Source organism: Pistacia vera, unplaced genomic scaffold (assembly GCF_008641045.1).
Source record: "Pistacia vera cultivar Batoury unplaced genomic scaffold, PisVer_v2 Contig206, whole genome shotgun sequence".
Lineage (NCBI taxonomy): Eukaryota > Viridiplantae > Streptophyta > Magnoliopsida > Sapindales > Anacardiaceae > Pistacia > Pistacia vera.
Window position 1 is genome coordinate 856493 of NW_022196009.1, and position 71046 is coordinate 927538.

A 71046-nucleotide genomic window follows, 5' to 3' on the forward strand; every position below is an offset into this window, starting at 1 on the left:
GTGGGTGTCTTGATGACAATCTTGGTTTTAATTTAAAGTTAGTGTTTATAATTGATTATATATTTCTTGTCTTTTTAAACTTCATGATAGTAAGATTTTGGAAGAAAGGATTTCTTGTATATTTATGTCTGATTTGATGAGCAGGCTCTATTTTCCTCTGGGCGGCATGAAGAGAGAGAATTAAGTCGGCTTCGTGCTGATCTTTTAGAGGTGAGTTGCTTTCTTTATTCTTTCAGGAACATAATGGGTTGATGATTCTCTGTCTGTTCTCCCACACTGCTCCATTTGTTCTTTTCATTGGAATGGGAATCTTTTAATCATCTGCGTGTAGATATGTAAAATGATTATAGGTTTATTCTTGTTTGTTTGTTGTGTGAATGAGTGAAACAAATAATTGCCATGTATTTTTTACTGCAATGAAACTATTTTCCTGATATTGATTACCCATGGGACAAGGCAGTGAATTTATATGCTCATATTACTTAACAATTTTGTAAGCAAGATGTGCATTACTTCTAATTATGAACTATTGTCCTTGTTCAGGTGATGGACTTTATAAATGATGCAATTGTATCCATGGATGCTTTTGTTACTGCATACAGTCCAGCAGCTCTGATCTTCTCGAGCCCTGTTGAGATGAGGTTCCTTTCTGACTACTGAATATCTTCTAAAATTAAAGGCTTCATTTTTCTTTGTTGTTTTCTCAGTAGAACCTCTTGGTATGTCTTACGTGTAGTTTGGGGTTTTAATTAATTTGATGTGTTGGACTTACCATTGAGTCAATAACCCCATCTGTTGGAGGGATTTTGTTTCTGACTGAAACTTGATCCTGTGTACCACTACCATCAGCATGTGCTCTTTTAATTCTTATTTGGTTATAGGGAAAGGGTATGTTTGAAATGGCTGATCTGTCAATCTGTCTTCTGTTCCCTGCAGATTCTCTAAGGAAGTTTTGTTTCCATTCTAATATCAGAATTACTGTCTATGCAGTTTTGGGAATGAGGAATTGCTCAGCACCCTCGCTCGGTTGCATGATTCATTGCTACCATCTTTTCAGCGCGGATTTCGAATCATTTTTACTGCTGGAGAAGATGAAATGATTGCCAACATTGCTATTAGCTTGAAGATGTTATCAATGAGAATAGTGAAACTTGGTTGGAAATTATTAGATGTTTGCTATCTAGGCAGTGAAGTGTTTGAAGATGGTCTTTCGATTCCAGCTGTCACAAAAATGTTTCCTGCTAAAGTGGAGGATCCCTTCATTAGGGCAGATATTGTAGTTCAAACTTTAAGGGAGATCAGTGGAGTTTCACTACAAGTTCAGGACCAAAACAGGGAAACTTTTCTTAAAAAAGTTGAAAGGAATTACAATTTACTTAGAAGACTTGAGAATCTACAGAATACTGGTGAGTTCCATTCACAAACTACATTTTTCTGCAGCACTCTTGTTGTTAATTGTTGTTCTGCTTTGTAGGCATGTCTGTTATATATCAAAAGACTATAATAAAGCTATTAGAATATTGTTATTTTGACTTTTTTATAGTATCTTTGGTGGTTATGTTGCTACTCTGGTATAATTATGTTTATTATGCGGGGGCATGCTTTGCCACTTTTATGTTACTTTTTGACCACATACCCCAGCCCACCTGTTCCCAAACACAGACTTTATATATAGTGAAATTCTTCACCAAGGTTACTTTGAGGTTGATTCATCCCTAGAGCACATGCTCAGCGCAAGAGATCTAATCATATTGGCTATTTTCTTGGAGACATCTATTAGGTCTTGTATTAAAAAATCTATGTTCAGTTTTTAGTTCTTAACTTCTTTTTAGTTAATTTAAAGTAAGTTTTGTATAGAAACCCTGAATCAACTTGTGCTTAATCTTATTAACCTCAGTGTTTATTCATTTCGGTCCTTATCTATTATGTTTAAAACAACTTTTAATCATTTCTTTCATGCAGGATGGATATTCATGGAGGATGAACAATTGCAATATTTATCTGGGATCATGTGTTCTTCAAAAGACCTTGCTAAGAAGCAGGCCCTTGTACCTCCTTCTGTGATGAGCAGCAATATGCATATGGATGAAGATGCTCTGATCAAGGAGTCTAAAATCAGTCAAGTAAAGGACCTATTTCCTGATTATGGTAAAGGGTTTCTTGCTGCATGTCTTGAAGTTTACAACCACAATCCAGAAGAGGTTATCCAGAGGATCCTTGAGAATACTCTCCATGAAGATCTGCAGTTGTTGGATACTTCTTTAGAAACAATGACAGTTCCCAAGTCTACTTCGACTGTAAGCACGAATGATAAAGGGAAAGGAAAACTAGTTGAACCTACAATGCCAAACTCTGCTACTCCTGTGGCACTTGTTAGGGAGCCACAAACTGAGAGACCCTCATTTTCATCCTCATCTACAGTTGGGAGGTACATTAGGAAGTCTAAAGCTCACTTGCCTGATGATGTTACCCTTGATACCAGAGATGAGACTGATAATGCAAGAACTAGTGCTTTGATTTCACAGTATGAGTATGAAGATGAGTATGATGATTCTTTTGATGACCTGGGACTGAGTGTTGTGGAGTCAGGATTTGAGGAACATGAGATCTTGGGTGACAGAATCAGTTCCAGTTCGGGCAACTCTTGGGGTACACAGACCGGTAACTCTGCTCAGGCAGCTCCTAGTTCAAAATGGGGATCCAAGAAAAAGCCCCAATATTATGTTAAAGATGGTAAGAATTACAGTTACAAGGTTGCAGGCTCAGTTGCTGTTGCAAATGCTAATGAAGCATCATTAGTCACTCAATCTCAGAAAGAATTAATATATGGTCTTGGCCGTGGTGGCAATCTTCCTTTAGGTGCTGTTAAGAAGCTAATGGAGCATGAGGAAGAGGATAAACAGTCTGATGTTTTTGAGGTGGAAGGTAGAGAGAACATGAGAAATTCTTGGGGCCAGGGTAGGAGGGGAGGAAGATCGAGAGATGCCAATGAGGAACAAGATAACAAGTCTGATGGCACTGATATGGGAGGGAGAGGGAATGTGGGAAATCATAGGGGCAGGGGAAGGAGGGGAGGAGGATCGAGAGATGCCAATGAGGAACAAGATAACAAGTCTGATGGTACTGATATGGGAGGGAGAGGGAATATGGGAAATCATCGGGGCGGCGGAAGGAGGGGAGGAGGAAGAAATCATTACAGAAAAGACCGGGCCATGAATAAGCACTTTGCTGGATTGAGTGGTTGATAGACACCATTTAAATATAAAGAAAATGGAGACACTTTTTTTTCATAGATTTCAGAACAATAGAGAAGTTTTGTAGAGGGCAACAAAAATCGTATATTGAGTTTGTTTCGTTTGAAGTCATCCAGAGTGTTATAGTCGGCTGACAGGTTGTTTATACGTTTTTGGAGAGGCACATATGTAACTCATTGCATATCATATGGTAGATTTTACATGTTTTCTGTATATTTTGTTCAAAGAATCAAATGTTTTAAGTGATAACTAGTAAGCATTACATCCTGAAGGGTTCGGGTACAATCTACAATGAATAATACTTTGGGTATTAATGGGTGGGTACTAATCTGTGTACTAACTAAAGTATAGTACCCGTATTATGCGCATAGTACAGGTATTATGCTTTAGTTAGTACACAGATTAGTACTCATCCGTTAGTACCCATAGCATCACTCATCTACAATCCCTTGAAAAGTCAAAGATGAAGTGACGAAATGATCGGCTTGAAATGATGTATTTTTGGTCATTTCTATTAGTTTGGAAGTTTGGATGAATTTTTGTTACATAAACAGTCATATGCGGGAATGCGGCAAGAAAAATGAATACGGAAAAAAATAATACTTTGGGTAGTAATGGATGGGTACTAATCTGTGTACTATGCTTTAGTTAGTACACAGATTAGTACCTATCCATTAGTACCCATAGCATCACTCTACGGAAAAACATATACCCACCGGTTTAAGAAAAGAGGATCGTGCCCGGGGGCGGACCCAGCCCCTTACCTCACATTTAACAAAAAAATTGTTTATATAGGCCATAAATTTTTTTTATTAACATATATATCAGGTCTATCTTCGAATTAAAAAAAAGGAGAAATATTATAAATATATCCAAACAACTTGCTATGTATTTTACATTTACGTCGTATTAAAAATTTAAAACTCTCTCTACTATTTTCTATATCCACCTGTTTTTTATAGATAAAATCATTTATTCTCTCGTTCACTTTCTCTATCTTATTTATTCTTAAAACTTTTAAAACTGAAATTGTTAAAATTTTCACTAATCAAGGTATCACAATTAGATTCGTTTTTTGTTTTATCAGTTTTATGTATGTATATTGCTCATTTCATTTTAGTTTATTTTAGGGTTGAATCATGCTTATTTTTTGGAAGTTTTTTATTCTAATTTGATAGAAAAAAGGCATGGATCTTGTAAGTTTGTTTTATGTTTAAGAATGTTCCTGCTTTCCCAAATTAAACCTTAACTATATTTTACTGAACGTTATGCTTCACTCTTCACCCTTCACCCATCACTTTCCTACATTTTAAACTTCACCGGTTAACTGCTTAAAATTATTAAAGAAATTTGAGTTATTATCTATGTTTATACTTTATACTAAGAAAATTTCCCTTTTTTTATTCATTCATATTAAAAGTTAAGACAACGTTGACTTAATTTAAGTTTTGGTTTACTTTAACTTAGGTTAGACCTGATCAAAGTCATGCAAATTTATATTATAATCTTTGAAAGCCAAAAATAAAAAATAAAAATTAAAAGAAAAAAAAGGAGGAGAAATAAGAAATTTGTGTAAAACATTTTTGGTGGATTGTGATTGTTGTAAACTTTTTTAATTATATTGAATTTAAGTAGATCGTTAGATTTCCATGGTCTTTTACTCTCTTTGATTAAAAAGTTTTTTTCACAAATTTTCTTGTATTTCCTTATGAATTGGATGTTATTTTCAACATAATTTATTCAAAGTTTTGCTTCTCATAGATTTATTCAAGTGGTAAAGTTATTGCATTATTTTTTTTTAGATTATTGATATTGTATTATTTTCTTTGCTTAAAATTTGGTAATTTTTTTAAGTTTTTACTAGTTGTTTGAAAAACAATGACAGAGCCACGGAGCCCGGGCCAAAATTCTGGGTCCGTCGCTGATCGTGCCACGTCTGTGTGTGAATTTGGAATATGTTTTCGTAACTGTAGCATTGCTCTATGGGGCAACCAGTTTCCCTGCAAAAGGCGAGTGGCCCATCCAATGACCAGTACGGCCCATGTTTTACATCATATCGCCATTCCTGCAGATGAAGATGACTGAAAGTCTGAGACCAATATTAACATAATCCATGCCTCTTATGTCAGCAATGCCAAACATATTTTTGGACTAGTTTTCTTAACTTTAACTCTAGCATGTCTCTTGTATTGTGCTCCTTCATCTTCCTTGGTAAATTACAAATTACAGAGGAAAAAGTCATGGCAGTAACATGAGATAATTATGCTTGGTCACAGCCAATCAGTACACAACTCCTCTTTCCAAAAGGAAGCAAGAGCAGATTTTTTTAGTTTTCGGTCTTAGCAGATGAAAATCAATTCTCTTTATGCCGGAAGCATCTTTTATGGACGAATTTTTTTTTTTATACAAGTCCAAAGAGTCTAGTACATGTCAAACTTGCAACTTAGTAATATACATTCAAACAAATGGAGAAGAATCATCAGTCTAACGCCGATCCGAGGCAGTTCTTCTATCTTATATCTTGTGCTGTTGTCGAATTGAAAGAGACCAAGGGTGATGATGATAAAAACGATAATGAGAAAATGACACCAAATTTATCTCATGTGGGAAGTGTTAAAGATTTTTCCATTATATAAACCCACGTTTTCCCCTGTAATGAACATGCGATCCCAAATAATACTGACCGCGCCATGGATGCTTTGCACTATCTCCTTGTGTTAGTCTCCCTCCTTCTCATTCTCTACCAACTCACTGTTCCTAAAAGAATTGAACGTAAAAACGTATTGCCTAGGCCTCCTAGTCTTCCTATAATAGGTCATTTCCTCTTCATAAAAATGCTATTAAAATTGCCCCTGCATGAAGTTCTTAATAAACTCTGCAACAAGTATGGTCCTTTATTTCTTCTTCACTTAGGTAAACGCCGGACACTGGTACTCTCCGCTCGTTCAGACATTGAAGAATGCTTCTCAAAAAATGATATCATCTTTAGCAACCGTCCACTCTTGCCCTCAAGAAAGGTTGTAGAGTACAACTTCACTACCCTTGGAGCTCCATATGGCAATCATTGGCGCAATCTCAGACGTTTCTTTGCCGTTGAAGTACTCTCACCAAAGCGTCTCCAACTGTCTTCAACCATTCGCACTGAAGAAATAAGATTTATGATCAAATATTTGTTCCAAACATCTTTTCAAGGATTTGTGAAAGTAGAATTGAATTCGTTTCTTTACATGTTGGATTTTAATATAATAATGAAGATGGTTGCAGGTACTAGGTGCTTCGAAGAAAATGAAATAGACACGGACAGAGGCAAAGACAAATTAGATGATCTTAAGCAGTCGTTTAGTCCTGTTGAGCCATTGGCCTTGGGTGACTACTTTCCGTTTCTGAGGTGGTTGACTTGCTATGGAGCGGAGAAGAAAATCCTAAACAAGTTTAAAAAGAGAGATGCTTTTTTGCAGGCTATGCTTGATGCACGTCAAAATCTTGATAAAACTCCTTCAGTTAGTGGTGGCGGTAGCGAGATTGATCAAACCATCATTGATGTTATGCTGAAGCTAAAGGAATTTGAACCTGAATTCTACAACGATGATGTGATGAAAGGAAATATGATGGTTATGCCCAAAACTATTATAAATAAACACAATTAGTATCTGAAAATATGGAAAGTAAGAAAGATCCTTATTAGCTTTAATTTGCTACAATATAGAAATTCCTTGAACTATTTAATGGTGGTAGTTACTGGTGCTTTAGGCAATGCTAATGGCGGGCACACACACCACGGTGATTACAATGCAAGCAGCTATTTCACGGCTTATATCACATCCAGAGATCTTGAAAAAAGCAAGGGACGAGATTGACAACGTGGTTGGACAATCCAGATTATTAAATGATGAGGATCTTCCTAATCTTACGTACCTTCATTGCATTATTAATGAAACACTCAGACTTGATGTATCAGTTTTACCTCCACGTGAATCGTCGGAGGATTGCACAATTGGAGGTTACCACATCCCGCGTGGCACACAGTTAATGGTAAATGTATTGACCTTACACAGGGACCCCGAATTGTGGACAGAGCCCAATAGCTTCATGCCCGAGCGTTTCCTACAGAATGAAAAAGGAGGAGGGTTTAAATTCGTCCCATTTGGTATTGGTAGAAGGATATGCCCTGGCTCAACATTAGCCATAAGACTAATGACTTTATCACTGGGGACCTTGATACAGTGCTTTGAGTGGGAAGAGGCTGAGACCGAGGACAAGAGCCAAGGTGTGGCAAAACACAAGTTGAACAAGCGAAAAAAGTGTGTGAAGATGATATTTCGACCTCGTGAAGCACTTACTCAAGTACTTGCTCAGCTTTGAATTGACCTGTAACTTGTCCTTTGGATTTCTTTTTTAACGTTTAATTCAAGGTAGTTGTAAACAGAAGCAAATGCATTAACACCACCACGCTTCATTTTACCCAATGCCCCATATCACAATACATATTCAAACTCGGTAGGTGTTCACATTATGCTCAATGTCATACTCATCCGTTTCCTTTTTCTAGTTTGATAAACATGTCGATTTTGAGGTAGCAATCATTTGCATCAAAGTATTATGAGTCACAGAATTTGGCTCACATTTCAACTCCCTTCATCTTAAGCATATATCGGATTCATATCCCGTACCTTTGCAATTCATCTGAATATGGTATTGAAAGTAGATGGATTGGGGCTACACCCTTTCTAACCATCATATTAAGAACCTTAATAGCATCGTAAAGATTATCATCCTTAAGTTAAGCAAACATATTAAGACTAATCCCAGACATTTTCATTTCTCCAAATACACATTAAGCAAACACGTTAAGCAACCTGTACGAATGTTTTTCCAATGCATTCGAATTTACAGCTAAATTGAGGCAGACGATCGGTACTGCAATGACATGCAGAAGATCGTTACTTGATTAGTGAAGGTTTAGAAAGATTGAAAAAGGTCTGAATGGAGTGCTTGCCAAGCAGGTTCACCCTTAGAAACTGAATTTGAAATGTCGAAAGGACACGAAACTAACGGGATATGGAGATAAATGAGAATAAGCTACAAAGGATTATGAATGTGTTTATTGTTGTGATGTATAAATATAAAATTGTATGCACTCTGCTAATTAACTCTCCTGATACTTGGTTCTGTTATGATGGCTTTCGTAACTGCAGATATTTGATCGGAAATATCCTTGCTACTCTTCATTAAGTTATGGATGAATGAGTTCAAATTCCATAAGATATCTAAGAGAATAAAATTAAACTGGCCTGAACTTTCAAAATTTGGGATAGGAAAAGGACCAGCTTAAAGTATTAACCTTCCCTTTAAACTCTTCTGGAGGGCGGTAACCTATACAAGTGGCTGCCTATATGACCAAGATAATGGACGGTTTTGTGACGTGTTATAGCATGCTAAAGAATCTTGTGTGAGAATTGTGAGTATAATGTAAATAATTGTATAGAATTTTTATGCTGGCACAAGTGAAAAAGGTCAACAGAAAGATTTAAGCTGCCACAGAATTTAAATGCCAGAATCAAGTTGTATTACTGATGGCTTCAATTAACACAATGAAGAGAAATGTAAATGTAACGAATTACAAGTATTATCAATCACTGTATGTAATGCTACCAGCCACTTAACCAAAAAGATTGTATCCATGTACTTAATCCGCGATGAGAATAAACTTTCATGTAATATCTAATAACCTAAGCCCACAATGTGATCTATGATTGCAAGAGGTCGAGACTCTACATCTCTTCGTTTCCCATATTGATGGCATAGTGTCCTATATTCCTACCCTGAAAAAAGAGCAGAAAAGGGTCATTAAACTTAGCAAAATTTGAAATAGTATATAAAATTGTTGATGCCATAAAAGCGACCAGCAGATAACACCACATAATGTCCACCAGTCCACTAAAGTCACAACCCATCTGTAGGGCATAATTAACTCTCAGCTTCCACAAATCCAGAATAAGAAAATCTCTGTTTACATTGACCAGATTACCTAGACGGTGAAGTAGACTGTGTATCACCTACGCAAGTAGCAAGTTAAGGGTGGCTTAAGTACCACCCACCAGATTACCTAGACGGTGAAGTAGACTGTGTATCACCCATGCAAGTAGCAAGTTAAGGGTGGCTTAAGTACCACCCAAACTCTCTAATCAATTAATATCCTAAATGATACAGTTTAGAACACACAATAACACAGCTAGCGTTATCTTTCATACCAAGACAATAAAAGAACCCAGTAGAGAATATTCTTGCAAGCATGGTTAAACACCACCATGACAAACGACCATATACAATGCATGCATAGTAAGAGAGGAAGCAAAATAATTAATTGGGAATAAATCTACCTCAGAAAGCATTCGCTGCTTGTTCAGTAACTGTGTCCTTGCTTTGTTGACTACTGAATTTGGTGACCTAAACATCCTCTGCAAGTAAGAGGCAAATCAATAATCCTCATTGGAAGCAGTGTATCATCAATAATAAAAATGGTTCCTGCATTTATCTGATCAGGTTTCTAAACTACTCATCACAGTTAACTATCTGAAGAGGCCAACTATTTTACTAATAAATTGATTTGAAGTATCAAGTTAAAATAAAAATAAAAAAGTGAGATTTTGAAATTTAGACATGGTTCAGGAAAGCGAGCATCAGATAAATAAAAAACGAATTACCCAAGAGACTGCATAGCTACAACATAATTCACACAGAAACAAGTAAAGGACAACAAAACAAATGAGAAAAGAAGAATAAACACACCTTTTCACTACTAGATATATGGTGCTCAGTGCTCGGAAGATACTTCTGCTTAGGAGTGAATCCAAGGACTTCATGAAGAAATTCATTTTCCTGTTTGTTCAATATATTTTTTTATCAAAAATCTACTATAGCCAAAAGAATCAGAGACATCAACAACACACAGAAATTGAATAAGCCAATACTTGGTTAAGAAAACCAACCTGCATGTGCTTAACAAAGCCACCCCCAAGAAAGTGCTTTAAAAAGTTTAACTGTTAAAAAACTGAAATCAGAGAGACTGCAAAATTTGCTAGCATCCATGACAAGATCACTTAAAAAATAAAGGTACCGACAAAGGGAAAAGAAAGAAGAAAAACCTGTATCAGTTGAGACCAGGTTGATGTCTTAAGTGATTCACCACCAATCTTCGTTGAGGTTTCAGGACAATATCCATCCTAAAATTATGAAAGTAAGATCACGAAGGAAGCCCAGCAAAAATCGCACTTACATAGTCCATACTAGTTAAATAATTGAAAAGGAATCAATATGGGAAGGAAAAAAGGTGTACCATAAGAAACTCTAAAATATCCTTGAACAAGTTCCGCTGGTTGTTAAGATCTTTCTTTGCAGAACCTTTACCGCCTGCTTCCATAGAAAGGTTTCTGACCTGATTGAGGATTTTTCCTTTCAATCCTTGTAAAGGAGTATATCCTTCCCCAGAACCATCACTAGAGCCATTAGCTTCAGCAGAGAACTTCTCCAGACTCCCAATCTCAAAAATTAATGCCAGTGCTTCACCAGCAGCAATGCGGACAGATCGGTCATTTTTGTCAAGCAGGCTAGAAAAATATGAAATGAACCTGCATGATTTACAAAAAAACCATAAGAAAACTTTTTTTTTTTTAAAACAAACTTTCAGCCACAAAGATTCAACTTTTGAGGCTATGGTTTCTATGCATTCATTCATGTTCCACATCCTGAAAAGTCAATCTACCCATTTTTGTGACACTTATACACCAATGAGAGAGAAGAATAACTTAGAACAAGGGTTTACTCACTGCTGCCAGTGTTTAGGATCAAGTCTCCAGCCATCCAATGTTGCAAGAAGAAATGACCAAGCAGACACCATTGCTGTTATAACAGTTGCCGAAGGTTTGACTGCAACAACCTATGAATGGAATAGCAGAGTTAATAAGTACATGAAATTAACAAAATAATAAATCATAATTTTAAATATACTAGCTCAAAACAACAATAGTTAAAGGAGATCTCTAATACATGACTGACATTAGAAATTCATATGTAAATTATGCCATCAAACTACACACAGCAAGCACAGATAAGTACATTAGAACCCAGCTTTGGATGAACAAGTTGCCACATAATTTCCATTGATCTTTCTGTTTCCTCTGGATCATTTCCACCAACAAACGTTATGATAGCCAAACACTCCAGCAGCTACAATCACAGACCACATTATGCATAAGAAGTGCTGCTGATAATCATCATGAATAAAACACGTGAAAGTAATGACAACTAAAAGTTGGCAAGCAACTGAATTCCAAACCTACTGAAATGTTAAATATCACACATACCGCTGCTGTCTTCGAGGATTCAGACCCTGCCTTTAGAGCCTGTGAAATAGGAGTGACTGATTCGTCCAATATTTCCCGAGCATTGTCCCCAAAGCCAACAGTTAAAGCTAACAAGCCTGCAAAATAAACAATCATTCCATCAAACATTGAATTAATACAGGGAAAACATGGGAAAAAAGGTCAACAAGAGGGATCAAAGGCTAACCAATGGCATGAGATGCCAAAGCTATCTCCCTGCTAGAGCCCCGTTTCATGGAACCCAGGCACTGATGCAGTAAGGTAGCAAATCTAAACAAACCACAACAAAATATGAGAACGGAAACGAATGTCTATATCAACATAAATTGTCTGATAAATCATAATTTATTAAACTAATACACTCGGAAAAGAAATAGAGACGTATTAAATGCTTAAACCACATTACTCACTTTTTAATAAACAAGGTTTATAAGAAATTTGAGTTTTTCTACTTCTAATAAATGGCACTGACTACTTACTTCTTTTCAACAAACTGATGCTGCAAGTTGCTATTGAAAGCCTCAATAATGGAGGCCAAAGCTTTCTCTCTTGTGGAGCCCCTTCATCCATAAAAAATAAAAACGACGAAACAACTTTAAATTCGGCAAAATACAAGATCACTCTTCAACCACTTACAAATCAAAAGATGCAATAACTGTAATCATAGGCTAACTAAAACCATGATAATTATTTTGATTTAGGGAAGAAATTGCTCGCAAGAACAACATACAAAAACCAAAAGAGTGAATTGATTCAACATACCTTTTTTCGTATAAAGCATCCAAAGCTTCATCCAACAAACTATCCTTCTCAAGCTGAACTTCTTCAGTGCCGGACACCGACATAAGATCAGACCTCATCGTTGACGTCGAACTCACACTACTATTATCATCGTCGCTATCTAACATCGCTGCATTTTTACGTTGTGAATTACCTGCAAAATTATCACAATTAACATAATTCACCTCAAAAAAACCCAAAAACATTTCTCCAGTTTTGAGAAAATCAATTAATTAATTATAAACAAGATTTAATCATGTAATTAGAAAACATCGATCGAAAAGAAACCCTAATTTCACCTAAAAGTTATCGAAATAATTTCAAATTAAAAAAAAAAAATACAGAATAAAAAGACTTACGCTTTCCCATGGTGGCGGCTGCTTAGTCCTTCGTTAGTTTTATTGTCAAAAAAAGTTACAACGTTGACTGATGAACTGAGAATTACAAAAATTCGAAAACAATACAGAACCAAGACTAATCGTAATCGAAGAACACAACAAAAGTGAGACGAAGGACGATGCAGCCATTAAAATGTTGAAGGATTTACTGAACCAAAGAAAGGAAGGCGTTATGAAAAAATAGGCAGGCTTAAAAATATAAGATCACAGCCTTCAGAGGAGAGGTTGAGGGATAAAAGAATTTCATATTGAGCGGTATGGAATATTCGGGGGAGGTGTGGAAACGTACAGAAAAGTAATTGTGTGGTTCTTACGTGGAGGCTTTGAGTCCGTGGTTACTGGGTAAGATTTGGCAACGTAAGATTTAATGGAGTGTGATAGGCGCCACGAGGCGTGGAAATAAAGGAGCACGTGGACAAGTGTAACTTCGCTGGAATTTTTGGAGAGATGTAGAAATGGAGAGGCGTGAAGCAGATTAAATTTAAGACTGGCCGTTGAATGATAAATTGAAAAGAACACGTTTGACAAAACTTTTGATATGACCTGGAAAGTTTCAGTAAATTCGAGTTTATTCGCCTACTAACAGAATTCATATCCTAGTTAATTTATTCTAAATTATTGCGTAATCATCTTTAATTTCTTGCTCAATAATATAAGTAAAAACAATTCTCTCTTTTTAAGCCAACTCGATGAGTTTTAAATGACACACGGATTTTTTTGCAAATAATACGGGCTAAGTCAGTCGAAACATATCAATATCCTTTTATTTTATGAGTTATTAAATGAACAATTGAAAACCATATATGATTGGTCGTAGAAAAAGTAATTCAGGCACAAAACTGCCTTAAATTGTGGAATTGACTTGTGACTAGGGAGTGAGTGGATACCCAGAGTTTATTGGACTGCCAATACGTGACAAAACCCGAACAAGTATTTCAATTTTAGATATGTGTTAAATTTTTAGCCAACACATTGATACCAATTGAAAGCTGCGGGTTTCGGGGCTTATTGGCTGCCTCTAGTTTTCTGCCTTTGTCGTTTTAGTGGGCTGGTTTATCACCGACATTACGGCCCCAGCTTGTAATAGCCCAGCCTCTAGGAAGTAGGCCATTGCCATTGAAACCCGTAGACATTACATTAGAATTCAGAAATGAGTGTTATTACTAAATGACCCCTATCTACACCAACTTTTATGAAAGTAGATGGAGTGCTTTAGCAACAGTCAAGTAAAAATGGGTTGAACTACGCTTGCAGGTTCTCAATTCTAACCAAATACTTACGTTCTTCCTGCAATTGTATAGTAGACTATCTAAGTTGAGAGTTCAGAAACTCGTCTACTCACACTCCAATGAAGTATATCTTGTATGCTTAGTACAAAAAGAAAAGGCAAATGTTAATTAGATACACTGTTCAGATGTCCATTAGAACATTGAATCAACCATGATATCATAGAGGTTTGGCACCATCCAACTACATCTGTTCAAACAAATTGCTCATCTTACAATTAATTTTAGGTTAGTTGAGATATCAGGCATCCTAATTCCGACTCTTGAACCTAGTTATATATTCTCGGGGTAAAGTGTATTTCAGTCGTTTCTAGCTTGGTCCTAAACATATTTTTCTTCATTGCCATCCAATTTATAATACATAGTGACATTGTTAAAATTGATTCTAAACTCAGTTCTGCTAGACCCTCTGCGTCTGTCCATGTTATATACATATATATAGTTTCATCTCTTGCTGCTTTACCTTCAAAATTCCTTTCTGCAAATCATATCAAGACCAATGTTCTTGGGCAGTCCATTTGTCATGAACAAAACGAGGCAGCTTATTATCTTTATTTTGTTTTTGGATTAGTTCCTAGATATCACAAAAGCCTACTTCTGTCTTGCGGATTAAATATGACAAACTTCTTTGTGTGAGGTCATAAACTTATAAATCTAACTTTGTAGATGACTTAACATCCATATCATTTTCTTATAAACAATTGGTGGGACAAATAGCCATTGAATGGTATATAATTAGATTCAATAACATAGGCCCGTGTGTTGGCAATGGACTTAAAAACGCCCACCAAACCTAAGACTTTGTTAAGTTTTAAAGCGTTGAGGTTGCCATCTGCTCTTAACAAAAGATGCAATGAAGGGAGAGGAAGACCCATGTGAACACACTGCCCAGTGGGAGTTTTGGGAGTAGGAAGTTTGAATTGCAGTCAAAACATTGGAAATCCCAATTCATATACACAAACCTGACTCCCTGTGAAATACAAGCTAAGATTGGCAGGCANTGCAAGCTGCGGGTTTCGGGGCTTATTGGCTGCCTCTAGTTTTAGAGTAATGCTATCTTTATACAAGACCGTCTTAAGAATATTTATGATCTTAAATAAGAGTTACTTTAGAGTCTTTTAAAAATATAAGCATATATTTTAAAAAAATTATTTCAAAATTATTTTTCTTACCTTTTGAGATACAAAATCACTAGGAAATGTGGATGACAGGCTAACGGGATCAAGTTGGTGGGGGGTTTTAGAGAGCAGATATTGGAGAAGCGATGGGTGGTAAAATGAGTGATTTCCAATGCCAGGATTGGCCGAAAAAGGCTTGAGAAGTCACAGCCTAAAAGGTATCGGTGCTCGGCAATTGACGGTGTAAATAAATGAGGTATGATAGGGATTTTGGTGAAAGGGTTGAGGGGAGGAAGATGGTGGTGTCGAGGAAGGCCAACAACGCCGGGTACATGCCGAAAAGGCCAAAAATGGTTGTCACGCGCTATAAAGTTGGGTTGCCAGATTCGTAAAAAATTGGCCAAATCGAGGGCTATCAAAGTTAGGAAAACACTTGGGAAATGATAAAGTGATGATTTCGGTCGATTTTAGTGAGAAAATTGACCGGAATCAACTCCAAATGATCGGCGACGGAAGAGGGGTGAAGATAATTTACGTGAATGTCAAATTTTGGGATGGAATTGGGGGTTGGTAATTTGAGACACGTAAATGACTATTCTAGCCTTTCATTGTTAAAAGAACTTCAATGTGTTAATTTAGGGGTGTAAATTAGAATATATGAAACTAGAGATACAAACTTGTTATTTCGTAGTAGAAATATATGTAAAAGATTTATAACAAATTTGGTCTTTTTGGCTTTTTTTTTTTTGGCCCCCTTAAGCCTTTTCATTTTTGCAATATATTAAAAAAAGGAAAAAAATTATAAAAAATTTGGACCCTTATTTTTGGGGGGCCCTAGGCCTGTCTCACCTGCCTACCCCTTGAGCTGACCCTGTCTTTACACTATCTTTTATATCATTTTTATTATACTATGACCATTTTACTAATAATAATTCTATTATAATATTAAAAATTAAAAATTTGTGTGAATATGAGATATGTAATGAAAATGGTGTAATGATAGGTATGCCTTTTTCGTTTTAGTGGGATGGTTTATCACCGACATTACGGCCCCAGCTTGTAATAGCCCAGCCTCTAGGAAGTAGGCCATTGCCATTGAAACCCGTAGACATTACATTAGAATTCAGAAATGAGTGTTATTACTAAATGACCCCTATCTACACCAACTTTTATGAAAGTAGATGGAGTGCTTTAGCAACAGTCAAGTAAAAATGGGTTGAACTACGTTCTTCCTGCAATTGTATAGTAGACTATCTAAGTTGAGAGTGCAGAAACTCGTCTGCTCACACTCCAATGAAGTATATCCTGTATGCTTAGTACAAAAAGAAAAGGCAAATGTTGATTAGATACACTGTTCAGATGTCCATTAGAACATTGAATCAACCATGATATCATAGGGGTTTGGCACCATCCAACTACATCTGTTCAAAAAATTGCTCATCTTACAATTAATTTTAGGTTAGTTTAGATATCAGGCATCCTAATTCCGACTCTTGAACCTAATTATATATTCTCAGGGTAAAGTGTATTTCAGTCGTTTCTAGCTTGGTCCTAAACATATTCTTCTTCATTGCCATCCAATTTATAATACACAGTGACATTGTTAAAATTGATTCTAAACTCAGTTCTGCTAGACCCTCTGCGTCTGTCCATGTTATATACATAGATATAGTTTCATCTCTTGCTGCTTTACCTTCAAAATTCCTTTCTGCAAATCATATCAAGACCAATGTTCTTGGGCAGTCCATTTGTCATGAACAAAATGAGGCAGCTTCTTATCTTTATTTTGTTTTTGGATTAGTTCCTAGATATCAAAAAAGCCTACTGCTGTCTTGCGGATTAAATATGACAAACTTCTTTGTGTGAGGTCATAAACTTATAAATCTAACTTTGTAGATGACTTAACATCCATATTATTTTCTTATAAACAATTGGTGGGATAAATAGCCATTGAATGGCATATAATTAGATTAATAACATAGGCCCGTGTGCTGGCAATGGACTTAAAAAGGCCCACCAAACCTAGGACTTTGTTAAGTTTTAAAGCGTTGAGGTTGCCATGCAATGAAGGGAGAGGAAGACCCATGTGAACACACTGCCCAGTGGGAGTTTTGGGAGTAGGAAGTTTGAATTGCAGTCAAAACATTGGAAATCCCAATTCATATGCACAAACCTGACTCCCTGTGAAATACAAGCTAAGATTGGCAGGCAATTTTGTTGAAAGAGATGGCATGAGAGTTAGTGTGTTTGTGTATGTGCGTGGGCATGGGGGTATAAAGCCTTATGTGTCAGAAATTTATGTGACACCAACCACAACCACAATCATGCAAAGGAACCCTTCCCCATTCTTCATTTTGTTATCTTCCATTAATATTTATCCTAATTCTTCTCCCTGATATCACTTTCAGTTTCACTACCAGGCGGTCAGCCGTGTGGAAAAAAGTGCAGCATGAAAAAAAGTATGGTATGAAAAATAACACGACAGGCACAAAAATATGTAGGCCGTGTCATGATCTTGAAAAAGACACGTGGATTGACACCACCCGGCATGAAAAAAACAATATTTAAATATTTAAAAAAATAAAAATATAAGAATTTAAAAATTAATGAAAATAAAGTTGTATAATAATTCTTAATCTTAATTTCTAAGTTTGTATTTGTAATTTATATTTATAACTTATAAGTAATAAAAAATATTGAAATTCAATTAATATTTCAATGTCTCATTATTTTATTATATTTTATAGTGATTATATTTTTTTAATTAATATAAATACAAAATGTCACTAAATATAATATATAAAATATTTTTATAATAATTATTAATAATAAATAAAAATTACTATAATTTATAAATATTAAAATTAAATATTTTTATAAATCATGTGGGTCGACCCAAAGCATGGACGACATATAAGGAGTTGTACCATGGGCCTTCAAATTTGATGGGCTGACACGACACACGGCTATTCGTCACCTCTAGTTTCCACAATTCCATATTATTTTCTTCACCAAACCTCTAATGTGTATTAACTGTCTTTTCATTTTTTTTGTTTCTTCTGGGGCCTAGTGGATGCATTATCCGAAAAAAAATCACTCAATTTCATGAACAACGGTTTAAAGACACAAGATAAACAAAACGTGTGGCATGGGAAAGCTTTGTAATGAAAATTTCATTGGCTTAGAAAGATATGGTCAAGATCTTATATTATTCAAGGCGTGGGACATGAATTAAGTTCCAAAATATTCCTAGTTTTTCAAACAATCTACTTTTTAATCAAATTCAATAGTTTACTGACAACCATTTGCTTGCAGATTCCTATTTTAATTAAATTCTAATCCACAGTGTGAAAATTTCTAGCTATATCGAAGAATTGATCGACATGGATGTAATTGGATCTCTATACATAATACATAGATCCAATTATAATTTCTTATTCGCTATCCCTTTGACCAATTTGAGATGTATAGAAGAAGGTGTCCCTATATGAATTAATTACAATTAATATCTGCCGATAAGAGTTTTCATTACAACTTCATGTAGGGTTAAGTAGGAGACATACGATACTGTCTGATGCCAACGTTCTCCTGTTTCTCCATTACTCTGATATTTACATTGGTTAATAGAGCTACTATTGTAGTAGATGAACTTTTATGGTTTGCATGGGTCCTTTCTCTCTCTATGGGCTCCACAGTTTGAAGTACAAGTCTTGCGCCGGGGGGGTTTGTTTCTGTTTTGGCAAACTGTCGATCACAGCACAGGTGGCCATGCACCCACCTCTCATTTCACCTGCTTTTTGCTTTTGATTTTTGATGATTATGGAGCCCCTTGGGCTCTTTAGGATTAAAAATTATCTTTACCTCAATTATCGCTTTTTCAACACACACACACATATATATGGGGGCTTGCCAATTGATGTGCGGGAGACTTTAAAGGAGAAATTGGCCCCTTGCATTGCATCAGTTTGTATGGGGGCTTGCCACAGTTGAACCAAAGGCAGTAGCACATATGTAACATGTCTCTTTAAAGAGACACAACATCTCTGTAAATTAAGTATGCCCTAAAATTATATCCCCGCAGTACCCAATTTCCCCTGACATATGACCTTATTGTCATATATACCAACCTTTCCAACTAATCTACATATCTATATCCATCAATGGCGACATGATAGAATGGATAGGATTGATGATGTGGTGTAAAATTCACCTCAGCATATATTTTTCTGTTAGTTTGATCGTATTAATTATATCCATCGTTGATGACTCGTGATATGTGATGATTTTAATTTGGAGCGCACTGGAAGTCTATATATATAGTAAAGTAAAGATACTGTCTTCAGTCCAGGTTAATTTGTAATCACTCAAACTACTTAAGAAGAAGAGTATAGAAGAAAATTTAGCCATGAACAAGGTTCTGACGATGGCGAACCATGCATATATGAATACGCTGGTTCCCTGAAAAGATTGACTGATAGATATTAGGAATTAGGTCAGGATCAGCCCTTATTATTACTTTTTCTTGTAGCGTGAGTGCTTGACATAACTGCAATTCTCTGCTTCAAGATTCTCTTTTTCACAATACAACAAGAAATAAGTTAATAGAAGTGACAGATTAATATCGTTATAGCCAGATAATAATGGCAAAACTAGATTAGATCGATTATTCCATTATTACGCACTTTCACTCTTCATTAATCATCACTTAAGGTATTTTTCTGAGATGATAATTAAAGATTAACTGAACATCCGCGTCCCTCTTTAAGATGCGATGAGAGTTACAGAGAAAGAATTGAATATTGGAGGCCTCTGCCTAAGATTCTTCATATCAACGTCACGTATATTTGCTACATCTACGTATTCAACCGTATAATGCTTACACAATTAATAATTAATTATAAACCTACAAATCATAAGTGTAATTGAAGAGCCCTACGCCCTAGTCAAATGATATACTTCCCAAAAAAAAAATTATTAAATTTGTTGATTAAAACGTAATTACTTCATTGGTGAATATGTTTAACAAGAAGAAGAATTAAAATACAATGGAAAAAAGAATAGACACGTGAGTAATTAGTGCAAGTTTTTATTGTATGATCAGCTTAAAGCGTGGATCTAATTTTGATTGAACCCGATTAAATGGGAAAAAAAAAAGAAAAAAAAGAAAAAAAAAAAAAAAAAGACTTGATTGAATCATTAATTGCTGAAAAATGGTTTATGACTTGAGGTCTAATATATAATTGAACTGCATCGAGCGAACAGAATTTCAAAGCTAATTAGTCATTAAAATGACCCAAAATGGCTAACAATTTTTCTTTTTATACATATGCTTAATTAAGTTTCCATGGCACTGTTGCCAAAACAAAATGAAAAACAATTGACTAAAAAGATTCCATAACCAAATGAAGGAGAAGAAAACTAATATAAAATGAGACTTAATAATGTTTTTTTTTATGCTCCAGAAATCGAATCTAAGAATAAAAGAGGTATGTGGGCACAGTTAAGCATAAACCGGATTCAGAAGAATATTAATTAAAGGCTATCTAATGCTTGATAAATGGGTTAAGATTAACCTAAACAAGACTATTTATAAGAAAAATGGAGTAATATTATAATAAGGTTAGAATTAAATTGTGAGATGTGTCCAAGGAGTCATTAAATTTGACAGTTAAGTGGCTTTTGGATTTGTGTCATCTTTCAATATAATATGAATTAAGGGTTTCCTGTATTTGACATAATTCATTAATCACTTTGTTAATCAATGACTTCATATAAATATTATATGCTCAGGGTCAGGGTCAGGGGTTTTATAAAATAAGAGGTGGATGAACAGTTTTGCAAATAGGCCTTCAACATTAAATATTTGACAAAAATGATCTACATATACAAACGTATAAAAAAAATTTCTTATTTTTTATGAGCAGAATTAGGAGTGTTCAAAAGAATCGATTGGAACCGAAACTGACAGGTATTCGGGGTTTGGTTCTGGTTCTTACCCGGAATCGACCGTTAACGGGTATGTTCTGGTTCTAAATTTTTGGAACCGTTACTGTGTGGTTTCGGTTTCTATAGTTAGGAACCAGAACCGGGAACCGAAACTAATATAAAATAAAATTAAAGAGTAGAGGGGATTAATAAAAACTTTTGTAGAAAAAGTAATGTGAATACATTTATATTTATATTTATATTTCATATCATTTAAAGTAGGTTCGTTTGACTTTTGTGAATCTACCTTTATAAAGTAATGAAGTTTGTAATTTTAAATTTATAATTTGTAATTTTATTTTTGTTAACAAGTGTCAGGTGGGGGGGTATTTGTAAGTTTTTTAGGTTTTTTTTTTGTCATTTTGAAAACTTTTTGGGTGTCACGAATTTTATAGGATACTCAGAACCGTTATTACAGGTTCGATTCTAAGTATCTAGGAATCGAAACCGTCAGTTTTAGTTCCGATTCAAAATTTCAAAGAATCGTTGATTCTGTTTCTGATTCTGATTCCTTCAAAAAATACAAGGTATCTAGAATCGAACACCCTCAAACAGAATAATTTATATTACATTTTAATTAATTTTTCGAGACGCTGAAAATAGATAGAGTAAAACTCCCATAATCATCCTTTATCAACGTCTAAAAAGACTAAAGCTGATGACTGATGAGCTTAAATAAGCTTCTTTTTTATCTTTTTAGATCGAAGACCCAACGGCAGTTTAAAAGATGTTATTTCTTCCTAAATTATCAAAAACTTCCAAAGCCATCAAATCGTAAATGATGAATTTTCTGTTGGAATGACATGGCCATGTTTGACTGATCAGGAGTACACAACAAAAAGGTGCGTTTTTCACGTACGACCCCATGTACGGTACCCACTTCACAATGCTTCATTCACTTCTTATTCGACAGTGTATTACACGCTCTACACTCTCCCGTCCAGCAAACATCGATTCTGTTCTTGCCCTGAAACCACTCACACTCTTTCAGTCAAAACTCGGTCATCCCAAAGTGACAACACAAGCCCCACCCAACCCAAATATACATTTAAATAAATAAATAAATTGCTTTTTACTGCAATATGAATATCGCAATCTGAGGTTAAAGACAATTGCAGATGCATATAACTCAACCAGACTCTTTTGTTTTTTTTGGTTCAATCTATAACCGTTTAATCAGTAACCCATTTGGGCTAGATTTTTTACCTCTCCATCTTCATCTCCATATCTTTCTGTCTCTCTGTTCAATCTTTCAATTCATCACATGGTGGTCAACCTCATTTTCTCTTTCCAAACTATGCTTAATAATGTATCATTTGATACTGTTTGTTAGATTATATATATATTTTTCTATCTGTTTGGATACATAGAAAAATAAAAATGGATGATGGTTCTTTCTCTGAGCTTCTTTGTCAAGAAAGTGAAACTTTTCTGAATGAAGAATTAGTACAAAGCAGCTTTTATAACTTAAAGGATTACAGTGTCTTAGATGATCAGTATATGAAAGTGTTGGGTGATAAAGAGATGAGCTTTGGGTACAAAAAAGATAAATCTTTGGTGCATAATGAAGAAATTAGATGTGCCAGATTGGAAGCTGTTGAATGGATTCTTAAAGTTAGTTTCAACAGCCCATTTCTTTTGCTTTGATTGAGCTAAGTTCATTTTTTGTGATTTTTTTACTTATGATTGTTTTTGTATTAGCGCAGACTAGAGCAGTGTTTGGCTTTCACTTCCAAACAGCTTGTTTATCAGTTACATACTTCGATCGATTCCTTTCCAAACTCTTCATTGATGTAAGTTTAATTATTTGATAATGCCAAAGACTTTTGAACTTTGATTGAAAGTTAATGCTCTTTATTGGTCATTCTTGTTTTTGAGTTGAGTTGATGATGTTGGTACAGGGTGAAAAATCATGGGCAATCAAGTTATTATCAGTAGCATGCCTTTCTCTGGCTGCTAAGATGGAGGAGATAAAGGTTCCAGCACTATCAGAGTTTCAATTGGAAGAATACAATTTCGAGAGCAGAGTGATTCTGAAAATGGAGCTTTTGGTATTGACAACACTGGATTGGAGAATGGGATCAATCACCCCCTTTACTTTTCTTCATTACTTCATCACGAAATTGTGCAAGGATCCACCAAATGATGTCATATCCAGGACTGCGACACTAATATTTGCTATAATGAGAGGTTTCTTCTTGAATATATGAGTTTAGCTTCATCTTGATTTTGTATTCATTTGGTTTATATTTCTCTATGCTTTTTGGCAATTACAGAAATCAATTTAATGGATTATCGACCGTCTACTATAGCCGCAGCTGCCACCTTGGTGGCATTGGATCAAAGACTCACAAGAAAAGCATTGGAGTGGAAGATTAATTCCATATCATATTGTGGATTTCTTGAAATTGTGAGTCCCTTACTAATTTATTTCTGTCATTTTCTAGCGACTAGATGAATCAGTCTGCTATAATAATATGATCCAGGGGTGTTAAACATCTTGTTGGGATATTTCTGTCACAGGAAGATGTGTTGGCGTGCTACAGTACAATGCAGAAATTGGAGATGCAAAATTCTGTAAAGTCGCCGGATCTATCGCCAAACCCTTTGAGCATAACCACTGGTTTAGATAGTTCCTCAGTTTCTTCGGCTGTTCGCACTAAGAGGAAAAGGTTTGCTTTCGATGATAGTGATCAAAGTTGTGATATACCAAATGAGAAGCGATTCTGCTAGAGACAATGGATTTTGGGCGTTAAATCAAATGGCTCCTTAATGATAATTAAATGAGTGTTTTCAATTATTACTACATGGACTTTGTTTTACTGTTCGAGTGTTAGTCTTTACAAGGAACAACCAGAGAAAGAAGAAAGAGAGATTACAGAGAAAATAAAAGCAAGTCTACATATAATATAAAAGCTTCTGGTTATTACACCAATTTTACAAGGTAAAAAAGACGCCAGAAGAAAGGTCTTCAATGGCTACTGGTAAAGCAATCAGTTCTTGGTTACTTATTGTTCAATTTATTATATATATATTTTTTCTTTTTTCTCCTTGTTTTTTCATTCTTTGTATTTAATTGTCTTCCCTTTCTTGGTTTCTTTATTTATGGGTTTAAGATGTCTCTTAGAATCCTACATTTTGATTGGATGCTTGGGATGCTTTCTTGTGTCTTTGAAAGGCTGGTAACAAAGAACGTTGAGTAAGTGGGGAAAGAAAGAACTCTGTTTGTGTGATTTGATGCATCTGTGTTGCATGTTGGCCATCAGAAAAGTATTATAAAAGATGACTGTGATTGGATTTGTTTGAATGTTTGGGGATGCCTTTAAGGGCGGGCCCTGCTCTTTCTTCCCTGTCAAAGTATTTAGGTTTGAGGGGTCATGAAACCCAAGACATTGTTTCTGGAATCAAAAGGAATTTCTATGTTGATTATACCGTGTACTGTGTACTGCAGCTACATTTTTCCAGGTCCATTTCTATTCCTAACTTGACAATGCAACACATAATGACATCTTTTTACTCATAATACATTATGTTAGCTCTATAACCACTAACCACACACACATTCAGTATCCAGAGTGTCTTTCAAGATCACTGAATAAATAAAATATGTTGCTAACTTTTTCGCTACTTTTGCTACTGTTAGCATCGCCTTTTCCAACATAATATAAATAATAAATAAGAAAAATGGAAGCAAAAAAGCAAGTATTATTTCCCTCGATTTCTTGGGTAAAACCGAATATCTGGCAGATAGAACTCCAGCTCTGCAGTCAGACTAGCAACGAATACTTTTCTGCCTCTGGTACACTTACTAGCTGGGTCCAGAAATGCCTAACTTGACTATAGCTAATGTCAGAACTTATTGCTTTCATCTCAAGTCTCTTAGCTCACTCTCCCTCTCCCTCTCTGTGTGTGTCCAGTCTTTTCAGCAATGATGGGAAGTTACTATGGAAACACCAAACATGTCATGTGATTCCGTCCATAGTACATGTACAATTGTTCGTTGAAAGGAAAGTTCCCAATGCCAACAAATTGGCACACAGTGAGGAACCCCATTAAGAATGTTTTAAATATAAGCATGACAGATTGTTTTGCTGCATATTATGCTTCAATCAATTACAATGCTTAGGGAAATACAAATACCAGGGATGGGTTTCGCGAGTTTTATACAGTACTATACGCTTGAGAGTTGCATTATAATGGTGATCTGGCTATTTCGAGAAACACTTCATTTGCTCAGTTGTTGCCCGACTTTCAGATATTTTTGTAATCGATATTTTATTTTTGGGCAACCTTACAATTTTCATAGCGTAGTCTTCGTGTTCAGTTTCAGGGTTAATATCTTTCTGTAAATACTCTTACTAGATTCGCATCAACCATTCAAGTTTGTCTGTCAACAGGCAGCAACTATACACTCCAAGTAGTTGGACTATGCAGTCGTTGGATATAGCCAGGTTGTGGTAGTTTACAGTTATTAAAATGATGTTTCAATATTTAGATAATAGCCATCATACCATTACCCTTTCTGCGATATCCAGTCAATATTAAACAGTACAGTAATAATGAATTCTTCCACTTAACAGTAGTTAAGCCAATTCTTAAATTCATTATTCCCAATTTGAGTTGAGACTTGAGAGTCTCTCGATTTAATGACCAGTCATATTAGGTTAACAGTTTAACAGCCTTCTTGATTCTGTAAATATCCAAAATTCAATTGCCCAGAGAGGTACACAGACAAATAGGATGGATGGTGAAAGACTGAAAGGCAAAATTTATTGAACACAGCAGAATGTCACTAAGCTGCGTTTGATCATCTTCTCATACTGCTAGTGAAGATATCAGATTGAATTCAACCGGCTATCAATCATCGGATCAAAATAACCATTTGAAAATGAACCATTAAACATTTTGGCTAATTTATTTCCATTGTTAAGCAAGATAAGTCATTCTCAATCCTAATGACAAAACGATACCTAAAAACAGGTTAGGGAACTAAACTAACCTCTTGTTTCATTTGTGCAACACACAGCAATATGAAAATACGAGATTAGCGAAGACTAGGAATTCAGACAAAAGAAAATCCGACGAGCATATTGAGTACAAATTATATGATCAAACAGAAGGCTCGAATGCTAAACTGAAATAATTTTACAAATTCTATGATTTTGAGTACAAATTCTATGATCAAACAGAAGGGTCGAAAGCCTAACTGAAATAATTTTACTAATCTATGTCATCTAACCTCTTGTTTCATTTGTTAAACACATAGCAATATGAAAAGACGAGACTAGTCAAGACTAGGAATTCAGACAAAAGAAAATCCGATGCGCATATTGAGTACAAATTCTATGATCAAACAGAAGGCTCGAAAGCCAAACTGAAATAATTTTACAAAGCTCATTGGTCAGAAGTTTCAGAGCAAGTTTAACCTTTGACTTGTAAAAAACCTGTGTCAGCCCCAGCAATAATACTAGTGTATAATCTGGGGAAGGAAGATAAAAAAAAATCATTTGCTTTTCTTTTCTTTTAGGGGGAATGAAAGAAACTTAATTCACAAATAAGATTGTTGACAAATTGGTTAGAATAATACCCCTGTTGGTTTGTATTATCTCAGTTTGATCCCACAGGGATCAACTTCAAAATAGCTGCAATTGGCATTCCAAGAAATCCAAGAAGCACACTAACAAACCACTGCTGCAAATTGAGAGGATATGTATTGGCAAATGTACCCAGAAACTCGATGATTACTATTTGAAAGAACACAGTGCAAGTGAGAACAGCCACAAATACATAGTTCTTCAGTATGCCCTTGAAGACGTTTATCTTTTCCATCTCTCTGGAGCTGATCTCATTGAAAACCTGAAGATATAGGTTTTGTGTGAGTCTCATATGCGAAGTATAAATTTTGAAAAAGCATGCTATCCTTTCGTTTATAGCAAAAGAAACAGTGCAATATATAAAAGAATGAAGAATTAAAAAAGAATAATATAATAAATGAATGTATGCACAGCTGAATAAATGAAATTGAAAATTTTGGAAATAATTCTCTGGATTTACTTTCGTAAGGTACTGAATATGGCTATTGGTCCCAATTTAACTCAAACCAGAACTTGCCTGACAAAACACAAAAGTGTTGAAAATAAGCGTGTTTAATATCAACTTTGAATCTGGGCCATCAAGATGAAAAACTGCTTCTCCTCTTGTCTGAAGATACCATACCACCAAAAATTGGTATAAAGACTGCCCCAAAATATTTCTCCACATTATATTACTGATGAAGTTCCCTTTCCTACCAACCGGTGATCTCTTCATCAGGTCATCATTAGGAGGCTCTGTAGCCAAAGCCAGTGCTCCTAGAGTATCCATGATCATGTTGACCCATAGAAGCTGAACAGCAGTAAGGGGAGCATTTCCTGAAAATATATCCAACACAAAAACATAAGAGAAAAAGCAATTTTGATTCATGAAAAGCAGTATGAAAAAGTTATAAATCTGCTGGAAAGTTACAAGATCAAGGTCTACTTACCTGTCAAACATGCAGAAGAAAAGTTAACAATTAGGGCAACCACATTGACAGTCAACTGAAACTGAACAAACTTCTGAATATTAATATAAACTGAACGTCCCCATTTGGCCACAGTCACAATTGTAGAGAAGTTATCATCCAATATTATAACATCAGCACTCTCTTTTGCCACCTGCAGATTGAACAAAAATGTTTTAACCATTAATTAGGAAATTTTCATAGTAGAAAAAATGAATTTCTCAAATATCACAACTTCAGTATAAACGCCTTTCAGATAAAAAAATAGCAAAGTAGCATTCAAGATATACCTCTGTTCCAGCAATGCCCATTGCTAGCCCAATATCTGCTTCATGAAGTGCTGGAGCATCATTTGTACCATCACCAGTTGCCGCAACAACTTCTTTTAAAGTGGTTTTTAGGTGTTTCACAAGGGTATGCTTGTCCATTGGTGAAGATCGAGCCATGACCTGAAAACGTAGAAACAAATATTAGTTGCTAAACATATCTCTACAGGTCAGACCCTAGTTAGATGGGTTGGTTTTGTAGCAGTTAATACCTGATCCACTATATAAGTTTCTTTCACAGTAATACATAACACAAAGTTTCCTATAAAAAAAAAAAAAAAAATAAAACACAGTAATACATAACACAAAGTTTCCTATAAAAAAAAAAAAAAAAGTGTACTAAAATGATGGCAATGAAAAAACTATTCATGTTCCTTCCAGTTTCAGATAAAAATAAAATGCCGCTAAAATAACATAACTGAAATTATAAATGCACCTGGATTTTTGGAATAAGTGCACTCAATTCCTCATCATTTTTCTCCCGGAATTCTGAGCCTTCAATTGCAATTCCGTCATCAGTTAAAATTCCACATTCCCTAGCAATAGCCTTTGCAGTATTTATGTTGTCTCCTGTGACCATCCGAACAGTAATGCCAGCTGACCTACAGATTGCAACAGATTCCTTAACACCAGGTCGCACAGGATCTTTGATACCCACAACGCCAATACAAGTGTAACAATTAGTGGGAATAGGATCTTCAGCAGAGAATTCATCTCCAATTTCCACGAAAGCAAGGCATAGAGTTCGCAGAGCTTCATTAGCAAATTGGTCAATAGTATTCTTTAGATAATTGACGGCTGCTTCATCCAGCGGTACAATCTCACCATTACAGTTTAAAAACTTGTCACATGCAGCTAATATTATTTCAGAAGCACCCTTACAATGTGCCCTGTATCCTCTTTCAGGGAGCTCTATAACTACTCCCATTTGCTTCTTCACAGAGTTGAAAGGTTCAACTTTCACAATTTTTGATGCTTGTCGTTCTGCTTGGGAATCTCCCCCAAGCAACAAGCCAAATTCCAAAATAGCAGTTTCAGTGGGCGTCCCCAGTATCTCAGTTTTGTTGCCTTCTCCTTTAACAACTTCTCCACCAGTGTTGTTAAATATTGATTGAAGTAGAATTTTCAAAGCCGAAGCAGGAATAGAAGAGCCAAGAGTCTCCTTAGAGTTGCTTACCTCCTTGATCTCCTCACAAATGCATGCTTTCACAACAGCCATGTGATTAGTAGTTAGCGTACCAGTCTTGTCGCTACAGATACTTGTAGCTGATCCCATTGTCTCACAAGCAGCCAGATTGCGGACAAGAGCCTTCTCATTCATCATCTTTTTCATGGCAAAAGCAAGGCTCAATGTGACAGCCAATGGGAGTCCCTCGGGAACAGCAACCACAACTATCGTAACAGCAACAGCAAAATATTCCAATATTTCCATTGCATCATCTCCAGACCAGGTCCAGTGTGTTCCTTCTTGCAGCTTGTGGCTAAATAATCCTTGCACCAGAACAGCAAAAGTCACAACAGCGAAAAAGAGGCCAATTTTCCCAATGATGGTTGCCACCCCATTAAGTTTAACCTGCAATGGGGTCTCATCATCTCCTCCTTCACTAAGAGTAGCGATCAGTTTCCCCCATTGGGTTCTCATCCCAACCGTAGTAACAAGCATCTTGCACGAACCATCCTGAACTTTGGTTCCAGAGAGAAGAAAAGGATTTAATGCATTCACACTAATTGGTTCACTCTCACCTGTTAAACTGGATTCATTAATCAGCACAGAAAACCCTGAAATAAAAAGCCCATCAGCAGGGACCTGGTCTCCAATGGAAAGATGAACAATGTCTCCAGGAAGCAAATCATATATTGAGATCTTCTGCCTGAACCCATTTCTGGTGACCTGCACAGTTATTTTTTGCTTCTCCTTGTCCAAATCTTTGAACTGCAGAGATTGCTTATAATCACTTGTGGCAGTAACAAACACGACAAGCAGAATGCTTGCAACAATCCCAAGCCCATCATGGGCACCCTTAGGCCATCCCTCCATTATTATGCCAACAACCAGTGAGACAACCGCACAAACAGCAAGTATCATGAGGGTCATATCCTGGAGGGCTTCCCAGACAAAAAGCCAAAATCCTCGAGCTGGCCTTTCGGTGAATTTATTAACTCCATAAATTTCTTTCCTCTTATTCAACAATTGCTCAGCCGTAGAAATACCATCAGAGATTGATGTGGAGAGCTTCTCTGCAATACCCTCGGCTCCACCATGAATTGTGAACTTCTTGATGTCATGGCCTTCTACAATGGATCCCAACTCATCAGGACATATTTGAAAGCCTGCTGCCTCTACTTCCTCAGGCACAGTGTATTCACTGGACAAACTTAGACCTGTAGGCATTCAGGGGTATTACACGAAATAAAGAGGAGAAAAAACTCAGAACATCTCAACCTTTAAGTTTGACCAGTTTTGAAGATTCATACCATTGATTAACTGAAGTGCAGCTTGTGAAACCAAAACTGCAACTCTAAACTTCTCCTAAAATGTTAAAGGTTGGGAAAGAACATTAAAAAGCGAGAACATGAAAAAATTCAAGTTTCACATATTCTGTTTTCTTATTCTTTATAGAAGCTATATTTCTAATTAAAATATTTCATGCTAACCATTTCATTATCATTATCTAGTAATTTAAGAGGCTACAACAGAATCCAGAAACCACAATATACCCCACCTGATTTTGTTATTCACCAAGTAGCATCGATTTTGCTCAAATACATGCAATTATAAGTTCTAATAAAACAACTGCCTTGGAAAAAAATATTCATGGCAAAGCATCCTGACCGTTACCAGAACAGGCTATCCAAGCCTCACTTTGAAATGGTCAACTGACTGCTTCTGAATAACACAACTCTTTTATATCAATTCTCCTGATAGAACTGCACAATAACATGACCGCATTTCCACTCGACCAACTTCTGTTTCACAGGCTGATAACAGTGACCAAGCTATTTTGTTGCTGGCATTTTACTTTCTCCATATATTCAAAGGCCATCAGCTTTGGTTAAGATGTATAATTGCCAAGTCACTTAGGTCACTGTATCTAACATTACACCAAATCATGTACCAAGAGTAGAATAATGGTCAATCCAGCACCAGCTATCTACTACAACACGCAATTGAAACATTGAAAGTTGGAAACTTCATTAATAAATTCACAACTTAAGTTATACACAACTTTCATCCATTAGCTAACATTTCATCCACATGCTGCAAAGGATTTAGCTTACATCTTGCGATTGAACTAGCTTATTTCTAGTGTCACCCTGTGAACTAATGCACGGAAGGACAGAGTCTGCAACCACTGACACATTTTCTAACTCGAATCATACATAGATAAACTTAATAACATGTAATCAAGGAGATCTATTTAAAAATATGCTGAAGATAAGCTCAACTTTCCATCCCCAAGGATATCAAAGGAAGCAGAAATATTTGAGTCGGCCAGTTTCATAAGAATAGAAACAGGATTAGAGATACGATCCAAGGATATATTAACTTATTACTGTCATTGCATCTACAATTCCTCACAAACAAAATATTTTACCAAAACGGGAAAAACTTAGTGTTCAAAATCAATAAACAAAAATAGTAAGAGAACTGAAACCTGATTTGAGCGACGAATAGCTTCAGCCTCAAATCTCTTAGAAAGATTAGCAGTGAAACGGAACCTTCGTTTCCGATTTTTCACAAATCCACAGAGCTTCCTCCATCTCTGTAGCGCCTCTTCTGATGAGTTCTTCGCCTTCACATCTCCAAAGTTCTCGTTCAAGTAGCTCTCCATCCCTGTTCTCTATCTACACACGCAAATCAAAATTGTCTTAAAACAAAATAAAGAGAAAGAGAGAGAAAAAAAAAAAAAAATAAAGAGAAAGAGAGAGAAAAAAAAAAAAGGGAAAGCTCAAGTATCACATAGTACCAAAAGTGAAAAGGAAATAAGCAAGAACGTGTAAAACATTAAAGTGAATAATTCGAATTGGAATATATATTTTCTACTTTAGAAGATTTTAGATTACTAAGACATGCTCTTTATTCTTCTGTTCCAAACAGCTCTAGAAAGGTACTTGTGAATTGACTTCACAACAACATTAGGTAGACCTTGCCACAGTAACTGCTTTGGTTTAGTCTCTAATTCATTCAATCTTTATTTCCGCCTGAAAATTAAAGTCAATGTTATTGACTAACACAACCACAGACTTGGGTCAAGAAGACGTACTGTTAGTTGAGTCTCTGATTAGATCGGAAACGTGTTAGCGAGTTCAGCCGTGTGGGTTAGTGGCCAACGATATACGGCAGATGGTATTCTGGTTTGCGTGCGTTCTATTTTTAATTTATTGTTGTCGATTGGGTTGGGGGCCATGAGTAGACGTGTCAGAGAACAATTGGATGCTGTACCACCTTATAATTTTGAATTTTAAATTGATGAATAAACTCACTTTTAATTTAAATGGAGCACCTTTGAAAATGGGCTTCAGATTCGTGTAATTTTCCTATCAGGAATAAAGTATTTTATCTCATTCTACTGTACACTGTTTCTAGGCTAAATAAAGTTTTAATATAATATTGACTAAAGTAATATCTTTTGTTTTTTCTAAGTGGGGCTATTTTTTTCCCTGAAGTAGAAGAATATTTTTTAAATTAAGAAACCTTAAGTATATTTATGAATTTTTTTGGTAATAATAACAAGTGTTCATGAATTTGTCTTTTTAAATCCAGGCGGTGGGAGGTAGACCTCGTTTATCGGGTACTTTCTAAAAGTAATCAAATAGAGCAGTGTATTTTATTTGTTTTTAAAATATCTCACTCTTCGAAGTGGATGCCATGTTTTCGAGCAATTATTGTGAGACAACAGACAGTTGTGTTTTCCATGGACATGGAAATGGTTTTGGTCGGTGCATGTGATCCTCTATGATTAACCTTGTCGCATTACGATAGTCACTAAGGGCCATCTCGAATGAGATACCATTTTGGTGTCAAAATTTTGCTCTAATCACACATTAAAAGTCACACGGGTGTAGATAAATAATATCATACTAAATTTGGTGTAATACTATTCATCTATATATACTAATTAGTGTGATATTATTTATCCATCACAAAACATATTTTATTTTCTATTTTTGTTATTTGTATTTATGTTAATTTAATTATTATTTATAATAAATTCATAATTATATAATTAAAAAATGATGAAAATTAAAAACAAAATTTCATTCAATGCAAATATTAAACTTCAATAACTTAAACTAAATTAATACTAATTTAAAAACACTCAAATTAAAAAAAAAATACAACATAAACTAGAATAATAATTTAGTATTATGGTAGATTAGTTTCAGATCTATAATGTTTATTTCATTTAATAAATATTTAATTTTATTAAATTAGTATAATTTTCAAAATTATTATTAATTAATTAAAAATATTATTTATAATATTTAATTAATATATACAAAAATAATTAGTAAAATTAATTAATTATTAAGAATTAATAAAAAAATTCTAAGAAATATTCTTATTAGCACAATATTTGATGCAATAGTAAAAGAATGCGCTAATTTAATATAAAAATTACACCAATTTAATATTTGTTGTTAGAGTTGGTCTAACAAATTAGCCCAATATAATGAAACTTAACCAACTAAAGTTTCTCCAAACCAAGCCCACAAGGAAACTTATCCCCTGTCAATGTGTTCACGGTCAACCACACCACTCTATTGAAGTGGTACTTGAAATGTCTTGAATGTAGCTGGACCATAGGAATTGAGAACCTATTTTCGGGCCATCTGGATCAATGAAAGGAATTTCGGCTTCACCCCATTCTCCATAGAGCGCAAAACATACCATGGCCCATGGGCAATTAGCAATTGTTAATAGCACGGCTTTCCATTACAGAACGCAAAACAACTTGCATATTAAAGCTTCAATTATTCGAGGATACATCCTCTTGATCTCCAAGGACAAGGAGAGGCAATATATATGGTGAATCTAAATCAAGTCAAATTTATTAAAGTTAAATTTGTCTCATGTCGTCAAGTTAATGGGTTGTTATGATATATTTAAGTGGTCAGACTCTCTCCTTCCTTAAGCGAGCTTTTGAGAATGAAATTCTACTCAAGTTCACTTTATCATGTTCTAAAAAACCAAATTGGTTTCTTTGTTTGAGGCAATGGTGAGTTTGGACCCAACCTTGCACTCCTCCGTGAGTAGGGGGGTTCAAAAGCAGTTAACGGAACCGGTTAACCGCTTTTCTGAACCGAACTAGTTGGGGGGGGGGGGGGGGGGGGGGGGGGGGGGGGGGGAAACCGATTTTTTTGTTTACCCAAAAATAGGTTAACCGCTTTAAAAAAGACTTGTCCTGCTGCTAGAAGAAGACGACGAAGTTGCCAGAAGAAGACGACGAAGCTGCCAAAAGAAGACGATGAAGTTGCTGGAGCTTGGAAGAAGATGACGAAGCTGCTGGAAGAAGACAACGAAGCTGTTGGAACCTGGAAGAAGACGACGAAGCTACTAGAGCCTGGAAGAAGACAACAAAGTTGTCGAAAAAGAGCGACAGTGTAATGTGGAGTGTGGACGCCTAGAGACAGGAGAAGTGGAGTATATGTGACGTGGTGACGGACTGACGGTGGAGAGTTTTGAGAATTGAGAGTGAAAAGGGATATTGGGAATTTGGGATTTAGTTTAGATTTTTTTTTTCATTTAATATCTAATATATATTTTTATTTTTATTTTTATTATATATATATATATATATTATATATATTTTTTTTAAACCGGTTAAGTTAATCGGTTTTGATTTTTTCTCAAATCGGTAACTAAACTGAAAATCCGATTTTTTGAACTCTAATCGAACCATTTTTTTTGTTAACCGGTTTTTCAATGCGGTTGGTTTTTTAATTTGTCCCACAAACCAAATTGGTTTGTTTGTTTGAGGCGATGGTGGTTTGGACTCAACCTTGCACACCACTGCCATCGTGAGGGATGGTATTAAAGTTGAATTGGTCCCACATTATCAACCTTAAGTTAGCTTTTGAAAATGAGTTATACCCAAGTCCACTTTATCAAAATCAACATAAAGAATAATTATTTCTAAAACAAAAACATATTTCAACGAGCTTTCTAGGCACATGAATAAGACTATTAGAAGATAGCATCAGACAGGGGATAGAACAGTGAAACAAGAATTCGATTGTGAAGCACACTGAACAGTACACCAAAATGCTAGGAATCCATTAATCTGGTGGACTTAATCCAAGAACAAACTGTGCCTCAAACTTTATGATTTCACTCCTCCTATTCTTATCCTTTAATTCTTGCGCACTTTGCTGTTTTTGGAGTCAAGTCATATTCAACCGAGCTCAGGTGTATAATTTAAATTATTAAATTATTTCAGTTGATGCGAGATTTTGACATCAACTAAATGCAAATGGGAAATGTTTAACTGACTCGGAAGACACACGTGTATGGGGGTATTGAACTGAATAAAAGATGAAGAACGATATTTAAAACGGTTCAGATGTTTAAGTAAGTGAATCCTACGTCCACTAGTATTATATTAATAGATGAGATCAGGTTGCGTTCAATGAGCTAACTTACAAGAGATTACAAGAGAGAGAGAGAGTATATATGTGCTATTCGAGGGAGAATTTAGCTAATCTCACAAACGGGAGATTAACCCTCTATTTATAGTGGGATGAGTTAAGGTAATGATTACTAAATCTGTAAATAGGTCAAATTGTCATGCAAATCCTTTCTTGCGTCCCATTGTTCAACTGCTCGAGTGATTTACTCGACGTGTGCAGGGATTGAACACGCGGATCGTCTCCAGTCTTTCATCAATCTGACGCACAACCACTGTACTGGCAAGAGCATGCCACTTGTGTCAGCGTGCGACGTGACTACGTCTAAATGACTACAGGACTTACCTAAATTCTGATCGCTTACGTTGACAGGGCTCTACATTAGCCCTACTTTTTCAAGCATAACTTTCGTTAGGACATCTCTTGTTCATCAGAACGTCCAAGACTTTTCAATTTTCTTCATATCTGTTGCATGTATATAGCTTTGACAGAACGACTGCTACAAATTTTCTACAAACCTGGCTTGGGGGCTGGGGCCCGGGGTGTTATTGCCTCGTTTCTGACATTTAGTTACTTTCAAGAGGTTCGCAGCAAGGGTCCTCGGATTGATATTAAGAACATATATGCCTTAAAATCATATAATCAAGACAAAAGACAAACTCAGATTGAAGGATAGCGTTGTAATATAATGTAAATCCTGCAGGAAAGTTCAGTCCAAGCTTCAGGGAAAGTCATGTTTCACAAAAGAAAAGGCTCCAGATTTCCTACAAGAAATGATAAAATTGTTAAATAGAATGATTAATAGTTTACCACCTTTAATCAAATCATACTGGTGGAACGAAACAGAGGTCTCCCACTTGAGGCTGAGAAGAAGCTGGTCACACTCACAAATCTGCCTTATGGTTATCCCGGGTACACGAATCTGGATCCATCATATATATGGCAATGTCAGTGTCACATTCAAATCTGGGAATGGGAACCACGTTGAAGTGGAAAAAAGTTGCTTTGGCGCATGCCTTAAAAGGCAGAACTAATATTTAGAATAATTAATACATCATAGAAATGGAAAACAAAATTAAATGATTTATAGTGGATATAATAATGTCGAAATTCTCTTGTAATAATCTCCTACGTAATGATGCCCCTTTTTACAATGACTTGGATTCCAATAACAATTTATATAAATGTTTTAGATTTCTTTTTATGTGCCAAAGGCAAACTTTTTCTTTTACCCAATTATTCTTCTTTATAATTGCACGTAACGAAATTTTATATTGAAAACGAATAAGCGCCTACTTTTACTTGTCCAATAATACTGCAACACGATGATGGTAACAATTTCACATATCTATCCCTTCCAACTCCAAAGTCAAACGCTGCAGAGGGGATCCCATTGGTCTCTAATGCCAATGTTTTTTCCCTTCAATTTTTGTCTTACTATAAGGACAATTCATTATTTATAAAAGAGTGAACCAATTTTTTCGGTCCAGATTTTTAAAATATCATTTTACTATTCAAATTTATATTTTATATTCAATTTTGACATCCCATATCATCATCATTATCTTTTTTAATCATCACTTACTAAAACCCCTTAAACTCTATTCTCATCGACTTAATTAATTAGGATTTATATAGCCGCCTTTCTCAAATCAAATTTTAATCAAACCCAACCACTAAAATCTAATCTTTCACCACCAAAGACTCATTGGTCTCGCCTCTTCAAAAGCCTCAATAACCTAGACTGAGTTTGCTCTCTATTCATCGTCGGAATATAAATTAGGGTAATAAAATTATATTTTAAAAGTCTGTAAGTGAGAAAATATCATTAAACCATTATTTGGGTGAGAAAAAATAGCCAACTCTTTGGATATATATAATCGATTGGTCAACTAAAATATTATTGGAAGCTTCATTTTTGCATAGAATTTCCCAATTTACGCACAGTATCAAGTCAAACCAAATTGTTAAGAATAAGCTAAGGAAATGATCAGATACTTGAACCTCATTACAAAAAAGCTCAAGGTCTTTGCTCAACCTATTTGATTGTTTTGGTGTACCACCACTAGTCTTTGTGGAAATGTACATATGTTGCATAACTTTAAGAAATTGAACTTACAAATCTTTCGTCTTCTTCATCCTTTTGCTTCTCATTCTTCTTTATCCTACTCACCATTCTCATTCTAACTAGACAAAATCGAATAAATGTAGATGCTAAATAACAAAAGTAAGGAAAGAGGAAAAGAAAAGTGTAGATAAGATAAGCCCAATGACTCGTCAAATCAATGAAGACTTTTCTCCGAAACTTGCCGTAGGAAACTGTACTGTAGAGCCAGTGCACAACTGCCCATTATTAATGTCAATTGTTGGGGTTCATTGGTGGACCCAAACTCCACGACTAATATGCAACTTTCTAAACTCATGTGAGTGAGTCATGTCCTCACCTGTTTTATTTCCTTAATGGAAAGCCTGCACGGAGATATAGCTATCTTCCTTAGAATTCCTTCGCCTACCTAAGCTAACACTCAAACCAAATGAAGTAATTGGGTTGATGTGGTTTTTGTTTGATGCTTACCTTGTCTTCCCCATCTCCTCGTAGTCGTTGCAGCAGAATCCCATGGTCCCATCTAAAGGCTCCGTTCTTAAATTTTCTCATCAACTAAATCATATATTATATACAGGTGAAAACATATTTAAAGCAGTGGAGATTACAGTACAGATAAACAAAGGGCAAACACTAATTAATACGTTTTGCATGCTCGTGTCATTTGATTTATAGAGAAAGTTTTGACTTTAGAGAAGATAAGATTTACAAACAAAGGTTCCATCATTAATTATATGACGCAATGAAGCTACTGTTATGAGTTAGTGATTGTTTGAGCCACGCGTAACTTTAAGACTTATACGCTTGATTTTATTTCTCATAATCGATTGCTTGTTGGTTGTAATAATAAACTAAACTTTTTGTGGAAAGAGGTAACACAGTTGGAAAAAATATTGAAATGTAAAGTATTAATTAATGACGGCACTTTATTAGATACTGATTAGTCACAGTAAAGGTAACTGGATAAGATCACAGAGTAATGTAAGATGAGTATGCTTCTGGTAGCTTTTGCTTTATCTTTGGAAAAGTAGTTGCAGAAGAAATTTGTGAGAGAGAGGAGAAGAGTGGAGAAGTCAATTATCTGGCCAATAAGCTGGATGCGGCAACGAGAAGAAGATGGACCATATCCAATGTAACCAGTATAATTTTTTTAAGTGAAGGCTACCTCCATTGAATCAGATTCCAATATTGTGATGACCCAGTGACCCTACTGTTCTTCTATATCTGATATAACTCGTGAAGGTGATTCTGAGAGAAACATACACTCACACCAGCGTATAGCTATAGCCTTCACTACAATGCTTATCCAAGTGGGACACTAATCACTCACTTCAATCTGTATGCATACCTAGACTAGATACTCAAAATCTCAGATGCTTGGCCAAATGCGGCTGTGCATGTTGTCTCTTATCCTACTTGACTTTTAATAGCTGCCTTGCATGCTCCAATGTTTCATCATCAGTAACGTCACCGCTCCACTGTTGCATGTGCTGTATAATCTTACATCAGTTTAACAGCAAATAAACTTTGTGTTACGTTTAAATAAAAAACTAGTGAATAGACACCAAAACTATACCTTTTTTAGAACTACTGAAGGAGAAAATTATTTCTCATCCTCTTGAGTTAGACTACCGGAGAGGGAAAAGCTTCCATTTTTTTTTTCTTTTTTCCCACCACTTTAGTTTGTTTCAGGCATTTTCTGCTATCAAAATTTATAACGGTAGCTATCACCGATCTGTGGTACTGGCAGCACTGACTGACATCTCATCAAATTTTAGTTAAAATCGCAGTGTCACTATTCAAAGTTTTTGAAAGAATATTGAGAAGATAAGGAACAAAATTGGCAAATTCAATGGGATGTCACTAGTGTAATACTATATATATACACAGTATCTTTCTCTTTCATACAAACTGATGTGTTTTAATGTGATTGGATAATTTTAAATGAGGAATAAACTTAACAAATTCAAGGAGATGATATATCAAATATGTAGGGTTTCCACATTAGTTTGTAGAGAACAATTTGTACATGTGGCATTACTCTACACTTTATTACTTTTAAGGCTGTGAACTTTAAATTAGTCGGAAAGTTTAGAAAAAAATTTATACTTTTCTGTCGGTATATGGGGGTGGACAACATAAGTGGTGATCATTTTTTCCTTTTATCTTTTATTTGTTTAGTGAGAAGGAAAGTGGGAATACAAGAGGAGTGCATGCTATCCTATCATTTCTTATTTTCGGACTTAATTAGAGAGAAAAAGTGTGGCTGAAATTTGGAATTTGCTGAGAACAAGCCAAAGTTAAGTAGGAAATTACAAATTTTTTGCACTTCCGATTTGAGATCGTATACAAATTAAACTAAAGAGCACCGAGGAATGTTGACACATGGGAATAGTGTGCAACAATAAATCTGAGTTTCCACAAGCACGAGCCCACTGCAAGAGCTACTGCGGTTCAGTTCAAACTTCAAAGTATGGGCAGATATGAGTAGTTCTGTTGATTAGGGTTATTAAACCTCAGAGATAGTTTCAGAAGATTTATTATGGAGTTTATATATGTGAGAAAGTATGATAACCGATCTATGTGATACCAGTCGGTCGAAATTATGGTTAAGGTCATAAATTCCCACCTTCGATTATTTGGTCTTATTTTCATAACGCAAACTAGAAAGAAAATTAGCCGACAGGCTAAAGAAGAGTGTGGCTAGAGTAAGCAGATAATACATTGTGGCATTTACACTGTCCAATCAGAATGTAGGTGTCGTAAGATACGCTGGTATCTAAAATGGTATAAATAGCAGTGCCAAACATACTACGACTTATATAACCAAGCCACAAACCTCCACGGCTCCACGCCTTTCCTCTCCTACCTATATTAGTTATTACAATTATAAACAGTACCTTATCTAACAAACCATTCTCAGCAACCTTTCTAATCAAGCTTTCCCAATCGCCAAAATTCATGGGCAACATCCTCTTAGAAGCTCTCCATGTTCGTGTTATAGGTTCCGGAGAAAAATTTCTGGTACTTGCCCATGGATTTGGGACTGACCAATCCGCCTGGCAACGCATTCTTCCATATTTCACCCACTATCGTGTAATTCTCTATGACCTTGTTTGTGCCGGTAGTGTAAATCCTGATTATTTTGACTTTAGTAGGTACACAACTCTTGATGCTTATGTTGATGACTTGCTTAACATTCTCGAAGCCCTTGGTGTTGATCGCTGCGCCTATGTTGGTCACTCTGTTTCCGCTATGATTGGAATCTTAGCGTCTATTCGCCGCCCTGAACTCTTCACTAAGCTCATTCTTATCGGTGCTTCTCCAAGGTAAATCATTTAGGAAGTCAATTTTTTATCTAGTTTGACTTGGGTTTCTTTTATTTCTCCGAATCTGTATCAAAACTTTAAATATACACGTTCAGATTTTTGAATGACAACGATTATCATGGGGGATTTGAGCAAGGTGAAATTGAGAAAGTGTTTACAGCAATGGAAAGGAATTATGAGGCATGGGTTTATGGGTTTGCACCGCTAGCAGTGGGGGCAGACGTGCCAGCAGCTGTTAGAGAATTTAGCCGGACCCTATTCAATATGAGGCCAGACATATCGTTATTTGTTTGCAGAACCGTATTTAACTGTGATCTTAGGGGCTTCCTTGGCCTAGTGAAGGTGCCGTGTTGCATAATTCAGACCGCCAAGGATGTCTCGGTCCCCATATCAGTAGCCGAATATCTACGGAGACATCTGGGTGGGCGTACCACGGTGGAGATTTTGAAGACAGAAGGTCATTTACCACACTTGAGTGCCCCTGCCTTACTGGGTCCAGTTATCCGGCGAGCACTATCAAGAATTTAGGTAAAAAAAAAAAAAAAATGGTGATTTTCTTCCTACTATAATATATAAAGACAGGTTTATATAATTTAATATTATCAATAATCTTTTTTATCAGCAAGATTATTGATTGATGAAATTGCTGATAACTGAAAGGAATCAAAAGATATCTATCTACAATTGGTAAAGAAAATCAACCATATTTATGTTTTATGTTGATTTTAGGCGTGGGGTGTGGGGGCCTAAGTCTGGCTCAGTAGGGAGCTATTAAGTGGGTCCAGAGGAGAAATGTAGTAAGGTTGGAGGTGGAATTTGTGGACACTAGTCCATGGATTTGGGATTTTATGATCTTTACCAAAGGATAAGAATACCCACGTGATCAGCACGTGATGACTTGTCCTTCTTGTATTCTTCTTTTTTATCTGTTTTTGTTACTTTCGTCTTTATTTGGAAATCTATAGAAAAGGAAATGTTATTAGTGTTTGTACATTGGGTACTCTGGTTTCTAGTTTTGCGAAACTCTCCACCACTACAAGATAAAAACCGCCGCATACATGTAAATGTTAGTCTGACTCAAAACGAATCTTCATTCTTGTGTCATCTTGTTTATAAGATCCAAAAATGTACGACCCACCAACTTGATGGGCTTCAGCCATGGCCTGAGATTCTCTATCTCTGGTTCTGCTCTATCGGATTTTCTGAGCAGTCCAATCCATTATTGTCCTCAACATTTTTTAATTAATTGTTTTATGAGAAAAATGAATGGAAATTTATTTTATTCATCATTCTATTCTTTGTTAATAACAAATCTCCATATTATAAACTATTAATCCATTGGGTAGATAAGCACCTAATTCGAAGTTTATGCTTTATTACCAATTATCACCATCTACCATTGTTTACAATTTTAAGAAGGGAAAAAATTCCTGGAGAATTGTATTAAAGAGGGAAGTAAAGAACCCATTGGCAAGTTGGGGACATCATGCTTTAGCAGAAGTTAACTTATACTGTGAAAGATGCCTATTGTCCAGAAAGTAAATTCTAAAAATATAGTTGATTGATAGGTCAGCAGGAACAAAGCCTGTCCAGCAGACTTGATTCCTCATAAAGCAACTTGAAATACGCGTACTGATTGATTATGATGCTTTTGCTATCATGATATCGTTTAAGCAAGCTAATTAGCAATCGCTGAAGAATTTAACCCTATGGTGCGCCTTGTCTTCTGTTCGCTTTAGAAAGGTATAAAAAAAATAATAATAAAAAAAAAAAGGGGAACAAGAGAACCTTTTATCTGAACTAACCTTTTATCTGAACTAATAATGCAAATTTAGATGCCCTTCCATTTTCCACAAGGGATAAAACCATGTGAAGGCATTTAGGACTCTGCAAGGTGAATTTCTACAGAGCTCGAGTTCATCAAATTCTAAAATAAATTTTGAGCTATAGATCAAGCTGTTTTTGGCACTTCTTTTTGTACACACTCGATTTGGAACAATTTGGCAAAAAAATACATGGATTGAAATGGTTGTTAAGCATTTTAGACCATGTCTTACTACAACAAATATATGAATTAACGCTAGCAGGAATGCCATAAATGCCTACTATTTCATTACAGCAAGTTTTAGGTTTGGCCAATTAAAATTGAAGCCTGTTGTCCCTTCAGGTGAATAGGCACTGCCAGAGTACAGTTTAAGTTCGATGCATAAAGATAGCTCATTAGAGTTTCTTTTAGCATCCAAGTCTTCTTCCCATAACAATGTGTAATTTTTTCACTAACCTTTCCTTATACCAATTAAAACCTCAGGAGAGTTATGGGGCCGTAAACTTTTGACAGGATTTTTCGTATCAAAACCCAAAAACAAAAGTTCTATTGTTTCTAAGATGCTGCGCTGTGGGCTGATGCGTTGGGCCAAAAAAGAAAAAAAGAAAAAAAAAAGGAAACATTCCATCCAATCTCAACATAAAACAATGTGGGTGGCAGCTATGCTACTGTTTTTGTTTTCTGATAGAGAGAAGGGGGAAGTGTTAACATTAACACATGAAGGGACGCATGGGCAATGTTTACTCCTCTGTGTGATCACTGGTCTATCAAACCATTTTGTTTTTATTTTATAATCCTATTGTTAAGAATTTAACATCCTTCAACGAACCAAACAAAACTGATTAATGTCCTATAGCCTAGAGGATGCCTATTGCCTATTATTCTTAAGTGATTACAAAGTATATCATGTTTGATCTGGTTCTTTATCAGCCAAAAAAAAAAAAAAAAAAAAAAAAAAAAATTTCTTAACCATTTCTAGGTGGCCGAATGATTCGATAGGGATTTTTAGGTGTATTATTCAAAAGGTCTTATGTTTAAATCCTTTCTCGGGTGCTAATAGAGGTAACCACTTGTTATGCCTAAAAAATCATGTTGATAACAGCTCAATAAGTGCCTAAAAGACAAATTATACTTCATGTCAAGCCCATACCGCCTCAAAAATATCTTATATCAACCCTATCTCATTTTAAGAGAAGAACGAATGAGAGTTGTCCATGTGTCAAGGCAACTTGCAAAACACTCATAACATTGACCTCAAAGGTGTATAAATTGACACTTCTCTTCACGAAAACAGAGGTTGGGCATATGAGAGTTGGGTATAGATTTGAGCTTTATTCTTTCTCTTTGTAAAGCAAAGTATTTCTTCATCTTTGTATGTCTTATGGGCAATATCGTAGAAATAACCAGAGAACAATAAAATAACAGTGGATGTAGGATTTGCTTTAAGCATCCGAACCACTATAAAAGCCTCTCTTGTTAGTCTATTATTTACATTTTCTACAACATATATAATCTTAGCACCATATTCAAATCTCATGGATCCATCACATGTAATTTCTAAGACTCTTTTAGCACTTTGCATGCGCTAGTCGTTGGTGTCTAAAATCAAGTATCAACAGTTTGGTGGCCCAGGTCTCAAACCTGCGTCCAAGTTCTCCGATGGCATGGTCAGATCACAGATCACACGCGTCAGAGTTCAATGATGGTGTGGTCAGATCGCAGATCGCACGCGTCAGAGTTCTTCGATGGCGTGGTTAGATCACAGATCGCACGTGTCAGTGTTCTCTGATGGCGTGGCCAGATCACAGATCGCATGTGTCAGTATTCTCTGATGGCGTTGCCAGATCGCACGCATCAGATTTCTCCGATGGCGTGGTCAGATCACAGATCGCACGCGTCAGAGTTCTCATATCGCATGGCCAGATCTCATATCGCACGCGTCAAAGTTCTTTGATCACGTGGCCAGATCGCTGATCGCATGGTTAGATCGTCGATCGCACACATCAGAGTTCTCAGATCGCGTGGCAAGATCGTTGATCGCACACTTAGATCGCTGATCTTTAGCTCTCCGATCGCGTAGCTAGATCGCTGATCGCACGCATCAGAGTTCTCAGATCGCGCAACCAGATCGCTGATCGCACACTTAGATCGTCTTGATCTTCAGCTTCAGATCGCATGGCCAGTCACTAATCGCACGCTCAGATCTTCTTGATCCTTAGCTTCAGATCGCGTGGCCAGATCGTTGATAGCATGCTAAGATCATCTTGATCTTCAGCTTCAGATCGTGTGGGCAGATCGATGATCGCACGTTCAGATCGTTGATCTTTAGCTTTCCAATCGCGTGGCCAGATCGTTGATCGTAGGCTCAGATTATTGATCTCGAGTTCTCAGATCAAGCTTCACGCTTTCTGATCGAACTCCTTCCGCGCTTTCTGGTCGAGCTCCTTATGCTCTTTGATTGAGCTCATAAGCTCACTCGTTTACTTGAGATTGTGTGCATTTGCCTCAAACTCTTAGGTCGAGCTCCTATTAGATCGCGATCAGCTTCTAGCTCTCAAATCGTGATCAGCTCTTAGCTCTGATATTGTGAACAGCTTCAGGTCGTGCTCTCAACTCTCAAATCGCGATCAGCTCTTAGCTCTGATATTGCGAACAACCTCAGGTCGTGTTCTCAACTCTCAGATCGTGATCAATTCTCAGTTCTCATATTGCGACCAGCTGCTGGTGTAAGAAAAAACGCGTAGAAAACTCAAAATAGCCCCGAAACACTCTGAAACGGTGGATTTTGGCCTCGAAAATAGGCCCAATTGGGTTTCTCTATTGCCACAACGTAGAGATCAAAACAAGCTTTCCGTGGATATCTTACGGGCTCCAAAACTCCTCCCGGATCAAAAGTTATGGCTGTTCTAAATTGGCTTATCTGTTTAAGGCCTCTAAGTCGTGCGTTTGAGCTTCTGACGTTAGCTCCCTCCAAGAATTCATCTACTGGACATTTCATGTCAGTTATCAGATTGCGCTTAGCTTCAGATCGCTCCAAGCTCTCAGTACCCGATCGTGCCAAACATAGTTTGAGCTCTTCAGCTCGAGACTGCAGCCTACAGTGTGACAGCCATTCAGATCAAAGACCTGAGTTTTTAAAGTGCGATTACGCACTTTAAAAAATTGGGGGCTTCTGTTATGCCTAAAAAGTCACTCTGATGTCAGCTCAATAAGTGCCTAAAAGACAAATTATATTTCCTATCAAGCCCATACCGTCTCAAAGATATATTATACCAACCCTATCTCATTTTAAGAGAAGAACGAATGAGAGTTGTTCATGTGTCAAGGCAACTTGCAAAACACTCATGACATTGACCTCAAAAGTGTATAAATTGACACTTCTCTTCACGAAAAGAAAGGTTGGGCAAATGAGAGTTAGGTATAGATTTGAGCTTCATTTTTTCTCTCTGTAAAGCAAAGTATTTCTTCATCTTTGTATGTCTTACGGGCAATATCGTAGAAATGGCCAGAGAACAATAAAATAACAGTGGATGTAGGATTTGCTTTAAGTATCCGGATCACTATAAAAACCTTTTTTGTTAGTCTATTATTTATATTTTCTGCAATATATATAATTTTAGTACCATATTCAAATCTCATAGATCTATCACCGTGTAATTTTTAAGACTCTCTTAGCACTTTGTACGTGCGAGTCATTAGTGTTCAAAATTAAATATCAATACCATTAAAGTTTTTATCTGACCTATAATTTTAAGATCTCGAATAATTAATTAAGATACATATAAACTACTCTAGATACTCAAAATCATTGAAAAAATAATAAGAATAACTTTTCCGGGTGTTACCCTTCACGCTACAAATTCGAGGGTGCAATCATTCCAACTTCTCCCAAAAATATGAAAAGCAAAATATGTCTGATCACGTCTCTATACGAGTACGACCATTGATTTCATTATAGTTTAAGACAATTATACTAGTTTAGATAAGGTCGGTCTAGGTCCAAAGTGTTCTGCCCCTGTAATAAATGAGTTGGGTCGATGTCAATCGAAAAAAGGTACAACACATAGTTGAGCATTGGACCCAGATTAATTCACAACACACAATGCAATGAATTGTTACGTTTTATGTTGGTACCTTATGCCATGTATATTCATAATTTCAAACCATTAAGTATAGAAACTGAACATCCAGTATAACTATTTTGATTTGTGGGCCTAAAGAAAGTAATTATTATTATTATTATTTTGGTTTGAAATTCATGTAATTTGAGTTACTTATTGAAGAGCAGCCAGCTGCCTACTTTATATTTTTGTAGCCACCTCCTCCCGGTGCGCATTATTAATGGGCTTAACAAAAACGTGCATTATTATCACGTTAATTTAGAAGTTTTGTGGAAAATTTCTTAGTGGGTTGGTCAATTCCGATGGCTTTTTTGTTTCTTAATACATAATTTCGCCGGAAACCTAAACAGCTACACAGTGTGAACGCGGAGCAAATTGAAGGCTTCCATGAAGAAACATCGTTACAGGCCGTGTCTTGACTAGTTGACCCCAAACATTTCGAGTGATTGGGATTGGGTTACAATGGCCCACATCTGACTCATCCCGACCAGGTCAACTTTACGTCCAAGCGTTGATGCAACAAACTAACTACCGACCAACTGTAAGCTCAACACTGCACACTATTTACCGTATTATACGTAGAAATAGCTCTCTACAAGCACAACCCTTGCACATGAGAAAATATGGAGTGATCCAAAACCCAAAGGTGGTGACTGGAGATGGGTGTCAATGTAATAAAGGGAAAATTACCACAATAGGCATCCACTTTCGCTGCGCCGTCACATACTTAAAGCCGGCGAGCATTAAAATATCTAATCCAAGGCTTAAAATCTAAATATAAACGTATCCTTTAAGTCATTCACCCCGTCTTTTTCTTAATAAGTTGTCTAAATATAAACGTATCCTTTAAGTCATTCACCCCGTCTTTTACTTAAGAAAAATATTATGCTTACTCACGACTTGTACTAACCTTCTTATTATCTTTGTTAAAATTTTATATGGTATCCGTACTATGCGTATAGTACCAGTACTATGCGTTATATTTACAACGGATAGTAAGATGGTTAATAAGATGGTGAGTAAGTATAGTATGGTTCTTTACTTAATAAGTTGTTGGAATGTCAATACCCTATTGAGAATAGTTATGTTAATTTATTCAAAAGAAAGAGATATTTAATTAATCATTAATTAAAAGGAACTATTATATTACATGGGTAATTTTGCGTCTCTTTTTTGTTCTATAAATTAAGAGAATATATTTAAAATAAAAAATTCGTTTATCAAACATTTGATTAGTATCTTATTAAGTATTAAGGGTGCATTTGGTTCAGGGAATGTTGGATTACTAGAAATGTTATATTAATGGAAAGTTAGATTACTTTGAAGATTACTAAGAATCTTTAGGAAAATGTATTTAGTTTGTTGGAATAAATTAGTGTGTATGTTATTTAAATTATTAAATTGCCCTCTTTTTAAATATTAATATTATATTATTTTTATTATTAATTTTTGAATGATTTCTTTTAACCCCTAACATTTTAGATTTAGCTAAGACACCACAGCTTATATAAAACTTTAATTTATAACAAAATCACCCCCACAACCTTAAGCCACTCCCGGCCACCGCCATCCACTGTCGGAACTCACCGAAAGTTGCTGAAAATCGTCGAGAGTCACCAGGAGGCTTCGATATGGTCATTTCTGGTCATATTGATGGCCGAAAACGGCCATATCGAAGTAGATCTAGCTGGAAATGGCCAAAACTATTTTGGCCATTTCCGGCCAAATTGATGGATCAATCTAGCCTTTAACGGCTATATTTGAGTGAGATATGGTCGTTAAATCTAATATGGCCGTTTTCAGCCATCAATACGGCTAGAAACGACCATATCGGAGTCTCTTGGCGACTTTCGATGGTGGTTGCCAACTGCCTGTGATGATGGCTGGGTAGCGATGGTGGCCTACAATTTGTTTTAAATATAAGAGCATTATTGTCAAAAAACTTAATTAAACAAGGGTAAAATTGTAATGGTGGATTAATGTTAATTGATTTTAAAACAACAGCATTATTGTCCAAAAAATTTATTAATAAAAGATAAAATTGTAACAAAAATAAAATAACCAAATAATCTTATAATATTTAAGTGTCCGCTTAGGAGTATTATAGTAGTGGTTATGAGGGTAAATCACCGTAGCGGTTTTGAAGGGTTTTTAGTAGTGATTTTTAAAACACTCAATCTGTGCTTGAGAGTTTATTTTCCAGATGTTTTGACAGTTTTTTAAAATGATATATGTATATATATATATACCCATAAAAATACCCCAACTACAACCAGTACTTGGGAGTTTTGTTTTTTCAATTACAAGATAATGGTTCTTTCTTTGTTTTATACTTATTAGTAATTTATAACTTAAAATGTGATAAAGTCTCTCGTCATTCTTTATAACATCTGGAATGATTGAAAAATTATAACACCACTTTTCCAGGAAAAGCATCTAGAAATGAGGGTTTAATAAAAAAAATTTATGATTGCTTAAAATTATTTTATATTTAATATGGTTGGAGACGCACAAAATATGTTAAATTTTTTTTTTTTAATATAATTTGGATAGTTTTGTAGTAGATAGAGTATTTGTGGAATGAAATTTTAAAACCAACCAAAACACTCCGATTTGGGGTGTTTTATAAACCCTTATAAAATATACTACACTGGTAATGGGGGGTTTTTGAGCCAGTTAAAACCAAATAACCAATGCATAAAAAATCAGGCAAATAATGGTTTCAGAACACCTCAAAACTAATATAATTAAAAACCCCTCAAAACCAATGACAAAAAAACTTCCAAGCAGACCCTAAGAAAATAGAGGTTATCAAATTAACTCCAATATTATCAACAGTAACTACTATTGGTATTGAAAGATTAACAGAATATAATATTACTTGACAACTAAACGTGATAATTAAATAATATAAGATAACATAATCTCAGTAATCTCATATAACCCTCAACCAAATGCCCTTAAAATTATTTTTATAAAGCCTAACCGTAAATAGAGGTTTGTTAAGAGTAATCTATGGTTTGAATTTCAGTAATACTACATTTACAAATATTTTTTATTAACTTTTTTTCATAAATATGACGTATTAACTCATAATTAATCAGTCCAAAATAGATTTTATATGTCCAATCATAAATACTATTTATCTAAATATGAATTGACCAATTATAAATTACCATACGAACGGTTTGTGGAAAAAAAGATCGGGAGAAATAGTTTGTAAATCTTATCTTTATTCTTTGAATTTTGCAATATCAAATAAAACAACAAAGACTTGAGCCTCCAGACCATTCAGCCGTCAAAGCTGGGACCCCGATAGCGATGAAAGCTGAGGTGACAAACGACTAACTGTTATAGATAACTAAAGTAAGCCACGTGGCAAAACAAATTGTTTCAACACCAGGAAAATAAAAAAAAATAAAAAAATAAAAAAAATTCAACGGACAAAAGTTGGTTACGACTTCTTCTCCTCCACTCACCAAACTTAAAACTCAAAACACATATCATCCTGATGCACGAGGACCTCGTGGAAATGTACATCAAATTCTTTGTTAAAAGAAAAAAGCAAACTAACAGCACTACCAAACGGCCGATTCTTCTAGACCACTTTCCATATTCCTCTCCCTAATTTACAAATGTTTCATTCCGTGGCAAGTATTACGTACTTTTCTCTATATGCTTTCTTCTCTCCAATCATATTATTTATTAAATAAATAAGTTGAACCATCTTCATCAAAGAAATATATAAGAGTTGAGTCACCATAAAATTAAAAACTAATTTTTTCTAGTTTCAAAATGCAAACCAAACTCAGACCATTATCACAAATTTTACAAGCTCCGTTACACAAGATATATACAATTTTTTTTTTTTCCTTCACTTTTTAAAAAACTATTTAACCGCTTGAATGTTTTTGATTATCAGAGGCATGTGGTGGGGCATACTTTACACTGACACATCTGACTCTCTTGCAGCGACGTTGCCGGATCTCGGTTGCCGTAGAAGCACTATCAATGTCTCCGCCTGTCCACACAACACGACACAACATCACTTACTCCATTAGACACAATAATACATTAACAAAAATTTTAAAGAAAAAACCATATCAGAATCAAACTGTGTAAAGATATGTGCCACATAATAATCTGTTAAGGAAAATGACCTTTTTATCCATAAAATTGTCCATTTGACAAAGTGTTATAAGTAGATAAGAATTAAAATATCTAAATGTAGTTACGTTACTCATCAACTGCTGCACTCCTAAATTACTGGGACACTATATTAGAAAAAGAAAAAGTTAAAAAGTAGCTAAGTTAAGCTGACGTGGCAAAACACAGTTCTCTCTTCAGTAACCAACAAAACAGCCATAACTAAGGGAAATAATTTCGAAATGCCCTGCCATGTCAGCGATCATGGGTCGCCGACCAGAGAAAATTCTTTACAGAACCGGAATTATTACCTTTTGCTTGGCGCGATTGGTGCCGGACTGAGTCAAAGCGACCAGGGGAGGGATCGCTCCTTCGCGAGCCACCATAGTACGGTACACCACACTTTCTTCACAGAGCTGTAATAATATTGCCACCGCGATCTCCTTCTGCCTCTGTGACCCAACCTCTATGATCTCCACCAAAACCGGAATCCCACCTTCCTCAACCAACGACGTTTTTGCTTCCGTTAAGGATACTAACAAGCTCATAACGTATGCTGATTTGTCAACCATGTTTGACCCGAAATCAGCCATTAATTCCACCAGCGGCTTCATGATCCCCGCTTGGACGGCCCTGATTTTGTTTTCCTTAACCGAACAGAGAGAATATAAAGCTGTTGATGCGTCCTTTTTCCCGCGAAAACCTCCGTTTTCGAGAAGATTAACTAGATGTGGAATCGCTCCTGATCGTCCGATTGCGATTTTGTTCTCTTCAATTTGAGATAAACGAAGTAGAGCACAAGCAGCGTTTTCTTTAGCTGCTGGTGTACCTGTTTTTAGAGCTCTAACAAGTGGCTTTATCGCTCCTGACAAAGCTATCAATTCTTTGTTCTCGTCACATAAAGACAGATTCAATATAGCTGTAACTCCGTACTCTTGAAGCTGAATATCAGAAGATGAGATTAACGAAATTAAAGGCTTAATAGCACCTGCTTTTGCGATTTTTATACGATCCTCTGACTTGTTCTTAGCCAATAGTCTAATTTCCATGGCGGCTTGCTTTTGCTCGTCAATCGAACAGGACTCAAGATCCGCAACCAGCTGCCGAATCAGATCATCTGAATTCTCAGAAACGCATGCCATTAACAGTCTCCGGCTTTCGGACGACGCCGTTGGAAACTCACCGGATCTGTCGCTGTTACAATCACTAAAAGCAGACGAATCATCGTTCATATCTCCAAAGCTCTGTCCCATATAAGTGAAATTCACAGGTTTTTCCTTCTCCATTGCCGCTATTATAATAATTTGTTTTCACTGCATCAAATCTCAGCGGTTGTAATGAAATTCGGGTATTGGGATCCGAAAGTGAGCGAATTCGGGTTGTGAAGAGTGAGGGAGAAAGGTGTAGGGGAAGATATAAGGGAGCGGGGAAAGATAACACCTGGACTAGGGCCTAGAGGGATGGGCTGACACGTGCATGTTTTGACCATACCAAATCCTAGTTAGTGTGAGCACGTGCGAAACGTCTCTTTAAACGCGTGGCGTGCATAGAAGGTTCGCTATTCGATAAAGGATTCTTCGAAGAGAGCCCTTTTCTCTTATTTTGCTCTTTCCCTCTTCTTGAAATTGAGATAAATTAGCCACTCACTAAGGTGTTCTTTCGAGTCGTGGGTCTGTAATTTTGTCGTAAGGTACATTTTGGTACTCTCGCCTGCTCGGTATACTGCCACGTATCCCGATTTCCGGCCATTGTTCGGTTTTTTGGTGCCGAGTTGGCTGCACATATTCTGATCAATCATGAGCTATCAGCGGACAGGTCAGCCCACGCCCATACGCTCAAGCCCAACTGCCAATTTTCAGTTGAGTTATTTTGAAAAATTTGGGTCATAATTAATACTTAATTAGTGATACTGATATGTTAATGCTTGGTTGCAACTCCTATATGTAAAGTGTGACGTTGTTCATAAAAATTACACGTGGATGATTCATGAGAAATGTTTATGATGCTGAGATGATATATGTTTGTAGAAACATTAATAAAATATTGACAATATACATTTTTATAGTGGTTTAGATACTTAGAGTGAATCCTTCATCCACTGTTTTTTTATTATTCTCTGACTATTTTTCTGATATTGCTTATAAGGCGTACAAAAAATTGAGAAATGCTTTGTTTACAGAGAAAAATAATGAAGCTCAAATTTATGCGTAGCTCACATATGTCCAACCTCCTTTTTTTATGAAAAGAGGTGTCCATTTATACCTTTGAGTTCAATGTAATGAGTGTTTTTGCAAGTTGTCTTGACACGTGGAGATCACTCTTTAATCTTTATCTTAAAATGGGATAGGATTGATATAAAATCTCTTGGAGGCGGTTTGAGATTTTGACAGCTAATACCACATTATCTTTAAGTGCTTGTTGAACTCTGATTGGTGGTGTTGACATTAGTGTATATTTTTGGCACAACAGAACCCCCCCAATTTTTGGAGTGCGTAATTGCACTTTAAAAACTCATGTCTTAGATCTAAATGGTTGTCGCACTATAAGCTGTAGTCTCGAATTGAAGAGCTCAAACTATGTCTGGCATAATCGGATGTTGAGAGCTAGGACTGCGATCTGAGAGCTTGGAGCGATCTGAAGCTGAGTGCGATATGATAATTGACATAAAATGTCCAGTAGATGAATTCCTGAAGAGAGCTGACGTCAGAAGCCCAATTGCACGGCTTAGAGGCCTTAAACGGACAAGCCAACTTAAAACAGTCATAACTTTTTAGTGAGGAGGAGTTTTGGAGCCCATAAGATATACACGGAAAGCTTATTCTGAGCTATACATCAATGGGGAACCCAACTGGGGCCAAAATCCACCGTTTCGGCATGTGTTTGGGGCTGTTTTGAGTTTTTTACGCGTTTTTTCTAACGCTAGCAACTGATCGTGATCTAAGAACTTAGAACAGATCGCGATCTGAGAGTTGAGAACACGACCTGAGGCTATTTGCAATCTTAGAGCTAAAAGCTGATCACGATCTGATAGGGACTCGACCGGAGAGCTTGAGGCGTGCGATCTAAACGTCCACAGTGTGCAATCTCAAGCAAATGAGAGAGCTTATGAGCTTGATCGGAGGGCATAAGGAGCTCGATATGAAGCACAAAAAGCTTTAATTTGAGAACTCAAGAGCTCTTTGCGATCTGAGGGCACAAGGAGTTCGATCAGAAAGCATATAGCACAAAGAGTTTAATTAGAAAGCGCAAAGCTTGATCTGAGAACTCGAGATCAATAATCTAAGTGCTCAAAACCGCGATCTGGGTGCTCGAAAGCATGATTTGGCCGCTCAGAAGCGCGGTCTAAATGATTAGAATGCGTGATCTCAATGATCTTAAACGCGCAATTTTAGTGCTCAGAAGCACGATCTGAGAGCTCTGATGTGTGCGATCTGGCCACGCGATCTGAGAGCTCTGATGCGTGTAATATGTGATTTGACCACGTGATCTGAGAGCTTTGATGCGTGCGATTTGGAATCTGACCACGCGATCTGAGAGTTATGATGCAGAATAGGCTTAAGTATTTTGACGATAACTTTAGTTTTAGACCTCAGATTTGTATAATTCTTAGACCATCGGAAAGCTAACTCAAAGAGCTACAACTCTTGTGTTTATCATATCGCCAGATTCAAACTCTATCAGGCTTGGATTTTCACATCTGATAACATGAAGATTTTGAGGCTTGCTGGAAAAACACGGAGAGCTGATGTGAATCATAGCGTCAAACTGTTGATACACTTGATTTTGACACCAACGACTCGCACATGCAAAGTGCTAAGCTGTTCTTAGAAATTACATGTGAATGATTCATGAGAAGTGTTTATGGTACTGAGATGATATATGTTTGTAGAAACATTAATAAAAGATTGGCAAGAGAGATTTTTATAGTAGTTCGAATGCTTAGAGCGAATCCTCCATCCACTGTTATTTTATTATTCTCTGACTATTTTTTTTGATATTGCCTGTAAGGTATACAAAGAATTGATAAATGCTTTGTTTACAGAGAAAAATAATGAAGCTTAAATTTGTTCGCAGCTCACATATGCCCAACCTCCCATTTTCAAGAAGAGAGGTGCCCCTTTATACCTTTAAGATTAATGTGATGAGTGCTTTTGCAAGTTGTCTTGACACATGGGAATCACTTATTAATCCTTATCTTAAAATGTGATAGGATTGATATAAAATACCTCTTGGAAGTGATTTGGGTTTTTGATAGCTAATATTACATTATCTTTAAGTGTTTGTTGAACTTTGATTGGTGATGCTGACATTAGTGTGTATTTTTGGGAAACATGATCTATTCTTAGTTTGACACTATTTTTAGTATCTAAATTAAATCATTTATTTCTGTATATAACTAAAACATAACTAATTCTAATTAAAACATTGTTTTCTTGATGTTATTGGGTCCAGTAATAAAACGGAATTAATGTGTAGGCAATAATGATCTTGATGTTAAATTATTGCTTTAAGTATGGTATGAGAATCAGTATTATTGGTCAACTGCTACTTGTTATATTGGTATAACATATTTATTAGTTACAAGTCACCTTCTAATCATTTTAGGAGCCTCAGGAATCGTTGTATAAAGAAAATATGATTTAATAATTGGGGAACAAATAGAGTAGGCAACATTGGGTAAATGCAACCCAGGTTGTATTGTAACCTACCTTCATGACATCCAAGTGCCAAATCAGAGATTAGTTAGGGGGTCATCCTTTTTCAAGTGGGATAGTTAAGAGGTGTTGTTGATGGTGGTTAAAATTCTAATTGGGAATTTACGTTTGTTTTTTTTATCAGTTTAAACTAATCTGATACCGATACAGAATTAATTAAGTTGAGTGGATGAAGTGATGCAAGCAAATTGTGCTACCATCCAATAAGCAGGAACATTTGTGGATTAGCGTGCAAGAACGTGTTAAATAAGCAGAATGTGGGTAGCTGCATATATTTTAAATCAAATGAATGCCTCTACCAAATATACTTTTGTACTTTATCACCATTTATTTCGTATATATCGGGTTAGATAACCATCTACGCACTAATAATTGGCAATGGATCAACCCTCCATCCCAACTAGTCATCCTTACCGATCAACCATTCCGCAAATAAAGAGAAAGCGAAAGGAGAAGACCAAACGACATGCACCCATCCATAGTTTATCATAAGGACAATTTGGTATCCGAAAGGTTTGAAAATGACAATTACTCACTTTCTGTCCAAATCTGTTAGTAAAATCCGTTTAACTAAGGACAATATAATAATTTTATATTCAACCGAAAAATAAACTTTAATATTCATCATTAATTTTAAATTAATCCATAAACCCTAATTTTTTTTTTATCCTATTTCTTTATTTCCTTTTTCTCTTCTCTCTCTAATCCTTCTTCTTCATCTCTCCCTTCTCTTTCTTTCCTTTCTTCTCTGTCTTTTCCCTCCTCCCCTTCCCTTTTTTCCTTTTCTTCTCCCTCTTTTCCCTTTGGTCGTTAGGCAAGAACTCGTCTTTTCCTCTTCAGTTTTTTTATTTTTTTTTTTCAAATTTTTATAATTTTTTACAATTTGGGTTGGAAGTGTTTGAAATTTGTGGTGGTTTGTGGCGGAGGTGATGGTTGTATTTGGTGGTTCTGGTGGCGAGTTTGGAGCTGGTGGAGGTCCCGACCGAGACAAGAACAATTTCATTTTTCTTTTTCATAGGTTTTAGCAATGGGTTTTATGGGTTTGATTTTTGAAATTTTTTTTTTCTTACGTGATTGTTTAGTTGAGATGTAAGATGAATTTGATTATGAAGTTGAGATGGAGAATGAATTTTGAATGTGGTGTTAAGATGGGGATGAATTTCAATTGTGTTTATATTTATGAGAGGTGATTTTTTCTGACGAATCTGGATGAATTTGGGAAAAGAGGGAGAAGAAAAAGAAAAAAGAGAAGGGGAGGAGGGAAAAGACGGAGAAGAAATGAAAGAAAGAGAAGGGAGAGATGAAGAAGAAGGATAAGAGAGAGAAGAGAAAAAGGAAATAAAGAAATAAGATTAAAAAAAAATTAGGGGTTTATGGATTAATTTAAAATTAATGATGAATAGTAAAGTTTATGTTTTGATTGGATATAAAATTACTATATTGTCCTTAGTTAAACGGGTTTTATTAATAGATTTAGACAAAAAATGGATAATTATCATTTTTAAATCTTTTGGGTATCAATGTCTTTATAGCAAACTATGGGTGGGTGCATGTCGTTCGGCCAAAGGAGAAAGAGTGAAGCTAGAGATCTGAGTCCAGTAAACAACAATTTATAATTAATACTGGCCAAACCCAGACAACTTAAAATACACTGAAAAGTTAATATATCAGGCCCAACAAGTAGCTCTGTCACTATTATATTCCAGTATTTGGCGATGGGTTAAATAATATATCTTAATATTCATGATAAGGATAAACGAATTGTACAATTATTTTGTTTTATACTAATTTTTAGGAATATATAAAAACTATTTTGGGAAACACGGGCTCCGTTTGGTTCAAAATTTTAGGTTTTTAGAAAAAGTTTTTTTAAAAAAAGTTAAAAAAAAATTGAATTTGACGGGTATTACGATGTAGGATTTACAAATTAATAAAATATCCCCTATGTTTATTTATTTACAAAAACACTCCTATAATAAAACATTAAAAGTTAACAAAAACACCCTCAACCCACCCTCAAATACGGACAGCCGGCCACCACCGTCGGAGGGTGGTCGGAGTCGCCGTATCGACGCATGACTGGCTGGATCTTGCTGGTCGTGCGCCGATATGGCCTTTTTCGGCAAGATCCATGGTGGATCTGGCCGGCAAAGGCCAGATCTGGTCGTCAATGGCTGGATCTGGCCGGAAAAGGCTAGATCGGTGCACTACATGCCAGATTCAGCTGGTAGTGCGCCATCCTACCAGATTCCTACTATTTTTGTGACGGTGGTGGCTGGAATCTGGTAAATGTGGATTGCCGGGATGTTTTTGTAATTTTAAAAAAAATATTTAAGGATATTTAATTAAATTAATAAATTTAGAGGGTTTAAAAAAAATTGAATAATATTGAAAATAATATTCTCAAAAATCAGAGTTTTTAAATATTTTACTGTTTAACTTTTTTAGAAATACTAAAAATAGTATTCTTAAAACTGAAACAAACGAAGCCACTCTATTCATTTTCTATGGCTATCGTTTTCATGTTATCTTGAAAGAGAATATTCCCTCCATCCATAAACACAGAAACCTAGAAGTAGGCCATGCCTCATTCACCTCCATTCTTCCCTATCAGAAGTCAAAATTTCTTATTGAATCTTACACCGTCGAATTCTCTTCAACACTTTCTCTAAACATTACCGGCTCCTTACTCTTTATACCCAAATAATAATCTGTTTTATGCGTCAGAATGAATGACGGATTAGAAAAGGACAAGCGTGACATTTATAGAATTACTAGTATACAAAATTATTTAGTAAGTTTATTTACTCAGCAAGAACGTGCTTGAGAGAGACCTGAGATAATATCATCAAACAGCTGGAGAAAGCCTCTGGGCCCTGTTTTCTTTAAATATAAAAAATTTCATTCCATATTTTTTTTATTCTTAGACATGTAATTTGACAATATTAATGAAATGAACGACTTTCACTGTACCTTCTATTATAAAAAGGAACCTTATGGTATATAAGGAAACAAACTAGATGATCAGGTTCAGGGCCTTTAGAGAGATGATCAACTGGAACTGGCGCTATGAGATTTTGTAAAGAAATTGGCTTGGTCCTCTTGGATACATGGTGTTGATGCGTGATTTTTACATCAACTAAACGCACGTGTGCAATATTGAGCTGGCTCAGAAGACACACGTGAATGCAAGAAAAAGAAAATAAATACAATGAGAAAAGCGTTTTTAAAGTGGTTCGGATGCTAAGGAAGCAAGTCCTACGTCCACTGTTATTTTATTAATGATAGGGGTCAGGTCACATTAGCTGACTTACTTACAGATGATAGTACAAGCGAGTGAATGCTATAAATTATAGCGAGAGAGTAGCTAATCAAGAGTAAAAATGAGCGAATCCTTTAAATGGGAGAGGAACTCTCTATTTATAGTGGGATACATTGGGCTAATGATTACTGATTCTATGAGTAGGTGGGATTAAGCGTGCAAATTCTTCTTTATATCACATTGCCCACCTTTTAGAGTGATTTACACGATTTGGCGTAGGGATTGGACACGTGGGATCACCAAAGCTTTTGGCTGGTCTGGCGCGCACCCACTATTCTGACAGAAGCAGGCTACGGGTGTACCCATGTTTTGACTTTTGCACGCTGACTGGGCCTTACGTCAGCCCTTATATTTTTCAAGCATAACAGAAGTCCCTTAATTTTCAAGGTTTGAGGATCGAACCTTGAAAACTATAAGTCATGCCGCGATTGGATGCTTGCGGGAAATTATGGTGATTCTGACCTGCTTGAAAATAGGTCGGGGGTAGCACTCTACGCGAACACGACCTTGCATGGTCATTGCTTGCTAAGGATGAGCGATCTGACTTCGTCAGTGTAACGCCCCACTTGAGGTACGTAGTAAATTATGTTGTCTGATTGAATGTTTATTGCTTTGTTCTTATTTGAGCTTGTATGTCATTATTTTCAGTTAGTTGGCCCTTAGTTGGTTTGGTTGAGTGTTTGCCCTGATTTTAGTTGGGTTTTGGCGAAGTGTGGAATTTTGTTCTTCGCCGTGGCGATGTTGGCTTGATAATTGCGGTGTAGGTTCTGTAATTTTTCATCGGGGCGACGGAACTTTCTTCGCCGCGGCGACGGGATGGCAGAAAATTGTATCGAGGTTTCTAGAGAATTCTCCATATGGGTAAAATGACCATTCTACCCCTAATTAGCAGGAAAAGGAGGGAGTAAATTGTAAGAAAATTTTATGGAGAATATGTTAGAATGCGAGTGTGTTTGTAATGAATGAAAGGACAAGGATGGAATTTTCAAGAAAGAGCAAGGGCAATATGGGAATGAATGAAGATAATTTGAGCTAAAAAGGGGTTAAGCTTAGTAAACCCTTCATTCATTCTTCTTCCACCGCCTCTTTCATTCTCCATTTCCTCTCAACTTTTCCTTCAAGCTTTCAAGGATTTTTGAGGGTTTTTAGTTGGATCTTGGTAGAGAATTAATCTAAGACATCCTAAGGTAAGGATTCTTGCTTTAGATGTGAAGTGTTTCATATATTTGTGTATGAAAATCTTATGGTGTTATGGTTTTATTGTGTAAAGTTGTAGAGAAGGGACAAGCATTTTAAAGGAAAGGAAAGTGCTTTACAAGGTAAGTAAATCCAACCCAAGTTGAAATTTGAGAAATCTTTTGAGTAGAGATTAAGTAGAGATTTATATATGCATGTGTATGTTCTGCTATTGAGAAATTGGGTTGAGATGAGTATTTGTTTTATGGTTGTTGATTACACTTCATTGATGAGAAGTGTTAATATGTGATGAATATGTAGTGATAAGAGGATGTAGTTTGAAATGAAGTTGGAGGAGATTGAGTATTTTCTTTGGGAGTGTTCTTTTATGACTAGATGTGAGGGAGTTTCCTCCCATTTTGGATGGTTCAAGAGAGGGATGGAACCATAGATAAAGTAGAGTTTATGTATGCACACTAGTTGTTTGATGAAATGCCTAAGAGAATCATGAGTAGTAACTTTACTTCTTGCAACATTGCATGTTGGCATTTCATGAGTGCATTAGTGGAGAAGATTAATTGTGCATTGAGAATTGGCTTGAGAAAGAGTAGAGAACTATGTGTAGGAACTACTCTAAGAGTAGAAAGAATGAGAAAATATGAAAAACGGGTTGGTGCTTTGTGATCTCCACCCGATTGTGATGAAAAATGGGTTGATGCTTAGTGATCTCCACCCAATAGTTACGACAAGCGGGTTGGTGCTTTGTGATCTCCACCCGAAAGTCACGAAGAGTGGGTTGGTGCTGTGTGAACTCCACCCGGCCGTGCCTCCGGTAAGATGAGGCCGTGACAATAGCAGAAGTTAAGTAAGAGAGCTGTGTGAAAGAGAAAATAAATGAGATGAGAAAAAGTGTAAGGAAAGAATTACGGCGACAGTCGAGTAGAGGATTTACTTACTGAGCATTGTTTTGTGCTCACCCCATTGTTTTCTTTGTGGTTGCAGGATCTAGGTGAGAACGCGGTCGGATGGGCATCGGCACGCAAGGAGAAATGGTTACACTGTCCATCATGTTTTTGATAACTTTTGTACATAATCGAAACTTTGTATAAAAATGTATATGTTTCATAAAAGAAAAATTTGGGCCCAGCTCTTTTACTATCTTATATGTAATTTTATTATGTATATTTTATTGGTATTTGATTAGAAAGCAGATATTACAGTCAGGCGTTACCTGTTGTGCTTTTGGTATGGGTGCATTTAATGAAGCAGCCTCTGCTCTGATAGACGTGTTATGTGCGTGATAAGCACCAACCAGACTCATTAAATGCGTTGTATGCTGACATGGTACCCTTTATCAGAACATTAAATGCGTGACATGCTGAAACGACACCCCTTATTAGAGCATTAAATGCAGATTGGGGCGCAATTAATGCTGAGAGAGAGAGAGTGCCGTCGCTTGAGTTTTTCAATGGAAAAGATGAAGATTTGATTTTCTTCAATCGTGACACTCACTCTTCCTCACTGATCTGTGACACGTGGCCGTGATCAACGGTGAGAAATTTTTGCCGCCCAAACGTCGTTTTGATTTCGAAAAGAACAAACGTCGTTTTACGTGCTATAAAAACTCAGATCTTTCTCAGGCAATGTCACCACACTCGTCTTTTTCACAGAAAGCAAGAGATTTTCGCAAGCTTGGAACCTTTGCCTTCCAAACCAACGTTTTTCTGATATTTGAAGCAGAAGCCATTTTCGTACTCTAAGAGGTAAGAATCTTTTTCTGCTTTTATTTTCTTATTCTTGTGGTTGGTAAATGGCGTTAGTCTTCTAGTAACTCATCAGAGACGAGACGCTCATGTCGGGTTCGAGCCATGAGTGGTGGCTCGAATCATTCTGTTAGGGTTTTCTCTAGGCTTTAGGGTGTTTGTTTCCTTCCACGTCATCGTACGGAGTAGCATATGATGGCTAAATGACCCCCTTGCTTGTCGCTTTTGCAGACCAGTAGAATGGACCCCTCAACGACCAGATCCGAGGAAGGAACCGGTTCGTCCTCGTAGGGTGCTCCGCGTGCCACTCTTGAGGTCTACTCGGTACTTACCGGGGAAGAGCTCGAGAGAGTGATAAAACAATACGGTATCGACGTGGAAGTTTTCCGTGAAGTGGCCCACTCATTGCGATACCCATCAAGTGGGATGGCTGTGATCTCCGAGGAGATCATCAAGGGTGGGGGATTGATCCCCTTCAACCCCTTTTGTCTGGTCAATTTTAGATCACTTCGGGATAGCACTGATGCAGCTCGCTCCGAATGCGTATGTCATTGTTGTTGCCATGTACATCGCGTGTCGTGAGAACAGGCTGGGCGAGCTAACCGCGGCGGAGCTTGGCTGCTCGTATTTCCTGAAAAAGAGCAAGGACAAGTATTCTTATTACTTGTCCAGACGACCTACTATAGCCGAGGGGATACACAGCTACCCTAGCAATGCGGGGGCCTTCGAAACGAAGTTTTTCTTCTTTCGTTACGACGGCCATTGCCGCTTCCAGGACCCGAGTAGGCTCTTTTCCCTTGACGAACTCATTAAATTTGGAATGCGTTTGCTTTCTAATGACCTGTTTCTTTTCTGGCAGTTAACAAGACGACCGACTTAGGGCTGCTCTTCGATTCGGATAAGATTGTATCTTTCGGCTTCCTACCCGTAGCCAGTCGCGACGCAAATAAGCTCCTAACGACCGCGAATCTACGAAAATACTGTTTCTTCAACGCAAACGCTTCTTTAGAGCCCCTATTGAGTAAGTCTCACTAACTGGGTCTTTTCTAGTCGTGAAATGAAGTACTTTTGCTAACAATGCTGCATGCAGCGACCATGCCTCCGAAGGAGTCAGAGCTGCTACGACGAAAGCAATTCAATTTTTCGCGATCAAGGAGTGCCAAGGTGATCGATGCTGCTCCTGCCGATCATCCGGCTAAAGGTGCCACATCGAGCCCCCTGGTGTGACCTGCTAAAGCTTATCAGCCCCAACCTTCGGAGGACGCACCAATTCGAACCGCAAAGGCTTCCCATCTATCGGCTGTTCGCCCGAGGCTAAAGACAACGGCTCAGCGAGCGAAGAAGAAGAGAAGGCAGATTCAGGTCGAAAAGTCAGAGACCGAATCTGAGGGTGATCAACCAGGGAGGTCGCAGCCAGATGTCGGGAGGAGGTCGGGTAAGGAACCGGCGGGAGACACGATCTCTGCTGAAGGTGCGAAGAAGGAAACCCCAGTGCTGGACTCGCTGGGGAACCTGTCAGAGTACCTGCAGCCGATGGTCTACACTTTGCTGGAGTGCGGACTCTCGGAAGCATTCGAGCAGTTCGTAGGTTCCAGCGACGTGGACCTGATGTCCACATCGCTCCAGCATTTAAGCAAGGTAAACGAACTGTCCTCGACAAGGACTTCCTTAGTTTCTTTTGATAAGCTAACTTTATCTTTTCTTGTTCGCAGGCCCTGCTTTCCATGCAACTGTCCCTGGAGAAGGTTCGACTGGGAGCTGCAAAGGGGGAGGTCGCACTGAAAGAAGAGAACGCAACGCTCAAGCGAAGCTTGGAAGCTACCGAAACAGAGAGAGACCTATCCTCTGAATCGACGAACTGGTACCTGAGCGAAAGGGATGCGGCTCTTCGCACAGTGGATTTCCAAAAAGCGGAGCTCGAGAAGCATGGGGAGGAAATAAAGGAGCTTTAAAAGATCATAGCCAGACTCTCCAAGGAGGTCAGAGAGAAGGACCAAAAGCTCAAAGCAATCTCTCTGCGGGCCTTACGAGCAGAACAAGAGAGGGATACCTCCGAGAAGCAAAGGCAAGCTCTCGAGGCCGAACTTCAGGTAAGTCAGGGGAAAGTTGCTTCCCTGACCGAAGAGATGCAGAATCAGGCAGCGGAGGTCAAGGAAAAGGCTGTCGAATGGGCAATCGAGTCTATCTATGCCTTGCGGCCGAAGAACCCGCATATTGATATGTTCGACCTCCTAGAGGATTAGCAAGAAACTCTCAGGTTCATGGCACGGTAGGATGATGAAGCGGCGGCCGCCCAAAAATCTGATCAGATAGAGGGTTTGGGACATGCCTTAGAAGTCCCCAGCCGACCAGCCTTAGGATGATGAGGTCGGTCTTCTAGGAGTTAGATCAGGGCTAACAGTTGTACCATTTTGCCTGCTGTACTCTTTACATTAATGAAATACATTTTGCTTTTACAATTTCTGTTCGCTTCATTGTACATGAGTTTACATTGTCTACAATATTGGAACAAGTATATGCGAACATGATAACACATTTATACGAACAAGATTACATGTGAAGACTGTTACAAGCGAACAGAATAATACTTTACAAGGAAGATAAAAATTAATTTACAAGGAAAACTGAGTTCGGAATTACTGATAGTAAGGTCGAAGGTGCTCAGCATTCCAAGCTCGGGGTACTTTGGAACCATTCAGCCTTTTGAGATGATAAGTCCTCGGTCTTATCACTTTGTCGATGCGGTATGGACCTTCCTAGTTTGGTCCCAACACTCCCGCACTTGGTTCCCTAGTACCGAGAAGAACTTCCTTTAATACAAAGTCGTTGACCTAGAAGTCTCTTCATCTGACCTTAGAATCGAAGAACCTCTTCGCGCGTCGCTGATAGGCTGCTATTTTTAGCGATGCCTTGTTGCGATGTTATTCAACAAGGTCCAGACTTGCTCTTATAAGCGTTTCGTTGTCGGCTTCATTATACAAGTCCCTCCGAAGTGAACCAGTTCCTACCTCCATAGGGATCATCGCTTCGCAACCATATGCTAATGAAAAAGGTGTTTCTGAGGTAGAGGTTCTCGGAGTTGTCCTGTACGCTCATAGGACTTCGGGGAGGTCGTCGGCCCAATTCCCCTTGGCTGCGCCAAGTTTGGCCTTTAGAGTGTGCTTGATAGTTTTGCTGACAGCTTCAACTTGACCATTTGCTTGTGGTCTTGCGACTAAGGCGAATTTTTTATGGATGCCCAGCTCATCGCAAAACTGGTTAAACTCCTCGTTATCGAACTGTTTTCCGTTATCTGAGATGAAGGTATGAGGAATTCCGTAGTACCATACAATATTCTTGAAAACGAAGTCTTTGAGCTTTCTGGTCGTGATCGCGGCTAGCGACTCGCCTTCCACCCATTTGGTGAAGTAATCTACCACGACCACGGCATATTTGACTCCCTCTTTACCGACTGGCATGGGACCGATGAGATCGATTCCCCACATGGAAAATGGCCAAGGGCTAGTCATTGTTATCAGCTCGTGAGACGGAGCTTGCGGTATGTTCGCGAACCGCTGACACTTGTCACACCTCTTGACAAAGTTGTAGGTGTCTTCTTGGATTCGGGGCCAATAGTACCCTTGACGAACAACCTTGTTCGCAAGAGATCATGCGACGGTGTGATTACTGTAGATCCCTTCATGTATCTCCCTCATGATGTAATCTGCTTCATCGCTGGTTACACATCGGAGGAGAGGGGCACTAAACCCTCGCCTGTACAGCTGGTCCCCGATAAGGGTGTAACGAGCAGATCTTATTCGCAGGACCCTTGCCTCGACCTTGTCGTCAGGCAAGGTCCCATCCTTGATGTATTGGAAAATGAGAGTCATCCAAGAATCCGATTCTATTACATTCACGGCCTGTTTGATCAGGTTGATACTTGGGGCCTCAATTAATCGTACAGGAATGCTATCCGGTGCCTCTGAGTCCAACGATGAGGCTATCTTTGCCAAGGCATCTGCCACAGAGTTGCTATCTCTGGGAATCTGGATGATCGCGAAGTGCTTGAACGGCTCGAGTGCGGCCTCAGCATCCTTCAAATAACGGATCATATTTTCTTCCTTGGCTTGGTACTCTCCTAAGATCTGGTTAACAACAAGCATGGAGTCGTTGTGGATGTTGATCGTGGTTGCGCCCATTTCTCTGGCCAACCGCAATCTCGCGAGCAGAGCTTCATACTCTGCCTCATTGTTGATTGCTTTAAATCCGAACCAGAGGATGCCGTGAACGCGGGCCCCTTTGGGACTCAAAAGGAGAAGACCTGCACCAGCCCTCTTTCTGTTCGATGATCCATCGACGTAGAGGCTCTAGGTCGATAGATTCTGAGCAGTTTCCTGGATGGCTTCGCTGGGCTGTTGCTCCAACTCACTTGGAAGATAGGAGAATTCTGATATAAAGTCAACAACAGCCTGCCGTTTGATAGTCGACCTTGGCTTATACTTCAGATCGAACTGACTTAATTCCATGGCACATTTAAGTAATTTACCTGATGCCTCTGGCTTCTGGAGGACCTACCTGAGCGGGTAATTAGTCATTACATGGATGGCATGGGCATGGAAGTAAGGTCGTAGCTTTCTGGAAGCGATCAGCAGGGCATAGGCTAATCGTTTTATTTCCAGATACCGCATCTTGACATCCAACAGATGCTTGCTCGCGTAATACACTGGCCATTGGACCTTTTCCTCTTCCCGAACTAAGGCTGCACTGACCGCGAACTGAGAGACGAACAGGTACAGGAGAAGGATCTCTTGCGGGAATGCCTAGAAGCATCTTGACATCCAACAGACGAACTAAGGCTTCTCGAGGTGTTCTTTTATACTTTGGAATGCCTGTTCGCACTCGGGAGTCCACTAGAACTTCTTATTGGCCTTCAGAACATTGAAGAACGGTAAACAACGATCTGTTAACCTCGATATGAAGTGACTAAGCGCCGCTATTGAAAGAACAACATGCATGCATGAAGAGTGGTGGAAATGGAGAAGAAAGCATAAAAAAATTGGATTCAAAAACCGTTTTTCATACAAAGCATGGAAATGAAATTATACCTTCTCCTTTGCTTTGGATTGATAAAGATTAGCTTCAAAGGGATGAAACCTCCACACTTTAACACCATCTTGAGAGATTAGAGAGTGGCCGTGGGTTATGGAGAGAGTTTCTTGTTTGTGTTTTTGTGAACTAGTCAAAAATGAACTAAAATGCAACCTTTTGTACTTATATATACTTGGGCAATTTTGTAATTATTTATTTTTCACTTCCAAGCCCAATAAAATCTTATTTTATAAAGGGACCCCACGAATTTAATATGCTGTCCTTTGAATAATCAATATTATTCAAGGGCCCATGTAAACTAAACTAGTTTACATTAACAACCCATAAATTTACCCTTTTTACCCTTTAACTATTAAAAGGTTATTTTTGTTCATCTCATTAATCTTAACACTTTAAGATATAATAATTAAATATAATTAATTATTGCTTGACCATTTTAACCCTTAAAATGTCACAAATTGTTTTCTATGTAACTATTACTATAGAAATCCCGTTATTACCCTCGGAAGGTGCTAGCCCTCTTCGGATAATCATTTCTCTCTCTCATCATTCTCTAACTTCTCAAGGCTATTGGTGTGACCATGTAGGTCCACCGTGGATTAGCCGTGAGCCGGTTCTGGATGAATCCGGAAACCTGTCCGGAGGCCCAACGACTATGGTAAACATCTAGCAATGTGCCATAGTCCCTAAACCACGATGAAGAAATACTTCATCGAACCCATTTCAGATCATACGTACCATGCAGGTAAAGTCCCTCCATTGAGATATCCTAATCGAGTATGGATTCATGGAACGTCAAAATCCTAAACTCGATCTTCTACCGAATTGTCGATCAATATGTCCGGAACTTGTCATCACAAACTTACTTTTGTATGACTAATAATAGACTCTGGCCAGAGATTCAGTTTTCCGACATTTATCGATGTTCGTCTAGGAACTCGAATCCGGATGGAGTCAGCGGTACTCCCGATCCTATATTTCCGAGTCAATGGATCCCCTCTTGACCATCGTTCGTTTCCGCATATGAACAACGCATGACCAAATAGGCTTTATTGTACGAAACATGATTAGTCTCGTACTTATACACCGTATGAACCATACGCATCCATATCGGATCCGACTACAATGTCTCAGGTCAAAGGACTACATCGTGCACTGATATAACCAAACGATAAATCATTGACTACATGCTTTTCCAAGTGATTTGTCGTTATTCGGTCACGTTCGAAAAACAGTTCACCAACCGTTAATCCATACCAATGCCCTAGTGACATGACTATCATCGTCATCCGTACTTATATCAACTCATGATATCTTTCGGAAGCATCCGGTATGCCTACTGTACAATATAGTTGCCCAAATTTATATTGCTTCCGTAGGGAACCCTTTTCGATAATTCATTTACCTATTAAATGAATCATCTGGACAATTCATATACATACTTTATTTTAAATGCATGACTGAATAAAGGAAGCAATTTACATATATGAATTGAAGAACTCTTTCTTCTATTATTTATGATATATATAGATACAAGACAAAATGCTCTGAAACCGACAACACGAATGGTTTCTAGGGCATACACTAATATACACTAACAAACTCCCACTTGCACTAAAGCCATTCGATGTTGTATCTCATACCCATCTTCTCAAGATGATGGTCCAATTGCTTCAGTGTCATCGCCTTAGTCAGTGGATCAGCTACATTTTCTGCTGAAGGAGTCTTCAGAATCAAAATCTCTCCAGCTCCAACGAATTCTCTCAAAATGTGATACTTACGCTGAATGTGTTTGGATTTTTGGTGTGCCCTTGGTTCCTTTGCCTGTGCAATAGCTCCAGTATTGTCACAGAACATGCTTATCGGGTAAGCCATGTTCAGAACCACACTAAGTTCAATTACAAACTTTCGTATCCAATCAGCCTCCTTCGCTGCTTCCGAAGCAGCAATGTATTCAGCTTCTGTAGTGGAGTCAGCTGTGGTTGTCTGTTTGGAACTTTTCCAACTAACAGCACCTCCATTACATATAAAAATGTACCCTGACGTAGACTTTCTATCATCAATATCTGATTGGAAATCAGAATCTGAGTATCCTTGAATGTTTAACTCGGAACATCCATAACTCAGAACTAGATCCTTAGTTCTTCTCAAGTACTTAAGGATCGATTTTACAACCGACCAATGTTTCTCCCCTTGGTTTGACTGATATCTGCTCGTAACACTTACAGTATAAGCTATATCAGGTCTTGTACATAGCATTGCGTACATTAAGCTACCTACGGCAGACGCATAAGGCACATTACGCATCCGCTGTCACTCTTCATCGGTCTTTGGACCTATCTCCTTAGAAAGATGAAGACCGTGAGTGAAGGGTAAGAGACCTCTCTTAGAGTTCTCCGTGCTAAATCTTTTTAGCATTTTCTCTATGTACAATTTCTGGGATAATCCAATTACCCTTTTCGTTCTATTTCTATAGACGCGAATGCCAAGGACATATGTCGCTTTTCCTAAGTCTTTCATCGAGAAGGTTTTGGACAACCAAACCTTAACCTCTATCATCATGCCTATATCATTTTCTATCAAAAGTATGTCATCTACATATAATATGAGAAACGTGATGGCATGATCTTTAACCCATTTGTATACACAGGGCTCATCCAGATTCTTGACAAAACCAAACGATTTGATTATGTCGTTAAATCGAATGTTCCAGCTTCTTGAAACTTGCTTCAATCCATAAATGGATCGATGCAATTTGCATACCTTATGTCTTTCAGCAGAGGATACAAAACCTATCGGTTGTTCCATATAGATGTTTTCCTCAATAAACCCATTGAGGAAAGCTGTTTTTACATTCATCTTCCAAATTTCATAATCATGGTATGCTGCGATGGCTAGCATTATACGAATGGATTTAATCATAGCTACAGGCGAGAAGGTTTCCTCATAATCCAATCCTTGTTTCTGAGTATAACATTTCGCCACTAGTCGAGCTTCGAAGGTCTCTACCTCCCCATCCTTGCCAACTTTTCTCTTGTAGACCCATTTACAACCTATAGGAACTATTCCCTCTAGTGGATCCACAAGCGATCATACTTGATTGGCATGCATTGATTCTATCTCAGAATCCATCACTTCTAGCCATTTTCCTGAATCTTTATCCAGTATTGCTTCTTCGTAGCTTCTAGGATCATTACCATGATCATCTACTCCCACTAAGTAAGATTCAAAATCTTGCTCATGTAGGAACCCATATCTCTATTAAATCTTGACCATCTTCTTTGCTGAAACAAAACCCTTTTGACCTTGCAATCATAATGTGGTAAACTAAACTGTGGTTTAGTAACATGAATGTTTCTGCTCACTTGTGGCATAAATGTACTGGGTCTTATTTCTAAAGAAAGTTGGAAAGACTTGGTAAAGAATGAACATCCGTCCCAGACTTGTGATTTGTACCGATCTTGGTATATGTGTGGATTGTATTAAAGGAAAACAAACAAAGCACACAACAAGAAAGAAGCCACAAGCGGAGCACCAAAACTTCTTGAAATAATACAACCCCGATGTTGTGGAACTTTATAATGTTCATCTTTGGTGAGAAAGGAATTTTATCAACTCTTTATGGTTATTTACACCTTTATTGATGATTTTTCACGTATGGTTTTGTTTACTGGTTGAAATGAAAAATCTCAAGCAGTACTGCCCTAGAAGGTGTTTATTAATGAGGTTGAGAGCACATTAGACAAAAAGTGAAAATAG

At 37.0% G+C, this 71046-nt stretch overlaps 7 protein-coding genes across 7 annotated transcripts in view; 4 read left to right on the forward strand and 3 right to left on the reverse strand.

The window, feature by feature from the left end:
• LOC116128998 overlaps positions 1-3521 on the forward strand; it is a 13931-nt gene extending 10410 nt beyond the window's left edge. The window contains exons 14-18 of the mRNA XM_031414737.1: positions 145-247; positions 351-364; positions 544-641; positions 991-1406; positions 1963-3521. Of these exons, the coding sequence (XP_031270597.1) occupies positions 145-247; positions 351-364; positions 544-641; positions 991-1406; positions 1963-3245 (1914 nt within the window). The 3' untranslated portion in view covers positions 3246-3521. The remainder of the gene's footprint in view (positions 1-144; positions 248-350; positions 365-543; positions 642-990; positions 1407-1962) is intronic.
• Positions 3522-5688: 2167 nt separating this feature from the next.
• On the forward strand, positions 5689-7837 carry LOC116129060 (cytochrome P450 81Q32-like). Its single transcript, XM_031414809.1, has 2 exons — positions 5689-6865; positions 7005-7837. Exons 1-2 carry the CDS (start codon positions 5945-5947, stop codon positions 7614-7616), a joined length of 1533 nt encoding a protein of 510 aa, XP_031270669.1. The 5' UTR covers positions 5689-5944; the 3' UTR covers positions 7617-7837.
• Positions 7838-8794: 957 nt separating this feature from the next.
• On the reverse strand, positions 8795-13100 carry LOC116129057 (interferon-related developmental regulator 1). The gene is made up of 13 exons (XM_031414806.1): positions 12775-13100; positions 12398-12569; positions 12115-12195; positions 11823-11905; positions 11618-11733; positions 11370-11480; positions 11081-11190; positions 10591-10882; positions 10400-10477; positions 10244-10294; positions 10044-10133; positions 9635-9712; positions 8795-9076 (listed from the first exon to the last, which is right to left on the reverse strand). The coding sequence occupies exons 1-13, from the start codon at positions 12782-12784 to the stop codon at positions 9026-9028; spliced, it is 1323 nt and encodes a 440-aa protein (XP_031270666.1). The 5' UTR covers positions 12785-13100; the 3' UTR covers positions 8795-9025.
• Positions 13101-22582: 9482 nt separating this feature from the next.
• On the forward strand, positions 22583-24481 carry LOC116129091 (cyclin-D5-1-like). Its single transcript, XM_031414851.1, has 5 exons — positions 22583-22816; positions 22909-22995; positions 23104-23392; positions 23479-23612; positions 23726-24481. Exons 1-5 carry the CDS (start codon positions 22583-22585, stop codon positions 23933-23935), a joined length of 954 nt encoding a protein of 317 aa, XP_031270711.1. The 3' UTR covers positions 23936-24481.
• Positions 24482-26503: 2022 nt separating this feature from the next.
• LOC116129089 (calcium-transporting ATPase 1) lies at positions 26504-32459 on the reverse strand. Its single transcript, XM_031414849.1, has 8 exons — positions 32335-32459; positions 31726-31915; positions 30545-30599; positions 28506-30451; positions 28034-28192; positions 27726-27897; positions 27314-27612; positions 26504-27058 (listed from the first exon to the last, which is right to left on the reverse strand). The coding sequence occupies exons 2-8, from the start codon at positions 31900-31902 to the stop codon at positions 26810-26812; spliced, it is 3057 nt and encodes a 1018-aa protein (XP_031270709.1). The 5' UTR covers positions 31903-31915; positions 32335-32459; the 3' UTR covers positions 26504-26809.
• Positions 32460-40678: 8219 nt separating this feature from the next.
• On the forward strand, positions 40679-42122 carry LOC116129028 (strigolactone esterase D14-like). The gene is made up of 2 exons (XM_031414768.1): positions 40679-41131; positions 41227-42122. Exons 1-2 carry the CDS (start codon positions 40764-40766, stop codon positions 41657-41659), a joined length of 801 nt encoding a protein of 266 aa, XP_031270628.1. The 5' UTR covers positions 40679-40763; the 3' UTR covers positions 41660-42122.
• Positions 42123-50809: 8687 nt separating this feature from the next.
• Positions 50810-52638, reverse strand: LOC116129056 (U-box domain-containing protein 4-like). Its single transcript, XM_031414805.1, has 2 exons — positions 51535-52638; positions 50810-51098 (listed from the first exon to the last, which is right to left on the reverse strand). Exons 1-2 carry the CDS (start codon positions 52507-52509, stop codon positions 51021-51023), a joined length of 1053 nt encoding a protein of 350 aa, XP_031270665.1. The 5' UTR covers positions 52510-52638; the 3' UTR covers positions 50810-51020.
• Between the last annotated feature and the right edge of the window lie 18408 nt (positions 52639-71046).

What these genes read in the sequence shown, in the direction of transcription:
- LOC116129060 (XM_031414809.1), top strand. Translation starts at nt 5,945, where the DNA reads ATGGATGCTTTGCACTATCTCCTTGTGTTAGTCTCCCTCCTTCTCATT. An exon ending in TGATGAAAGGAAATATGATG is followed by an intron (nt 6,866 to 7,004) that starts GTTATGCCCAAA and finishes CTGGTGCTTTAG; the next exon opens with GCAATGCTAATGGCGGGCAC.
- LOC116129057 (XM_031414806.1), bottom strand. An exon ending in TTTGGCATCTCATGCCATTG is followed by an intron (nt 11,734 to 11,822) that starts GTTAGCCTTTGA and finishes TTTATTTTGCAG; the next exon opens with GCTTGTTAGCTTTAACTGTT. An exon ending in CCTGGTCTCAACTGATACAG is followed by an intron (nt 10,295 to 10,399) that starts GTTTTTCTTCTT and finishes GTTTTTTAACAG; the next exon opens with TTAAACTTTTTAAAGCACTT.
- LOC116129091 (XM_031414851.1), top strand. Translation starts at nt 22,583, where the DNA reads ATGGATGATGGTTCTTTCTCTGAGCTTCTTTGTCAAGAAAGTGAAACT. An exon ending in CTGTTGAATGGATTCTTAAA is followed by an intron (nt 22,817 to 22,908) that starts GTTAGTTTCAAC and finishes GTATTAGCGCAG; the next exon opens with ACTAGAGCAGTGTTTGGCTT. An exon ending in AATATTTGCTATAATGAGAG is followed by an intron (nt 23,393 to 23,478) that starts GTTTCTTCTTGA and finishes TGGCAATTACAG; the next exon opens with AAATCAATTTAATGGATTAT.
- LOC116129089 (XM_031414849.1), bottom strand. Translation starts at nt 31,902, where the DNA reads ATGGAGAGCTACTTGAACGAGAACTTTGGAGATGTGAAGGCGAAGAAC. An exon ending in CTATTCGTCGCTCAAATCAG is followed by an intron (nt 30,600 to 31,725) that starts GTTTCAGTTCTC and finishes TTAACATTTTAG; the next exon opens with GAGAAGTTTAGAGTTGCAGT. An exon ending in TGCACTTCAGTTAATCAATG is followed by an intron (nt 30,452 to 30,544) that starts GTATGAATCTTC and finishes GAATGCCTACAG; the next exon opens with GTCTAAGTTTGTCCAGTGAA.
- LOC116129028 (XM_031414768.1), top strand. Translation starts at nt 40,764, where the DNA reads ATGGGCAACATCCTCTTAGAAGCTCTCCATGTTCGTGTTATAGGTTCC. An exon ending in CTTATCGGTGCTTCTCCAAG is followed by an intron (nt 41,132 to 41,226) that starts GTAAATCATTTA and finishes ATACACGTTCAG; the next exon opens with ATTTTTGAATGACAACGATT.
- LOC116129056 (XM_031414805.1), bottom strand. Translation starts at nt 52,509, where the DNA reads ATGGAGAAGGAAAAACCTGTGAATTTCACTTATATGGGACAGAGCTTT. An exon ending in CCAATCGCGCCAAGCAAAAG is followed by an intron (nt 51,099 to 51,534) that starts GTAATAATTCCG and finishes TTGTGTGGACAG; the next exon opens with GCGGAGACATTGATAGTGCT.